Source organism: Myotis yumanensis, unplaced genomic scaffold (assembly GCF_028538775.1).
Source record: "Myotis yumanensis isolate MYYU_CA2020_CCGP unplaced genomic scaffold, mMyoYum1.0.hap1 SCAF_3, whole genome shotgun sequence".
Lineage (NCBI taxonomy): Eukaryota > Metazoa > Chordata > Mammalia > Chiroptera > Vespertilionidae > Myotis > Myotis yumanensis.
Genome location: NW_027223754.1, coordinates 102,072,743 through 102,144,831, shown reverse-complemented (window position 1 = coordinate 102,144,831; position 72,089 = coordinate 102,072,743). Strand labels below are relative to the sequence as shown.

Genomic DNA, 72,089 nt, shown 5'->3' with positions numbered 1-72,089 from the left:
GTTCCTCTTACTGTCGTTCTGGCACCCCTATTATTTGTATGTTGCTTCGTTTCCTGTTGTCCCAAAGTTTTCTTTGTCTCTCCTCCTGTCTTTTAATTTTTTTTTCTAATTGCAGGTCAGTTTGGGTGTGTTTTGCTTCCCTGTAATGTAATTTGCTAATTTAGTCCTCTGCTTCTCCTAGCCTACTGTTGAAACTTTCCATAGTGTTTTTTATTGCAGCTATATCACTATTTCTCCTTGATTCTTACATAAGTTGTTGATTTTTTCATTCATCAGGTTCATGAACTGTACGACCCTTATTATGAATTCTTTTTCTGGCATATTGCATGGCTCCATTTCACTTAGTTGCTTCTCTGGCTATTCCTCCTTTCCCTTCCTTTGGGGGTTTCTTTGTCTCCCCATTTTTGCTCTGCCTAAGGATCTAGGTGTCGAGTTGTGTGGGGGCTGTTTCTAGGGTAGCAGCAGCTCCTCAGGCATCAGCTGCTCCTTGGGCAGTTGCGGCAGCGTCTGCTCCTCAGTTGGTGGCAGCTCCTCTTGTGGGCACTGCTCGTGTTGCTTTTAGCAGCAGTGGTGCCACCTCTGGCTGGCGGAGGCAGGCTGCTCACCTGGCTGCTGCTCTCCTGGCTGCTGCTCCCCAGGCAGGGATGGGCTGCTCACGAGGATGCTATTCCTTGGATGGGGGTGGGCAGCTCATGAGGCTGCTGCTCCTCAGATGGGGGTGAATTGCTCATGTGGCTGCTGCTCCTCAGATGGGGGTGGACTGCGTGCGGTTGCTGCTCATCAAATGGGGGCGGGAAGCTAATGCAGTTGCTGCTCCTCAGACAGGGGCGGCTGCTCACATGGCTGCTGCTTCTCAAATGGGGGTGAGCTGTGCGTGGCTGCTGGTAGTCAAACGGGGGCAGATAGCTCACACAGTTGCTGCTCCTCGGACAGGGGCAGGCTGCCTGTGTGGCTGCTGCTCCTCAGACGGGGGCGGGCTTCTCACGCTGCTGCTGCTCATGTGTTTGTGGTACCCTGTGCAAAGCGTTGGGCCAGCCAGAGAGGAATGTGCTTTGGAACTCACAGGAGCCTGTGGCTGGGGTGGCTGGAGTCTCGACGACAGTGGGACTGCACCCAAGGCAGCAGGTCCCTGGCAGGGGTGGCTGTAAAGTCCCAGGTGGTGTCTGAGGGTACCCTAGGTGGAGGTGAGGCTGGGCTCTCAGTCACAGCAGCTCTCCCCTTCAAGAAGATGCAGCCTCTGTGGTAGAGCCAGCCTCCCCAGGACTGTTTGCAATTGTAGCAGAGCCTGCCCATCTAGGCGAGCTCGGTCTGCCTGTCCTGCAGGATCTAACTGTCCCTCACTCATGTACACACACACACACACACACACACACCACATCCACACACTCCCCTTTCTCTCCCTCACTCACTCACACTCTCTCCCTCACTGCTGCCTTTTTCCTGCCTCTGTAGTTGGGTCTGGAGTGTCTGGAGTGTTATTGACGTTTTCATGGATGGAGTCTCCTCTCCAGGTGTCTGGTTATGTGGCTCGCTTTCTACCACATTGATCAAACAGGAAAAAATGCAGCTCAGCAAGATATGACACAAAGGGAACAAAACACGAATGTACTCATGACACCTATAAACCCAATATAAGTGACCACCAGAGAAAAGAGAATTAGGGGAGAGAAAAGAGAGTGCAAATGATATCAAGGAGAGAAAAAATGGTGGGAAAAGAAAAAGAAGAAAAAGGGAAATACACACACACATACACACACACACTCTCTCTGAGTGGCCAGATTATTAAGACCACCTGACGTTTGTAGGCAAATTAGCCATACACTGCATTGTATGTGATATGGAAGCTGAAGGTCTGTTCAAACACCTTTTCTGTCTGCAGTTACCAAGATAAAAAAGTCTCCAATTCTCACAGGAACACAAGGATTGGACAGTCGAGCATTGGAAAAAAGTCATGTGGTCCGATGAATCACGTTTCTAGTTGCATCATGCAGATGGCAGAGTGAGAATTTGGCAGAAACAGCATGAAAGCATGCACCCCACATGCATGAGTACAACCCTTCAAGCTGGTGGGGGCAGTGTTATGGTTTGGGGCATGTTTTCCTGGCATGATTTGGGCCCTTTAATTCATGTGGAACAATGTCTGAATAGCACAACATACCTAAGTATCGCTGCTGATCAGGTTTATCCTATCATGTTGATGGCGTATCCCAATGGAGATGGCTTCTTCCAACAAGACAATGCACCATGCCATGGTGCTCGTATTGTGCAGGAGTGGTTTCAAGAACATGAGGGAGACTTTACCTTGCTTAGGTGGCCCCCACAATCACCAGATCTCAATCCAATTGAGCATTTGTGGGATGAAGTTAAAAGAGCCATCAAGCGGATGGTTCCACAACCATCAAATCTCACAGAACTGGACAGTGCTATTCATCAGGCATGGTGTCAGATTCCTTGCATCACCTTTCAACATCTCGTGGAGTCAATGCCAAGAAGAATCACCACAGCATTGAAGGCAAAAGGTGGCCCAACGAAGTATTGATGGGGTGGTCATAATAATCTGGCCACTCAGTGTATATATATGGAGAAAACACCACAGAACAAACAGATAAACCAAAAAATGCAAACACCAAACACTCAGAAAAAAGGGTGGGGGCAGAATCTGTAGAGGCTGAGCTTATATACAGGAAATAAGGTTAAGGAATTGGATAAATATGGGGTGGACCTCAGCTCAGTATAGAGGAAGTAGGAAGAGGATGAGTGGATAAGAAGAAAGAGAAAGAGAAAGTAGAAAAAAATTTAAAAATTAATTAAAAAATAGGATAAAATAAAAATAGAAAAAATAGAAATATAATGATGAAAAATAATGCTGGAAGAAATAAAAATAAAGAAACAAACAAAAAATGGAAATACAGAAAAAAGAAGAAAAAGAGAGATAACAAAATAATAATAAAATAAAAATGAAAAAGTTAAGTGTCCACCAAGTTTTAATGTCCCATGACGGCTGTTTAAGATCCCATTCTTCTGTACTGTCTGCCATTTCTTAGTTTCCTGTTAGATTGTTGAAGTTCCAAGCAGTCCACTGTCCTCTGTTTGTGACTATTTCCACAGCCTTGACTACCAGCTGGCAGGATCAATCTTCCCACTTAGCTTACCTGCTTTCAATCTTAATCTCTCAAGTGGCTGTTTCTGACAGAGCTATAGTTGGGGAGGTTGCCGAATGGCTTTCAGGGACTGAAGGGTCTCTCAGATTTTTTTTGTATCCTTTGTAGCACTCAGGGTGTAGTCTGGGTGTTGTGATATTAATTGTCTGGAGACTGCAGGGAGGGGCTATCTCTTCAGGAGATAATGGCTGCCTAGGTCTAGCACGTCAGGTATGACTCAATGCCAGACTCCTGGCCACCTCTCCCTGAGCAGTTCCTCTCCCCAGCCTCTCTCCAGACTCCACAAGTCTGCAGCTCAGCCATGGGTGTGTTTGTATTTGAAAAGTCCTATGAACTGGGTTTAGTGAATAAAAGCAAAGACCAATGAGGGGAAAGAGCTGTGACACTGCGAACCCCTCTCCCCTCTGGCACGGTGTGGCTTGGGCAGTTGTTCAGGCTACCCCCTCGGGGCTCAGCCTCTCATGACTGTGGGCTTAGATGTAGAATCCCCTGCTGTCAGCTGCCTTGTCCCACGGGAGGTGGACTTGGTGCCGTGTGGCTTCCTTCTGACCCTCTGGGCTTGGAAGTCTTGTAATTCTTTCCAGCCCAGATCCCTGATTTTACCATTCTCCAGGAGTCCTCTCCTCTTCCCGGCTGTGAATTGTCTCATCAGCTGTGTCTACTTCACCAATTCAGGGTGGATGTTATTCAATTTAGTTGCTCCTATATGCTCCAGGACAAGGCTCGGGACACGTCTGCCTATTCCACTGCCATTTTGTTTCTCCTGAAACTTAGCTTTAATTCTGTCAGAAGGGTGGCTTCTACTTAAGAATTCTAAAGGAATTTTCTCCGTCTTCTGCATGGCACCAATATTAAGGCAGGCAGTTCTCTTGCTGCTTTCTTAGTTCTGATTTATCCTTGTTCTGAGACTGTAATCTCTTGGGGTCCCAGCTTCATAGAGTCTCTATGTCACTCTTCATAGTAGGTGTATCCTGGGTTTGCTTTCTTCCCTCCTATATCCCGAGTAGCTGCCAAAATGGGAGCACCTCGTCCCAGATTCAACAGATCTGCCTGTGTACTTCTTGGGTTCCAGTTTTCAGTAATGTTTTGGCTTCTGTGTGTTTGTCAGCAGCTATGCTTCATCAATGCCCGTGAAAGGTGTAGAGGAAGGCAGGAGAAGGGAACAGATCAGAGCCTTGACCCACTTTGACCAGAACTCTTTCATTTGCTTCCATTTACAAGTAGGGTTATGGTGTCACTATACTTAAAAACCGCTGAAATGTTGAGAACCTTCAATTGGAGTCATCTTAAAGGTCCTGTTTGTGGATGAAAAGAGGTCATAAATCTGACAAACTCAGGAGAGGCTTGCATCACAACCCTGCAGACTCAGAGATCTAAAATCCTATCTAATAATAGACAAACATGGTAATTAACCATACCTCTGCTACACTTTCCATTGGCTAATCAGCAGGATATGCAAATTTACTGCCAACAAAGATGGCGGCCGGCAGCCACGCAGCTGAAGCGAACATGAGGCTTGCTTGCTCCAGTGATGGAGGAAGCCAAGGTTCCCCACCTGCTGCGGCTGGGCTCTGAGCTACGGATGCAACAATGTTGCAATTATAGAAGCTAAACAAACCCCAGATACCTGCTTTCAGCCACAGCGGGCTCAGAGCTTAGAGCGCCAGTGATGGTAACAGAGTTTCAATTATAGAAACTAAACAAACTCAGATACCTGCTTTCAGCCAGCCACGGCCTCAGAGCTGAGAGCCGGCTCCAGCTCCAGTGACAGCTATAGAAGGTAAATAAATCCCAGAATAAAAAAAAAAAAAGAAAAAAAAAAGAGGCTGGGAGCTTCAGTTGCCCGCCAGCCTGAAAATGGCACTCAGCCCCTCACCAGACTGGCCAGGCACCCCAGTGGGGACCCCCCACCCTGAAGGGGGTGTGACCAGCTGCAAACAGCCATCAGCCCCTCATCCAGGCTGGCCAGGCACCACAGTGGGGACCCCCACCCTGAAGGGGGTGTGACCAGCTGCAAACAGCCATCAGCCCCTCACCCAGGCTGGCCAGGCACCCAAGCAGGACCCCCACCCTGATCCGGGACACCCTTCAGAGCAAACCAGCTGGCCTCCTCCCGTGCACCAGGCCTCTATCCTATATAGTAAAAGGGTAATATGCAAACTAACCCTAACAGCAGAAAGACTGGGAATGACTGGTCACTATGACACACACTGACCACCAGGGGACAGATGCTCAATGCAGGAGCTGCCCTCTGGTGGTCAGTGAGCTCCCACATGGAGGAGCTCTGCTCAGCCACAAGCCAGGCTGATGGCTGCCAGTACAGCAGCGGTGGTGGGAGCCTCTCCTGCCTTCTCAGCAGCGCTAAGGATATCCGACTGCAGCTTAGGTCTGCTCCCCGCTGGCAAGTGGACATCCCCCGAGTGCTGCCAAGCTGCCAGAGGGATGTCTGATTGCCATCTTAGGCCCAATCCCCCGGGGAGCAGGCCTAAGTCAGCAAGTGGTCACCCCTGAAGGGTCCCAGACTGCAAAAGGGCACAGGCCGGGCTGAGGGACCCCCTACCCCCAAGAGCACAAATTTTTGTGCACTGGGCCTCTAGTAACTATATAGGATGTTCTGAAAGTAAAACTTTTTAATTAAGAGTAGTGCATAGTGGGTAGTCATATCCTAAGGCAGTATTCTTCCCTGGCGAAGGTCAGTCTTCACCTTAGCTAAGTCTGTCTATTGTCTTTTTGTGTCTAGGATAACATGCCTAATAAACATGCCCTTGCAAAAACAATGTAATTTCCCTTTTTCAGACCCCCTCAGAGCACAGACACCACAGCAGAGCAAAGACTACAAATCCCCTCATTGTCATTATCATGTTAATTGTTGACCGATAATTGTCCTGTACCCACCTGTGTAAAGGAGGTATGTGGGTATTGTTTTACTTTTTATCCAATCTCAGAAGTTTCTCCACTTTGCTTTCTCCCACCTCCCCAATCTATTGCCAATGGATTTCATGTAATCCACTTGCGTCTTCTCTTTTGATTATAATGTGTAAAATAAGATACAGAATTGCCATTTTCTGGAGCATTTTCTCAATCCATTGAAGTTTTGCTTCCCAGCAATTGTCATCAGTTTGGCTCAAATAAACTCATAAAATTCTCTACAGGCTTGAATGTTTCTTATGTTGACATGTTCTACAATTATTGTGCAGTTTTGAGGATCTGGCTATAAATGGATGCTGATACATTGAACTTTAACTTTCGCCTGCCAGACTGAGAAGTCTAGATCTACTGAAAAATGGTGAAAATGTCACTGTGCCTCCTGGATGAGAAGTGGCCCCAGACTATCCCCAGCAGCCATCAGAAGCCAAGAGCACCTCACTGCTGGCTGCTGTGAGCCATATGTCAGTCCTGGCATCAATGTGGTGCTCCTTGGTCAGCACAATATCCAGGGAAAATGCCACCACTGAGCTCACATACAGTGTGATTAGCACTGGTGGATAAGCAGAGTGCTGCCTTCCTGGGAATAGCCTGAACCCAGAAACCTGAAATCCTGACCCCTGCATAGATCATGCAGAAACAGTAGGTGATAGAGCTGTGCATAGAAAGAAAATGCACAAGATGTGTGTGACAGTGACTAGGGGGCCATGGCTCAACTTGATGCCCAGTCTCAGCTATATGATACATGAGAATCCTAGCTCTCCAACCTGGCATCCTGCAAAGCCAAATGAGAAATATGGGGAAGAAGCAGGCCACCACATTCTGTATAGCTTCACAGGATATGAAGGAGAGGTAGTGCAGAGGACGAGCGACTGTTAGGTGGCTGTGCAGCACAGTGGCCATGAAGGACAAGGTGGTATTGGTGTAGGTAGTGAAGACAGAGTCTGTGAGAATACCACAGATGATGTAACCCTGGGCCCAGCTGCCCAGGTTACTGGAGGAGATGAACATATGAAAGATAATGTAGGCTGGATATGGGAGCAGGATGGAAGCCAGCAGCAGCAGCTCAGAACCAGCATGGCCACAGCCAGGAGAGCCAAGGGAGGAAGAACCATCGCAGCAGGAAATGGACACCCTGCGATCCCTGGGCTCAGGAAGGTGTTGCTGGCTGCCTAGGACATGCAAGGGAGCTTGCTGATGAGATGGTCAGGCTAAACAGGCTGTTGTGTTCAGGGGTCAAGGTGCCAACTGACACCCCCATAATTCCCAGCAGGAGTGGCAGGCTTTGTCATAGGTGATTGGTTCTGCACTTGCCCCTGGTATGGATCTCATCTACAGGGGTCCTGATAGTGCCACTCCTCTGCAGAGATACTGGGCTTGGGCAGGTCTTAGGAATGACTGTTTAACAAAAATAAAAACAACAATGCAAAATCATGCTCACATGCACTCATGCACATCTCTGCTAGCTGTCCAGGCTGCATGTGTGTGTGTGAGTATACCTAAACAGATCAGTTCATTGTGATGATTTGTTGGTCACTGACCTCTTGATAAGTGTCCCCCATTTCAATTTCCCTCAAACCTGTCTGGTAAGCCAGCAGGGAGGGCACAATACTCACTACATTGGATTGGATCATGGGTGAGAGGCCAGAAAAGAAAGAACAGCGTCTGGGAGCTAGAATTGCCAGGCCTAACCTCTGAATGGGGCTGCACATGGCAGGAAATGAGGCCAGGATGGAGAAACCTTGGCAGGCTCATACTCTTCCTCACAGAGCCCTGGGCCACAGCCCCCATGAGAGGGACAGTGTGTGTGTGTGTGTGTGTGTGTGTGTGTGTGTGTCCCACACCTTTCTACATGGGACTTCACATGGAAGAGTACTCAGCCATCCATGTGTGGGATCCCTGTGTGGTAGGAAGTCCCTGCCATAGTCTGGCAGATAGAAGCCCATAGAAGCTAGGCAGAGGTCCTCAAACTATGGTCCGCGGGCCACATGCAAATACAAATATTGTATTTGTTCCTGTTTTGTTTTTTTTACTTCAAAGTAAGATATGTGCAGTGTGCATAGGAATTTGTTCATAGTTTTTTTTTTTTAAACTATATTCCGGCCCTCCAACGGTCTGAGGGACAGTGAACTGGCCCCCTGTTTAAAAAGTTTGAGGACCCCCGAGCTAGGGGAAGAGAAGGAAGTAGAAGAGAGAAGAGGATAGGAGACTCGTGTGTGTCAGCTGGGCAGCTGGGACATCTCAGGTTATCCAGAGGTGTAGACAGTTGTGTGCAATTGGCCTGGGCCCATGGTGGGAAGGCCAAAGGGATGGGACTCAGGCTTCATGCTTTGAAGATCCTGGTTGTGTGGCCTTGAGAAGATTTGCTCACATGTATACATTTGTTTTCTTATTTGTAAATGTGAATGCTTCTCATGGAAACCTCATGGAAGTGTCGCAAAAATCCAGAGGTTTTAATCAGGTGCAGCCCATACCTCCTAACACACTCTCCAGGAGCTTCAGTCCTCTCTGCTTACAGATCCCCTTGTCATCACTGCAGAAACAGCTGCACTGCTACTCCATGCCCCTGGGCCCTCCCACAGCCCACCCAAGGCCCCCCAAATTCTGCCTAGCTGGAGAGAGAACTACCATGGAGCTCGGGCCTTCCTCAGCACAGCCAGATTGTTATTAGGGTCAGAAGGAGACAGGAATTTTAGAGACTGAGTCATGAGAGGGCCAGACTTGCATTATATATGCCACCTAGACCAGAATCAGTAGGTGACACAGTTGCCTCATCCCTCAACCATGGATCCTCTGACCACACAGTGTCACTGCCTCCCTTCTCTCTCTCAATGGTGTTATAGTCCGAAGACTTCAAAGGAACCCTATCTCTGCCTCTCATCATTAACTGTGATCTTGGCTAAATTACCTTGCCCCTATGGGCCTCCGTGGACTCACCTGGGGTCCAGGATGCGAATGTGTCTGTCCTTAAAGGCCAAAAAAGGGGGAGGGGGGGAGGAAAGAAAAACAAAACAGTTCAGAGAGTAGAAAGGAATAAAGTAGTTTAAAAGAGAAGGAAGAAAGGAAAGAAAGAAGGAGTTTATTCTTATGTATGGTTTAAGTTGGTGGTCTAGTTTTTTTGTTTGTTTTTTTGCATGTATCTGTCCAATTATCCCAACACCATTTATTGACTAAACTGTCTTTACCCCATTGTATGTTCTTGTATCCTTTGTTAAAAATTAATTGCCCAGCCCTAGCTGGTTTGGCTCATTACAGCCAAGGGCACATGTCCAGGTTGTGGGCTCGAGCAGGAGGCAGCCGATCAATGATTCTCATCATTGATGTTTCTATCTCTCTCTCTCCCTCTCCCTTCCTCTCTAAAATGAATAAAAAAATATATATTTTTTAAAAAAAATAATTGGCCACATAGGCAGTTTATTTCTGGACTCTCTATTCTGTTCCATTGATCTATATTTCTGCTTTTATGCCAGGGTCATAAGTTTTGATTACCATAGTCTTGTAGCATAGTTTCATGTCAGGTAGCATAATACTTCCTACTTTATCCTTCTTTCTCAAATTTCTGTGGTTATTCGGGATCTTTTGTGGTTTCATATACATTTTTTTGATTATTTGTTCCAGTTCTGTGAAATATACCATTGGTATCTTGATAGGAATTGTATTGAATTTATAGATTACTTGAGTGGTATAGACATTTTTATTATGTTAATTCTTCCTATTTATGCTTCCATTTACTTTTATCTTCTTTGATATCTCCTTCAGTGTCTTAAAATTTTCTGAGTACAGGTCTTTTACCTCCTTGGTTAAATTTATTTCTAGGTACCTTATATTTTTTTTGATGCAACTGTAAATGGGGTTTTTTTCAATATCCCTTCCTTATAGTTCATTATTGGTGTATAAAAATGCAACTGATTTCATAATTTTTATTTTATATTCTGCTTTCTATAAAAATATATTTTTAATTGATTTCAGAGAGGGAGAGAGAGATAGAAACATCAATGATGAGAGAGAATCATTGATTGGCTGCCTCCTGCACATACCCTACTGAAGATCAAGCCCACACCTGGGCATGTGCCCTGACCAGGAATCGAACCATGACCTCCTGGTTCATAGGTCAATACTCAACAACTGAGCCACACTGGCCGGCTGTTTCCTACTTTTTCACTGAATTCATTTATTAGGTCTAGTAGTTTTTGATGGAATCTTTAGGCTTCTCTATATATAGTATCATGACAGTTTTACTTCTTCCTTTCCAATTTGGATGCCATTTCTTTCTTTATTTTATTTTTTTTCTTTTCTCATTTACTTCTTGTCTAATTGCTGTGGCTATAACTTTCAGTCCTATGTTGAGTCAGAGTGGTGAAAATGAACATCCCTGACCTGTTCCTGATCTTAAGGAAAATGCTTTTAGTTTTTCCCCATTGACTATGATGTTAGCTGTGGGTTTATCCATATGGTCTTTATTTTTATTTTTTAAAATATTTTAAATAAGTTTTTATTTTTCAATTACTCTTTATATTCACTGTTATTCTGTATTAGCTTCAGATGTGCAGCAAAGTTGTTAGAAAATTATGTACTTTGCAGCATGGTCCCCCACTGCTTCAAGAAGCCAACTGGCGCCATATATATTTATTTTAATACTAGTGGCCTGGTGCACAGATTTGAGGACATTGAAAGGAAATTAATTAGAAGAAATATTTTGATATCGCTATTTGCTCTTTCTCTATAATAGAAGTGACAGAGATGAAAGAAAATTAGTAAAATGTATATGAAAATAATATATAAACTGATTAATAAATAAACAAAAACAACATGTTATAACAACAAAGACATGATATAAAAACAACAAAAACATAATATAAAACAACAAAAACATGATATAAAAACAACATTGATAAAAACAATGACTGGTAAATGGATTAAACTTATTCTCATATCTCCTTGTATACCACATTAAGAGTAAAAACACTTTCAGAGTGCTTCACTAATTTCCCTTGTGATGAAGTATTTACAACTTTAACATCACACGCTCTTCGAACTGAAGAGAAAGCAACATATAACTGACCATGTCCAAAAATGGGTTCAGGTCAGAATATTCCTATCTGTCTAGAGTTTGTCCTTGTGATTTATTAATAGTCATCGCAAATGCTGGCATCATGGGAAACTGTCTTTGAATTAATTTAAATGAGAGGCCAGTGTCAGACAGGGACAAATATCGTGCATGTGTGAGTCAACGTTTATTTTTAAACTAGAGGCCCGGTGCATGAAATTCATGCACTCGGGGGGTGGGGGGGGGCCCTTAGCTCAGCCTGTGTCCTCTCACAGACCAGGAGCCCTTGGGGGGTGTCCCGCCACCGCCACTGCTCTTGCCAGCTGTGAGCCTGGCTTCTGACTGAGCACCACTCCCTCTGTGGGAGCGCACTGACCACCCAGGGGCATCTCCTGCATTGAGTGCCTGCCCCCTGGTGGTCAGTGCGCATCATAGCGACCTGTTGTTCAGCTGTTTGGTCGATTTGCATACTAGCCTTTTATTATATAGGATTGGCACAGTTCCAAAGTAGCTTTGAGACAGCTAATAAAAAAAAAGCAACAACAACAAAAAAGATGAAACAATACAGCAAATCCATTAGAGAGATGACAGGAGAGCAGGTACCAAACAAAACCATGAGAAGAAGATGGTTTCGATAGCTTTCAAAATCTCCTACAGAATGCAAAGAGACTGCTGACTGACTTTTTTTTAGCTTCAGTCTCTGAACATTTCCTTTTAATAGAAAAGGAAATGAACAGCACACTGGCTATTAACAACTAGGGGCCCAGTGCATGAATTTGTGCACCTTAAAAGGACTGTGGGCCGCGAGGCTGTGGTGGGCACAGGGTCTTGGCCCATCCTCCACACCCCTGCCCGGCCCCTCCTGCCATGGTCTCGGGTCCCCTGTCTGCCAGCAGCACTGCTCCCACCACCACTGCTCCCACATGCTGACAGTGTCGGCCCCGCTCACATCTGCTGATGGTGCAGGACTGGCACGATCAGCGGGTGTGAGCTGCGGGTGCTGCCCCAATCGCCACTCAGGAGCAGGGGGAGGTGGAGAAGCCCTCAGGGGTGATTGGAGCCAGAAGCCTCTGCTTGTACCCACTGACAACGCTGAGCAATCGGGACTGGCACCAGGCGCCAGCTGCGGGTGCAAGCGGGGCCGCCACTGGCAGTGGGTGCAAGAGGTGGCTACTGGCCCCAATCACCCCTCAGGAGCAGGGGGAGGTGAAGAAACCCTGAGGGGCAATCAGGGCTGGCAGCCACCGCTTGCACCCACTTATAGCGCTGAGCAATGGGCGCTGGGCACTGGCAGCAGGTGTGAGTGGGGCCAGCACCAGCAGCAGGTGTGAGCACTGGGCAAAACCGCAGTGCGTGGGAGCAAAGAATTTTCAGTAACCACCAGAGGCTTGTCCCGATGACAGCGACCAGCACCCTGCCTTTGTCTGGCACCCCTGCTCACCTGCTCCACCATCCCGCCGCAGCTGACGCCCACCATGTTCTGTGCTCTGCTGCCTGCTGCCCATGCCCACCATTTTCCACATGCTCCCCTTGGTTGTCAGCGCATGTCATAGTGACCGATTGTTCGGTTGTTCTGCCATTCGGTCTATTTGCATATTAGCCTTTTATTATAAAGGACTAAAGGCCTGGTGCACAAAATTTGTGCACGGGAGGGGGCTCCCCTCAGCCCAGCCTGCACCCTCTCCATTCCAGGACCCCTCAGGGGATGTCTGACTGCCAGTTTAGGCCCCAGGATCTGGCCTAAACTGGCAGTTGGACATCCCTCTCACAATCCAGGACTGCTGGCTCCTAACTGCTCACATGCCTGCTTGCCTGACCGCCCCTAACTGGACTGCCTGCCAGCCTGATCACCCCTAACTACCCCCCCTGCTTGCCTGGTCACCCCAAAAGCCCCCCTCTGCTGGCCTGGTCGCCTCTAACTGCCCCCCTGCAAGCCTGGTTGCCTGCAACTTCCCCCTTGCACCAGCATGATTGCCCCCAACTGTCCCCCTTGCAAGCCTGGTCGCCCCTCACTGCCCCCCTCTGCTGGCCTGGTTGCCCCTAACTGCCCCCCTGCCAGCCTGGTCGCCCCTCACTGCCCCCCTCTGCTCGCATGGTCACCCCTCACTGCCCCCCCCCGCCAGCCTGGTTGCCCTTAACTGCCCCCCTAGGCTGGCATGGACACCCCTCACTGCCCCCCATGAAAGCCTGGTTGCCCCTCATGGCCCCCCTCTGCTAGCCTGGTCACCCCCCACTGCCCCCCGCCCCTGCTGGACTGGTTGCCCCTCACTGTCCCCCTCTGCTGGCCTGGTCGCCCCTAACTGCCCTCCCCTACTGACCTGGTCATGCCCAACTGCCCCCCCCCCACCAGCTTGGTCGCCCCTTACTGCCCCCCCCCCCCCCCCCTGCCAGCCTGGTTGCCCCACGCAGCCTGGTGTTCAGTCGTTTGGTTGTCCCTCACTAACCCTCCTGCCAGCCTGGTTGCCCCATGCAGCCTGCTGCTCAGTCATTTGGTTGTCCCTCACTAACCCCCCTGCCAGCCTTGTCACCCCACTCAGCCTGTTTGGTCGTCTGTTCAGTTGTTTCGAATGTGACAGCCCCTGGCTCTTTACATATATATAGATTGCCAATGCACGTCATATGTACTGGCTAGTCAGTCCATCAGACGGTCAGATGGATGGGCGGTCAGTCACTTAGCCTGTTATATATATATATATATATATATATATATATATATATATATATATATATATAGACTAGAGGCCCAGTGCACAAAGATTTGTGCACTCGGGGGAGGGGGGGTTCCTCAGCCCGGCCTGTGCCCTCTCACAGTCTGGGACCTCTCGGGGGATGACCATCTGCTGGCTGAGGCCTGTTCCCCAGGGAATTGGGCCTAAGATGGCAATCAGACATTCCTCTGGCAGCCTGGTAGCCCTTGGGGGATGTCCACTTGCTAGTGGGGAGCAGACCTAAGCTGCAGTCGGACATCATTAGCGCTGCTGAGGAGGCAGGAGAGGCTCCCACCACCACTGCTGTACTGGCAGCCATCAGCCTGGCTTGTGGCTGAGCAGAGCTCTTCCATGTGGGAGCTCACTGACCACCAGAGGGCAGCTCCTGCATTGAGCATCTGCCCCCTTGTGGTCAGTGTGTGTCATAGTGACCAGTCATTCCCAGTCTTTCTGCTGTTAGGGTCAGTTTGCATATTACCCTTTTACTATATAGGATAGAGGCCTGGTGCATGGGTAGGAGCCAGCTGGTTTGCCCTGAATGGTGTTCCAGATCAGGGTGGGGGTCCCCACTGTGGTGCCTGGCCAGCCTGGATGAGGGGCTGAGGGCTGTTTTCAGGCTGGTCACACCCCCTTCAGGGTGGGCGTTCCCACTGGGGTGCCTGGCCAGTCTGGATGAGGGGCTGAGGGCTGTTTTCAGGCAGGCCAAGCCTGCAACTGAAGCTCCCAGTCTCTCCTTTTTTTTCTTTTTTTTTTATTCTGGGATTTATTTACCTTCTGTAATTGAAACTTTGTTGTGGCTCCAGCTCTGAGGCCGGCTGGCTGAAAGCAGGTATCTGGGATTTGTTTACCTTCTATAATTGCAACATTGTTGCATCCAGAGCTCAGAGCTAGGCCACGGCAGGCAGGGAACCTTGGCTTCCTCCATTGCTGGGGCAACCAAGCCTCATGTTCGCTTCAGCTGCGTGGCTGCTGGCCGCCATCTTTGTTGGCAGTTAATTTGCATATCCTGCTGATTAGCCAATGGGAAGCGTAGTGGAGGTATGGTTAATTACCATGTTTGTCTATTATTAGATAGGATTATTGACTATCTTCCCTGCCCTGTAATTTACATCTCTGTGGCTATATTGTAATTACCAATTTGGGTGGTCAGTGGCAATTTAGGTACAAGCTTAAACAAAAGAGGCTTCTTGCCAAATAGTGACATAAATATTTGGGTTATAGAAAGGCACACCTGTGCAGTGTATACAGTAAGATTGCTGTGTCCTTGCTCAGATTGGCCTTGAACATCTGGTATACTCTGGACAGGGCCCCCACATTCCACTCCTTACGCTGGTGATTTCTATGGGATACCCTGGCCCATCTGCCAGCACCTTGAGCACAGAGTCCACAACAGCAATACAAACTACAACATGTTATAACCAGTACTCCGGCCCCAATAGCAACACTCACAAATGCCCAGTGCTTTACTCCTGAAATCGATCCCACCAACCTCGGAGGGGGTCATGGGACATGGCTTGTATGGTCCGCACTTCCCTGTTTATCTCTTCCAGGGCACTGGTTAAATTCCCTTGGTTGTCAGGTATATATGTACAATATTCTACATGTATGATGACATAGGTGCCTCCTGTGAAGCAGTTAACAAATCTAGTGCTATTCTATTCTGCAGTATCACTTTGCACATCTACGTGGTTTCATCCATCATTAGGGTAAGGGCTTGCTGGGTCTGACTCAAGTCTTTAGCTATATTCTCAGCTAAGGCTGTTACTTCCAACTCTACCTTAATTGCTCCTCCCGCAGGAAGGAATACAGCTAAGGAGTAAAACCACCAGGAAGTCTATTTAACACAATGCCACCGGTGGTAAACTGAGTCCCAGTTATGGGGAATCTCTTCTAAAGTCTTAAGAATTTGCCCAGGGATGTAGGGCCTAACCCAGGTACATCGACCCGACCAATTCACAGGGAGGTAGGGACAGCCATACCTTCCACACACCCATAAGTATCCTGGAATCATCATATCTACAGGTTTTGTGCCTCTATAATGCTTTCCATTCTGTCGCTTCTGAACCTCAACATTAGTAGTTATGTTACAACACAAGTCTGGAGGCAGCCAGCCAACAACTCAATTCTTACTGAGTCACTGCTGCTCCACACACCTGTCTGCAGGGTCTCTTAATTCTACTTGTTCTCCTAGCAACCACCCCCAACCATTCCACACTGTATAACCAATAAAGGGGCGAGTATTGAGGTGGTCCCACCAGATCAGAGTGTCTATGGTTTGGTACACAGAATCCCAGGAGATGTCGTTGAAGTCTTGGTCAGTTAACCATGTCCAATTGGCAGTGGTGGCCAGATGGATGCGCCATGGAAATCCACTGGCTGCTCCTGGGGGAATTTCTGTGCACACCCAACAATGGGAGACATTATGCATTGAGCATAGGTGTGTGCCCACAACACTACACTGTTAGCCAAGCTCGCCCTGATCAAAGAGACAAAAGAGAAACTGAAACCATCATAGAGAGATCACAGCCTTCTGGCAAGATGCAAGCAACTGTGTCTCTTCTAGACAGCACTGTGACTGGAATCAGAGGACAACCTGGCCAGTGATACCAAGTGGGATCTCCCTCTTCATAGGGGCCCGGTTTCACAAGGGAAGCTATGGGAAATCTGAGCACTGGCCAGAGGGGAATAGTGTAAGTCCCTTTTAACAATGTACCCCTCCTATGCTTTCTGGCTTGGACTTGCACTGTTACTTGCCAGGGCTGGATCAAAGGGTGCAACTGGAACTTGTAGTCGTACCCACTTCCCCAGGGCCCTTCCCCAGTAACAGTCCATGGCCAGGTCCACACTGCCTCTTTCCCCTCTGCCAAGTGGGCAGGTGTGTAGGCAGCAGCAAAGTTCCAGATGGGTGTACCTTGGGGCGCAACAGTTCATTTGTTGTTTTTACCTGCACATGCAGCGTCTGAGGATACCTCCACATCATTAACTCAAAGGGGGAAGCACTGGCTGTTCATTCAATCATCTAGCCCAACTTTTTAGGCTAGGTGGGTCCACCCCTAGGCAGAGCTTGTCTTTCAACAGGCCGTTATACTGTTCAATCACCCCAGCAGCTTGGGGATTATATGAAACGTGAAACTGCCAAGCTATATCCTGGGCCTTGGCCCAGCTCTGTACCTCCTTCCCTGTGAAATGGGTTCCATTATCACTTGCTATGCTAAGGGGTCACTCATAGGTGGCCCCCAAGTGTTCCAAACCATGGACAACTGCCCATTGGGTGGCCTCTCTTGCAGGGTAAGCAAAAAGGAGGCTGGTGGCAGTCAGGGCATAGTTAAAACCCTAGTCCAGAGGGAGAGGCCCAGTGAAATCCACCTGCCAATGTTGCAGAGGGGTCCCTCCTCTGAGGACATGGCCCTTCTTCTCTTGGAGGCCATATTGGGGGGGGGCAGTGTCTGAGCACGGCAGGGACAACCTCGTACTGCAGCGAGGGGTTCCCCTGTGGATAAGGCCGGGCCCCACCTCTCAGCCACCTGCATCATTGTCTGTGGTCCCAAGTGCCCTAGTTTCCGATGGAGCCACCAAGCCCAATCTTCAGGGAAAGGTACTACCTCCCAAACCCTTGCCAAGGCATCTGCCTAATTGTTCCCAGGGGCTAACAATGGTCGATGGCCACTCAAATGATATATTGTTGCCTTTTTGGAAATCCCTACTTTCCATATATCCTTTCACATTTCCTGTCCCCACACGGGACGGTGTCCTACCAGCCACTGTTGCTTGTGCCATTGTGGCAACCACAAAGTCAAGCCTTTAAAGATAGCCCAGCTGTCTGTTACAATGACCAAAGGGCCAGGCTCCTTTGTCAACACCATCCAGACTGCTCTTGGTTCAGTCCATTGGCTACTTTGCCCAGTACCAGAATCAAACGACAGTTTGTCTGTATTTAAATGGACAGCCATTGCTGTACATGTAGCAGTGCTCCCCCTACTTGATCCATCTGTGTACCACATGGTCTCCGGGAGAGATGGCATAGCTTCTCGGAATGGACTAGGGAGTACCTCCTCCATAGGAGTTTCATCCCTTGACAGGGTCTCATATGTCACAGGACCCAACAGGGTTTGCAATTTCTGTGACAGAGGGCTGGTACTCACCACTGCCCTCTGTTCCAAATAGGCCTCCATTTTGCTAAAGTTGGGGTTTGTGCCACTCTCAACTTGGGTGTGGTCACCCAAGATCTAAGCCAACTGGCTATAGGACAGGCAGTCTTCATGAGCCGAGCACCTTACTTTGTGTTGTGATTGCCTCACAGGCCTGAAAGGCTACATAAATGGCAGTCAACTGCTTCTCATTGAGGGTGTACTGACACTTGGCCCCCTTGCACAGCTCAGACCAGAACCCAATGGGCACCCTTCTCTGCCCATGCTGTTGCCACAGACCCCAACCAAACCCTGATGGAGTAAGTTATGTCCAACTGGAATGGTTGTGTTAGATCTACAACCTGAAAGGTTTGGGCTTCTTGGTAACGAGAAAGGCCTCCTCAACTTCTGGAGTCCAGTGCCATGTCACCCCTGTTCCAGAATAACAGGTACAAGGGCCACAACAGTTGTGCCAGATGGGGATGAACACTCACCAATACCCTAAAAGACAACATAGGCCTGTAACTTTCACTGTTGTAGGTCGGGGAAAAGCCTGCACTTTGTCAATAACTGCCTCAGGTATCACCTTGGTCTTACTAGACCAGACAACTCCCAAGAATTTGACAGACAAGCCAGATCCCTGGACCTTGGCAGTCATTAACCACCCATACCCATGAGTTCAATGCCTGCCATAGGCTACTGGAAGCTGCATTCAATTCTGCAAAAGAATCAGAAGTTAGCATGATATCATCAATATAATGGAACATTGTCACTGTGGGAGGCTTGCCCTAGGTGGCTAAATCTTGTGCCACCAGACCATGACAGATAGTAGGGCTGTGTAAATATCCTTGAGGGAGAAAACAAAAGTCCACTGTCAACCTTCCCACGTAAAAGCAAACTGTTCCTGACTCCAGGGCTATATCTATGGAAAAGAAAGCATTAGCCAAATCCACCACATAGTGGAATCACCCTAACAACATAGTTAGGTGATTGATCAGATCCGTTATAGCCGGCATTGTGGAATGTAATGGGGTAGTCACTTTATTCAGTTCTCTGTAATCCACAGTCATTCACAAGGTGCCGTCAGGCTACTTCACTGGCCATACTGAACAATGTAGGGGCTGTGCGTGGGCTAGATGATCTTCACCTTCTCCAGCTGCAATATCTTCTGTCTGATTTCCTCTTGACCTCCTGGGAGGAGGTACTGCCACACCCACACCACCTGGCAGGGGTTAGGCAGTGTCACCACCATGTGATGTGGGTGCCCCCTTGTGGTAGGCTTTACCACACACACCCACAGGTGGAATTCACCCTGCATCATTGCAATTGTTAACCCTTTTAGCACGTCCACTCTCAAGATGTATTCTGGTGTGGGAGATATATACACAGTATAGACCTTTCAGCGGAAGGCGGCCAATACTCAGTGTCAAGGTTGCCTGCTGTACATGAACAGTTCTGCCTCCATATCTGTCTGTATATCTGTCAGGGTTACAATACAGTAAACTGTAGTCTGCACCCATATCAACCAGTGCCAACATACATTGCATGTTGCAGGGGTGGGGGTGGGGTGGGGAGAACCAATATATTGTGAGTTCAACATACGGCCGCCAGTCCTCCGGGTCCCCTCTCCTGATTGGGTTCCTTGGCCTGTTCCTCAGTCTAGGACATTAAGCTCCTCCTCCTCAGGGGAATCTAAATAGTCCTAGAGGCATACTGGTCTAGGGCCGTGGTCGGCAAACTGTGGCTCGCGAGCCACATGCGGCTCTTTGGCCCCTTGAATGTGGCTCTTCCACAAAATACCACGTGCGGGTGCGCATGTACAGTGCGATTGAAACTTCATGGCCCATGCGCAGAAGTCGGTATTTTGTGGAAGAGCCACACTCAAGGGGCCAAAGAGCCGCATGTGGCTCACGAGCCGCAGTTTGCTGACCACTGGTGGAACTGCCTTTCTTCAGTAGCTTCTGGAAATGCTTTCCTACCAGTAATTGCCTCCACAAGGCCAGCAGCACATCATTAGGCTGCTAATCTATCTTCTCTTTCCTAACCCCTGCAGCCAGCAGGTCCACCCACATTTGCGTGCAGGAGATTTTCACAGGCTCTGTCCCCACCACTTTTCTGGATCCTGAGCCCGTGGTCTTAGGCACCGCCTTATGTACCGTAGGCTTTTGCACAGTGATGGGTTTTGCTATTCCCTTTTCTCATCACTTGACTTTCACATCCCCCAAGCTGGCCATGGCTGTAATTACCTCATGTATACAGTGGTCTACCAAAAGGGTCAAAATAGCTGCCAGCCACCCAAATGCTGCTGGAGGGGCTGCAGCGAGAATCAAGTCTTTCCTACGCATCATAAAATGCTCATCATCAGGACCACAAGTATTCAAGTTAAACATGGCTTGTTTCGTGCCCATTTCCTGTATCACTTGCACTAAATCTACATTCATAGTCCATTTACTCATGGTTTCTGGCAATTCTCTGGCATCCTGCCAAATGCTTCGAGATGCCACCATTAACCAATCCATCAGGGAGTGATCTCCCTGTCTGACTCCCAAACAGTGACTGATCTGCAGTCACTGCCTCAAAGAGGGATGGGTCGTTATTGAGGCTAACTTCTCCATCTCGGCTGGAGATAGCTGCCAGCATCTCTCAGTGTTGCAATTTCAAGGCATTAGGAGCAACTAGTCTACCTGCCTGACAACCTTCTACTGGTCTTTGGGGATTGGGTCCATCAAGGGCAACGAAGCCTTCTCTAATGTCTCAACTTGCTCCCAGTCTTCCAAGGCATCAGGACCACTGCTACCAGATACCATAAACCAGTCAGAGGCCACATGTCCTCCAATGGGATAGATGGGGTACTTACCCCAGAATCCTGCCCAGTACTACACCAAGTTCCTTAGCCAGGGATTTGACCCTTCTGGGTGCAGGAAATTGGAAGAACACTCAGGTGCAAGCAGACAAGTGGGACATGCTTTATTACAACAAAACAGCCAACAACTGGCTGGTCAGTGGAAACTTAGGTAGAAGCTCAAACAAAAGAGACTTTTTGCCAAATAGTAACATCAGTATTTGGGTTATAGAAAGGCACGCCTGTGCAGTGTATACAGTAAGATTGCTGTGTCCTTGCTCAGATTGGTCTTGAACACCCGGCGTACTCTGGACAGGGCCCCCACACCAGGTTATGTAAGTTTTCAATCATTATTTATTCAAATAGGTTTTCAATCCCTTTCTCTCTCTTTTCTCCTTCTGGTTCCCCTGTGATGCAAATGTTGTTATTCTTTATCTTGTCCTAGACATCCCCTAAACTACTCTCATTTTTTAAAATTCTTTTTTCTGTTCTGATTGGGAGTTTTCTGTTACCTCTTATTCTGAATTGCCGATGCAATCCTCTGCTTCATACAACCTACTGCTTATTCCTTCTGGTGTATTCTTAATATGCTTACTATCTCTTTTTTTTAAGTTCCCAATGAGTTCATTCATTCTTTCTCCAAGTTCCTTGAGCATCCTTATAACCATTGTTTTGAATTCTGTATCTGGTATATTGCTTGCCTCCATTTTATTTAGTTGTTTTTTTGGGGGAATTTCTCTTGTTTTTTAATTTGAGGCATTTTTGTCTCCTAATTTTGGCTGCCTCTCTGTAGTTGTTTCTGTGTATTAGGTAAATTTTCTATGTCCCCAGTCTTGGTATAGTTTTTTATAGTAGGTATTTTATGGGGCTCACTAACACAGTCTTCCTTATTACCCAAGCAAGGTACTACAGGAATGCCCTTTGTGTGGATTATGTGAGCCTTCCTGTTGTAATTGAATCTTGATTGCTATGTATCTGTGCACATTCTTGTGTGGGGTCGACCCTCAGCTGGCTGACTGTGAGGATTGATTCCCAGCACAGTATACAAGCTGCTGTGTGGATGCTGACCACATGAAGTAAAATTTGCTCCAGCAGGGTCTGGTGCCTACCAAAATCTTCCTTGAGAAGCTAATTGGGTCCTGCTCTAATGTGGTTCTGAGATCTCATGGGAGGGACTCTGGTGCAGGTCAATGTCAGATGCTGCCTTTGTCAGATCTTGAACTACCTGTTTGGAGCTATAAAGGGATACGCAATTTATGGGTGCCTTGGTGTGCATAGGAGTGGCTAAGGTGCCCACCAAGACCAGCTTCCACCTGTATTAAGCCTAGGGAGTCAGGTCAGCAAAAGGCCCACAGCAACCTGAGATCTGCCTCCACTTGCCTTTGCCTGCCAGCTGCCTGTTAGTCTCAATCACTGAAAGAACCTCTGGCAGTATGTGAGTTTTATGAGGTAGTTTCTCAGTGAGTCACCAGGTTAGCAGAAGTTGTGTTCACCAGATTGATACAAATTCAAATTTGTTGCCAGTGCTGGGACACAGCAAAAGTTACAGGGTACACCAAGGCCAGCAGCCACATGCCAGGTGCCCAAAGACCTTTGTGATGGGGTGGTGGGGTCTCAGGGAGTTGTTGGCAGAGTTCATCAGGCCCAAATAGACCAAGATTTGGCCTTGTGTAAAGATGGCCCTGCACAGGAACAGTGGCTTTAGTTGGGCAGGCGAGGGAAAAATGGCCCCTAACCTAGAGCCACACAATTCAGTCTGTTCCCAATTCTGGCTGGACCTTCTCAAGAGCACTAAGCTCCGCAGGGCAGGACTGCCAGGAGTCAAGGAGGTAGGGTTAGTGGATTTCTCATGGGAAGGCAGGACTGATCAGGCTCTCAGGAATAGTGGGGGAGAGAAACCCCAGAGCCACATAACTCAGTCTCTCAGTCTCTGATACCCCCTGAGTCCACCTGGACCTCAACACCACTGCCCAGGTAGCTCACTAGTCCACAGAGTATGAGCTTTGCAGGGTAGGGCCACAGGGAGTTGGGAGAATGGGGCTATTACATTCACCAGGCTGATGCCTTATGGAGGGAAGTACTCAACCCAAGAAAGATGGTATCTGTGGGCAGTGTGGGAAAGGGACTCAGCACAGGTACTCTGGCAATTGTCCCTTCAAGCTCTCTTCCCAGAGCCACATAATCCAATCTCTCTTCACACAATTCTAGTCCACTTCAAGCTGTCCCCCTTTTTCAGAACCCAAGGTGAGTGGCTACCAATGAGGTTTTGTGCACTGGCCCTTTAAGAAGGCAGGAGGGTTTCTAGCAGAATTTGTCTCTCTCTGGCAGACAGAATCCATGCTGATTTTCACAGCCAAATGTTATGTGAGCGCCTCCTCCAGGCTCTGATGTTCTGGGCTGGGGAACCTGCTGTGGGGTTAAAACCCCAAGCTTCTCAGGAGTAAACCTTTGCAGCTAAGATATCCCTCCAGATTCTCAGCTGCTGCATGTGGGTGCAGGGCCAGCCCTTTTTGCATCTCCACCCTTCCTACCAATCAAAATGTGGCTTCTTCTATAAATCCTTGGTGATAAAAGTACAACTCAGCTCATCTTCATTTGACTATTCAGGTTGATTAGTCTATATTTTAGTTATAATTCCAGGTTGGTTCTGGGAGGAGATGAGTGTAACTTGAACATACTCTGCTGCCATCTTGGATTCTCCCAGGTGGCAGAGAATTTCATCCCCAGGCCTTAAGATCTAATCAAGTTTGCCTAGAAAGATATTAAAACGGCCCTGGCCAGTTTTTCTCAGTGGTTAGAGTGTCTACGGACTCAAGGGTAATGGTTCAATTCCAGTCAAGGGCACGTACCTTGATTACAGGCTTAATCCCTGACCCCAGGACTGGGTGCATGCAGGAGGCAACCAATCAATATGTCTCTCTCACATTGATGTTTCTGTCTCTCTCTCTCCCCCTCCCTTCCACTCTCTCTAAAAATCAATGGAAAAAAATATCCTTGGGTGAGGATTAACAAAAAATAAAAAGAAAGACATTAAAACTTATTGTCGACTGTGGGGCAAAAGTCTAATGGTCACCATAACAAGAAGGTATCTTCAGACCAAAAGATGAAGCAAGCAACTTCATAGAAAATAACAGAATTACAAGGTAATTTACTTACAGGAAGATTGGGCCAGAGTGGACTGACAACCCAGCAATTTTTCTTAAGTTATTATTCACTACCAGACTCCAATTACAGTACTTCTTTTATAGTATAACTCAGGTATAATGATTGACAAGACAAAGAGACAAAGAATGCAATAGTTTCAGGGGGCATCCCTCCTGGTGGTCTTATGATAAATGATTGCTTATAATTGATACTCTTACCTAATTGATACTCTTACCAGTTTGATATTTATCTCAGTTGTCAGGCCATTCTGGCTGTTTCTAAAAAAAATATTTAAGGCTACATTTTAAGGAACACAGATCAACATCAACTAGAAGGTTTGCTAAGGACAGTGAAGTTGGTCACAAAGATCACAGCATGAAACTTAAAATGAAATCTGGACACACAGAGAGAATTAGTTTTGTTCATATATACATGTATACACTTAAGAACCAGTAACTCCTTTTACTTTCCATCCACCACCACTCCTTTTTAAACAGAAATGTCTGTGACCCATGCCTGTCCCTCCACTGTGTGCTGGGAATGTTGGGTGGGTAGTTTCTTCAGTATCATGGGTCTATAGATGAGGACGAATTGTGCTTAAAAGCTGTATTTAAATAGTTATCGCCTAGTAAGTTGTTTTGGCTCGGTGAATAGAGCGTCGGCCTGTGGACTGAAGGGTCCCAGGTTTGATTCTGGTCAAGGGCACATGCCTGGGTTGCAGGCTCGATACCCAGTTGGGGGCGTGCAGGAGGCAGCCGATCAATGATCCTCTCTCATCATTGATGTTTCTATCTCTTTCTCCCTCTCCCTTCCTCTATGAAATCAAGAAAAAATATGTTTTAAAAAAATAAATAGTTATCACTAGGAAACTCATTCTCACCTGACTTTGAGGAGTTAGATGATGAGATCTTGGACTTTGAGGTGATGAGATAATGATATTTAGATTTAGATGATGATGTTGGTTCACAAACTGGCCCCTCTACATGGAGGGCAAGAAAAGATGGAAGAAATAAGTAGACTACTCCAGATAGATAGGTGGCAGGTTTAATAAACAAGGCAATGTATTTGACAACCAGAAGACTCACTTCCACCTGCCAGAATTTATATAGAGAATATACCTAGGCTCAGTCAAATATACCATCCAGGTTGTCTCAACAATACCTATCTCTCTCACGGTTGCATCCTTGGAACAGCTCCCACTGTGGGAACAGTGGGCTGAGTGCACAGTCCAAGGACAGGGGAGGGGTAAGGAACCTTCAATTGCTGAAGTCCAGCTCAGTGATCAACTGGAGGTCATGTCCTATTGATGACCTCCACCAACAGATGAGAATTTGTATTTTGTGTTGATACTGTAATAGGTAGAGACTTGGGAACCTTGAGATATAGTGAATAATCTTGCATTTAGGAAGGATACTAGTTATTAGAGGACAGAGGTTGGACCCCGCTTCCCCTTGACCCATAAGTTCCTGCTGCTGAGTTGAGGAGACACTTGTATGAAGAGATATCCTCTCCTTGATTACGTCATGCTGTATTGCACTAGTGAGTTTCAGAAAGAGATATTATTACCCTTCATGGGCCTGACCTAGTCATAGAAGATGGTATAGATGACTACATCAGATCTTGAAAACAAGTTGGCACTTGTTGTCCTTGGACTGTGCACTCAGCCAACTGTTCCCACAGTGGGAGCTGTTCCAAGGATGCAACCGTGAGAGAGATAGGTATTGTTGAGACAACCTGGATGGTATATTTGACTGAGCCTAGGTATATTCTCTATATAGATTCTGGCAGGTGGAAGTGAGTCTTCTGGTTGTCAAATACGTTGCCTTGTTTATTAAACCTGCCACCTATCTATCTGGAGTAGTCTACTTATTTCTTCCATCTCTTCTTGCCCTCCATGTAGAGGGGCCATTTGGTGACATTATGTAAGCAACTGACCTCTGATGAACTAGTGCATATTCCTAGGTTTACCTCATAACTTCCTGATGACTCTGTCATCAAACTGGGGTCCTGTGGGTAGAGGAAACCTATGTACCTTCTGCTTCCCCTATTAGCCTGGGGACTCCCAGTGCGGACTGCCTTCTTGGACCTGACACCAGCTTCTGCAGCTTCCGATGTGGCGCAAGGCCATCTGAGTCCAGATCAGTGCACTCCACCGACCCCCAGGAGGCGGTTTCCCAGCTGCCCTTGCGTGGTGGCCAAGGTGCTGTCCGCTCCATCTGATGGCGAACGCTGGGGTGGGGGGTGCAGTTCCAGGCTGGTGGGCAGCCTACGCCCTAGCTGTGGCCCTTCTCTGGCTGTGCCCACTACTACTGCACGCCCAATCTGCGGGGACCACCGCCCAATCTGCGGGTACTACCGCCCAATCTGCGGGGACCACCGCCCAGCCCACGAGGACCACTCAGGCCGGGGCTGGTGAGTGGGCAACTAGGGCAAGGGATCCCAGGTCGTCCACTTTGACATGTCCCACCCTCAACAGCAGCCAAGGGGGTTGGGCTCTAAGGTCCCTGGGTTTCTGCGGAACATACGCGGTGGGGCCATGGAGGGAGAGGCAGGGGAGACCAAGGTGCCCCTTCTGTCCTGCAGCTCTTTCCCACTAGATTTCAGTATCCTAGGCCAGGAGTAGAGGTCCTGCACTAGCCTGTCTCTGTCAGCCCCCCACAGCCTCTTCATTTTAAGAATGGGAAGTGCTACTTCAAGAGGGGGATTATCAAGCAAAGTATGTATCATTTGGCCTCAGGCTCCCTAGAATATTGTACTGAGGTGGGAGGTGTGCAAACAGGTCATTATCAGTAGCCCTGAGCAAACAGCATCCCTCTGTAAGTCCTCAGTTTCTGGGACTTCAAACAGTTGTGTATTAGTTAAGTGAAATTGGTCTGGGGAAGGACCTGGGGAAATGCTACTGCCCAGCCTGGACCTCCTCACTGCTATTCTGATCTGTACCTACCTGGCTGCCCCCCCTCCTCCTTTGCCCCCTCCTCCAGACCCACAAGCTGCTTCCTTAATGCTGTCATCTCCAGTGAAGCCAGGTGGCCTTTGTCACATAGGCCATGTCTCTTCACCCTGGGTTTATGGAGGCAGCAAGGCTGTGCCTCAAGACTGGGACTATCTCCACAGTGTGTGGGAGGCCCGTGGTGACTGGGAAGATCTTTGGTGGCAAGAATGCATCTGACCAGCGGTGGCCATGGCAGGCCAGCCTGCTCTACCATGGCAAGCACATCTGTGGAGCAGCCCTCATCAGTGCCTTCTGGGTGATCTCAGCTGCCCACTGTTTCCAAAAGTGAGTCTTCCCACAGGGGTGCAGCTGCTGGGGGGTGGGGAGGGAAGGAGCACAAAATGGCCAGAAAAGAAGAGGGTAAAGGAGGTTGCAGCTTTTTTTTTCTTCTAGGCTTTGTTCTGGGATAGTTTGCTGCCACCAGGTGTCTCTGGGTGCTGTTGCAGTCCTCTCTACCTGGAATACCATCACTGTTCACCACCTGACTCTAGTCTTCTGACTGTCTTGAGTCATTTCTCCTAGGACAGAGGATAATTGCCTCATCTCTCCTCACGGGGATGTTCTTTTCACCCCCATCTTCATATTGTGATAACATATACCAAGATGGTGTGGTTGTCTCAGATACATTATTTTTAAGTAGCTAAATGGAAATTGGCTCTAATTATGATTATCAGTAAATACTGGAAAACAGACTTTAGTTCCAAAATAATTGCCTCCAGTTCATTCTTTATTTTTCCTAAACTTTAGCAATCTAAATCCTGTTTCAACTCAAGGTGGACTCTGGTTTCTATATGTTGCCCAGCTCTAGATAGCCCCATAAGATTCCAATGTGCCTCAGTTTCCTCTTGTGCAAATGGTAGTTGGTGTGTAGTGTCCCTTGCCACATCCTGGCACAGGCTTCATGCTGTAAGTCAGAGTGACAGTACCAAGGCTGGGGGTGGGGAGCATCAGTCAGGGCCCATTGTGAACAAGTATTTTGCCCTCTTGTCTGAAGGCTGGCTCCAGCACAACTGCCTGAAACTTCCCTGGGTCCTGACTACTTGCACACTTGGCAATTCCTCTCTAGAGGTGTGCTAAGACTCTGCACACCTAACTAGAACTCAGCTCTTTCTTTCACCTCTGTAGAACTATGTGCCTAAGAATAGCTGTTGTCACCATTGTCCTCACAGACCAGAGTGAGGAATAAAGAAGATGGTCTCTGTCCCGGGAGATGGGTGCAGTTAGGAGAGTGGACTACTCCTCAGGTGTATCCTGGGTTTATTTTGTGCCCAGAGGGAGTGATAAAGTCATCATGCTCCATGTCAGGAAGACAAGGCTGTTGGTGTCAGCTGGCTTTGAGACCCCACTTCTATTCATTTATTCAGCACACATGGGTGCCAGGCCCCATGTGAAGCCCACTGTGGGTGATGTAGAGATGCAAGGCTCCACTTGAAACTTCTCATCCTATAAGAAAAGTAAGACACAGTCCAACTACTGTGATACAGGGTAGAGAGTCCATAATGTGTGAGAGGGTAGATGCTGAGCAAGTGTCAAGAGAGGTGCTGTAGATCTCATCAGATGTTGGGCCTTATGGAAGAAGGATTCAGGCATGGGGAGTCTGGGTAGGGGACAACACAAGCAGGACACCACACACTCCTCTATTGGCTCCACAAAAACTTGTTGAGTGCCTGTCACCAGATGGGGATCAGCCTTTAGAGAAATTGGTGTGTGTGTGGACTGGGAAGAAAGAGGATGAATCATTCTAGGATGGGAAATGGGGTCTTTGAGACTCACTCCTGGGTATTGGACCTTACAAGGGTTCTGGTCAAAGTTGGGAATGAGCCAAGTCTCCTCTCCTCAAAAATGAAGGGGTATAACTTCATGTTTCCAGCACTAAGATTCTCTGCTCCTTTGATTCTGGGACATGCTGGGAAAGCCATCAGTAACTTTCAAAGGATAAATGTCCTGAGGCTGTGGACAGCAATCAAACCACCTCAAGAGAATGTTAGGAAGGGAGGAGAAAGAGACCACTGGAATAATGGTGGGATCTAATTACTAACCAGGGGGTGAGGAAAGCAGTCAGAGTAAGGGTGCTGGTCCAGCACCCAGAGGAGATGGGTGATAATGGAGCCTCTCCACAATAGGTCCCATGAGCCATCAGACTACAAGATCCTGCTAGGGTACCATAAGCTACAGCATCCCACCGAGCACAGCCTGCAGATGACGGTATATCGAGTCATCGTCCACGATGATTTTAATAAGCGCTACATCATGGGGAGTGACATCGCATTATTGCAACTACATTGGTCTGTGAATTTTACTTCCCATGTCCTCCCTGCCTGCCTCCCAGAGCCTAATGCAACGTTGCCACCTCATACCTCTTGCTGGATAACTGGCTGGGGAATGATCACTGAGGAAGGTGAGTAGGATAGGGGAGATGAGGAGAGTGAGGCTGAGGAGGAGGGGGGTGTAGTGGCCACCATGGGGCCCTACAGCATGTCCTAAAACTTCAAGTTTTCTTTAGTTCGCTGTTCAAAAAAAATCTGAGTATCTCTAACTTTTGGAAGCAGGAACTTGGGGTGTTTTTCGACTTGAGCCATTCAGGATTCCACCCTGACTCCCAGGTCCTCCTTGGGTCAGGCTCCTTCAGAGCTTGCTTTGTCAAACACCTCTTGTCATCCTACTGCCACAGAAGGTACTTGGGCAGCAGTCAGGAAATGAAGCAGGCCTGCTCTCTGGTATGGGTGGTGGAATTGGACATTTATAGCTTTTACCTCTGTGAACTTCACTTCTCTTTATTCTAACTGAAGTAAAAGTTGCCCATTCTGCCTGCTTGCTGGGCTTGTATATTTTTAGATGGAGAAAAGAGAAGTGTTGGGCAAAGATTTTTGCACAGGGATGAATGCTTTTGTTTTAAACATAACATTGAGTGAAAAAATAGGATGTAAATTTGGCAGAACATCTCATGAAGGCATTGGGGACAGGACTTTCTTTGCTGTGCAGGCCAGTGTCAGTATCCCTGCTCCTGTCCACTTCCAACATTTCCAAAGACACCCTCCTGGGATGGACTCATTAAGAACCACTGGCATACCAAACAAGATTCTCCAAGCTGGTCAGAGGATGGGAGTTGGGGAATGAAGTGAAGTGAGCTGCCACCAGGACAGGGAGCAGCTGCCATCAAAGAGGGACTCAATTGTCTTTCTCCCTCCACTCCATCCACCCCCAGACTACAGTTGCTGGTCTGGGCTGCCCCTGAGAACATGTGAGGGCCGTACACAACTCATACTCCATAGGAGTGCTCGGTCACTGTAACACTGTGCTGCCTCATGAGAACACCAGGTCAGATCTGTGAGCAGTATCTGGAAATAGAATCTACAGGAAAGGTGTCCACAAACCAGATGCTCCTTGAGGCAAGGCCATGTTTTATTTGTCATACCACCTAACCCCATCTAGCATCTGCTAGGTATATCACTGCTACTTCTTGACCAAGCCAGGACTCATAGCTTCCACCCTCTGTGCCTCTACTTCTGGGCCCACATAGCAGCCAGATTAATTGTTCTTAAAATCTAAGTAGACCCTTCAGTGGTTTCCCAGTATGATTAGAATGAAATCTAAACTTCACAACCTGGTGAGGAGGCCTTGCTTGCCCTGGATCCTGCTATGACTGTGCCTAATTTTTTTCACCCCCATAACAACCACACTGACCTCCATCCTGGTCCTTCCAACTGTATGCTGCTCACTTTTGCTCTCTTGTCTGCCTTGAACATTTCCGCGCCCTCCCCCCCCCCCCCCGCCCCCGCTCTTTACACATCCTCTGAGAGGCTTCCTCAATCCTCTTCGCCAGAATGGTGACCTCTTCTTCAGCAGACAGGTTAGAGAGGCAGCTGGCTTCTCCCCCAGGCTCCACCTCATATCTGACCAAACTATCACTCCCCTGCAGAGTTCCTGCCTCCACCTTCACAACTGCAGGAGGGAGAGGTTGGCATCATAGACAACGAGGTCTGTAAAATTTATTTCCAATCGCCAAACACCAGTAAATACTCTCTACATGAGGATATGCTGTGTGCCGGGGACCTCATTACTGGAAAGTCCATCTGCCGAGTAAGTAAGACCAGCTCCATATCTTCAGTCGGGGCTATCTCTCCTCTTCTGTGGCATCTGTTCTCTCTCTCTCTCTCTCTCTCTCTCTCTCTCTCTCTCTCTCTCTCCCTCCCTCTCTCTCTTTCTCTCCTCAGCCTCTGGTTTTTTATTTCTTACCCACCCCAGTTAGAAGTGTCAGAGCCAAAGGACAGAAGCCACTATAGAGTCCACTCCATCTGTTTTCTTCATTTTTTAAAAGAGCTTTGTTGAAGTACAGCATTCATAGGAAAGGGCACCATTTATAAGTGTGCCATCTGATGCATTTTAGAAACTGATACACTCCTGGAACCAGCACCCAAAGGGTCCTCCTTATACCCCTATCTTGTCATTAACTCCCCCCAGCTAACCCTGGCCTGGCTTCTTAAGCACCATAAAATAGGGTCAGGACTTCTATACATGGAATCATACAGGACACATTCTCATTGGGTCTCTTTCAGTCAGTGTTATGTTTGTAAGATTTATTCATCTTGTGTGTAGTTTATATTATCTTATTGCTGAATAGTGTTCCACTGTGTGAATATAGTATCACTTTATTTATCCATTCTAGTGTTGGTGGCATTTAGGTAGTTTCCACATGAGACCATTACAAATAGCACTCTGTGAACATCCTAGTGCATGTATATTGGTGCACATGGGTTCACACTTTGGTTGGGTATAACCTGGGAGCAGAATTACTGAGCCATATAATAGGTACATGTTCCTCTCATAAATGCTGTAGGGCAGATTTCCAACCTGTGTGTACCAATTAGACTCCTACAACAGGTAAAAGTTCAGGTTGCTCTACATTGCCACCAGTACTTTATGTGGTCCACAATTTTCATTTTAAACATTGCACGTGATTTTTAATTTGCAGTTCTCTGTTGAATGATGAAGATAAGCATTTTTTATATGTGTATTGCCTTTTTGTACAGTATATATTCAAGTTTTTTGCCATTAGTTCTATGGGATCTTCTGTCTTTCCTATTGAATTGGCTATTATGGATTTATGTATTATGAATGTCTTCTCTCATTCTGTGCAATCTTTCTATTTTATGGTGGAGAAACTGAGGCTCAGAGAGGGAAGTAGATAGTCCAATGCAAGGTAGTGAGACCACAGTCAAACTTGGAGAAGCCATGCCCTCCTTTGGAACTGTGGCCACTACAGGCTTCCTCCTACAGTCTTCTCTCCCTCTCTTGCACCTTCTTTCCAGCTCTTTCTCTCTCTCCCTGGCCATCTTCAAACAGTTCAGATATATACTGCCATGATTCCCACCTTAAAACACCTTATGTGCATCTTCTCTCCTCCCCCAACCCCCTGCCCACTGTCCTGATTCTCAGACCACTGTCCCAGCAGGGCTCACCACAGGGCTGTTGGCACTTGCCCTCTCTTGCTTCCACATTTCTCCTTCTCACCTCAGCCCATCCCATGAAGCTTTTGTGCCCCTCTCTCTCTCTCTCTCATAGTGCTGCTATCCAACATCAGACCTCCTTCCCCTGTGGTGCTCAGCAGCATACCTTAGTGCTTCCCTCCGACTTCAAGGGTGGCTCTTCCTGTGTCTCATGCTCTCCTCCTCTTTCTGACCTCCACACACCAAGGAGCCACCACTCAGCACTCATTCTGGCTTCTTGTATTGCTCCATTTTTGTTTTTTTAGATGGAGATAAAGGGTTAGATATTGCCAGTCCTGGGCCTAACCATTTCTTGTCTGTCTCCATAAACCTTTCTGCTACAGTAGTGTCCTGACTGGTCTCCCTCTGCTGATTCATGCCCTGCTACTGGCTGTGCTCACCCAGTCTCAGAACCATCCTACCATTCTTTTAGAATCTGTATCAGGTCACATCACTTCCCTGCTGAGTGTCATTTAGTGTTCTCTACACACACACACACACACACACACACACACACACACACACACACACCACTCATGAGGGCTGGCCCTTCCACTGCTCAACCTCCCCCACACCAAGTACAGTGGCTACCTCTGCCTGCACCTCGCAGAGCCAGGCCTTGCTCAGTCCTCCAGTCTTAGTTCAGAGAAGCTCTCTGATGGCCCAGTTAGAGCAGCCCTTTTCTATCCACTGGATGCTTTTGTTCCACATCTTGCATCTGAATATATGTGATATATTGTCTGTGTCTGTGTTGTATGCCACCTCTCTATGTCCTGTGTATACAGGGTGCTCAGTCATGTTTATTCAACAGAAGGCTGGAGGGGTACTGTGTTTCTTTGGTTCCCACTTTTTGGCCTATAAGATAAAAGCATTATGCCACCTGCCTTGAAGTCTTGCACTTGAGCCCCCAGAATTCTTCTAGAAGGCCAGTGGTTCTCAACCTTCTGACCCTTTAAATATAATTCCTCATGTTGTGACCCAACCATTAAATTATTTTCGTTGCTACTTCATAACTGTAATGTTGCTACTGTTATGAATCGTAATGTAAATATCTGATATGCAGGATGGTCTTAGGCAACCCCTGTGAAAGGGTCGTTCGACCGCCAAAGGGGTCACGACCCACAGGTTGAGAACCGCTGTCTTAGGCTGTCCTGCAATTCCAACCACCCTCCCGCCTGGGCATGGGCATCCCCTCTTTTCCTCTGAGCATATCTAACAGATTAGCATTTTCTAAAGAAGCTCAACTAAGAAATTGAGGAAAAACTAGAGACCTTAATAAGGCAAAATCAAAGGCACAGGTGGGTTCAGTACCTGGCTGAGGATTTAGCCAGAGGTCTGCAGGCCAGGCCCCCAGGCCTGCCATAAACTTCCCCTTGGAACCTCAGATGATACCTTCTCCCACATAGAGCTGGGAAGGGCAAGAGGGCTGCCAGAGGTCTCCATGAGCATTCATATATATATATACATATATATATAGTATTTTTTATTGATATCAGAGAGGAAGGGAGGAGAGAGAGATAGAAACATCAATGATGAGAGAGAATCATTGATTGGCTGCCTCCTGCACACCTCACACTGGGAATCGAGCCCGCAATGCAGGCATGTGCCCTGACCAGGAATTGAATCTTGACCTCCTGGTTCAGGTTGTTGCTCAACCACTGAGCCACACCAGCTGGGCTCCATGTGCATTCTTATAGGTCTACTAGAGGCCTGGTACACAAAATTTGTGCACGGGATGGGGGTCCCCTCAGCCCAGCCTACACCCTCCCCAATCCGGGACCCTTCGGGGATGTCCAACTGCTGGTTTAGACCCTATCCCTAGATCATCCCTCGGACATCTCTTTCACAATCCTGGACTGCTGGCTCCTAATTGCTCACCTGCCTGCCTGCCTGGTCACCCCTAACTGCCCCCTGTTGCTGGCCAGGTTGCCCCCAACTTCCCCCTCCCTGCTGGCCTGGTCTCTCCTAACTGCCCCCCCCCCCCCGCCAGCCTGGTCACCCCTAACTGCCCCCCTGTCGGCCTGGTTGCCCTCAACTGCCCCCCCCAGCCAGCCTAATTGCCCCCAACTGCACCCCCCTGCCATCCTGGTCACCTCTTACTGCCCCGCCTGCCAGCCTAGTTGCCCCCAACTTCCCCCCTCTGCTGGCCTGGTTGCCCCTCACAGCCCCCCCGCCAGCCTGGTCACCCCACACAGTCTGCTTGTTCAGTTGTTTGGTCATCCCTCACTAACCCCCCTGTGGGCCTGGTTGCCCCGCGCAGCCTGCTTGTTCAGTCATTTGGTCGTCCTTCACTAAGCCCCCTGCTGGCCTGGTCATAGGCAGCCATCTTGTGAGGGAGTAAGGGTCAATTTGCATATTGCCTCTTTATTATATAGGATGACTGCCAGTATGGAGGGATGCTCAGGGTCTCTTCTGAAACTTTGTGAAATAGGCTCCAGGCCCCACCCTAGATTTTTTTTTTTTATCCAGGAGGTCTGTAGTGGGACCCTGTGTTTGGACTTTTCAAATTGCCCAAGTGATTCTGATTAGAACAACTTAAGTATAACCCCATCTTGATACAGGCCTCCTAAACTCCACTCTAGTGGAGGACAAGGGTTAGTCTCTTCACACTGCCTAAACAACGTATGCCCTCTTTTTCCTCAGGGAGATTCTGGAGGCCCCCTTGTCTGCAAGCTGAACAATACCTGGTTTCTGATGGGACTGTCCAGCTGGAGCTTGGCTTGCCACCAGCCCATAAGCCCCAGCGTCTTCACCAGACTCACCTACTTCTCCAGCTGGATCAGTGAGAAGCAGGAAGCCTCACCAAATCCTGATCCTTCTTCTGCTCCTCCTCAGAGCAAACCTCCTGCTTTGGATGACTTTAATTCTCTGGGCACTGTTCACAAGCCCAGGAGCTGCACAACCCTTGTGTTTTCACAGACCTTCCCTCTGCTGCTGATTTCCCTCAGGGCTCTGTGACAGACCACATGGTGCCCCTCTCAAGTCCTCACCCACAAGCATGCCTGCTTTAGTGCCAATGGGCTCTGCATTCTCCTAAATCTGTCCATCTCTGAGCTCTCCTGTCCACCCTAGGCCTGCTCTAGGACTGACAAAATAAAAATAATTTAACAACTTCCTGCTCCTGTTTCTGATCTATCAGAGCCACACACCAACCCCACCCCATTGGGCTCCAAGCTCCTCAATACAGGAAGGTCTCCCTTCTCCCTGGACTGAGGTGGAGAAATACGTACTAAGACAATGAGTGGCTGGCTGGCTGGCCATCTGGAGATGAGTCATTCTCCTCAGGGAGACTTCCAGAAGAGCTGACAGACTCAGAGGCCAGGGCCTCACCTGTGAAGGAAATGGCATGCCCTAGGACCTATAGGGCACTGATGGCCAATATAATGGGAACAGAGTCCTCCTAGAGATGGACTCTGAGTTGGGGATGAAGAAGAATCTTCCAGGCCCAAAAGTCACAGAGGCTCTATTTGAAGTAGACTGTTCAGGGTCCCAGCCAGCAGTTTTCAGAGCTTTGCTCTAGGAACCAGCTCTTAGCCAATCCCTCCATACCAATAGCCTTGTCCTCCACAAGTCTCCAGGGACCAGGCCCACCATCTCCTGTGGATTTGCCATAGCCTGCAGTGATTGAGGGTTAGCTAACCCAGTACTTGCTGATCCAGCACTGAATCCATAAGCTATGTCCTAAGCTGCCCCCTGCAAACATGTCTGGGTTATAGACTCTTTTTTTTTTTTCTTTTTTGAGTTTTCAACAGTTACAAATCTGAAGCCTCTGTTTGTTTACTAGTATTTCCTTTGTCTCTATAAAACAAAACCAACAATGTTTTTTTATTATTCTTGTGTTTATCAAAATGACACATGTTCACAAACAAGCTTATTTTTTATCTTTAAAATTTTTTATAAACATAAAGAAATAGAGAAAAATTGAGAATAACATAATAAATACCTGTGGTCTCACCTTCCAGAACTACAAATCCTAACATATAGTCATTTTTGCTTCAGTTTTAAAGTAAAATTAAAGTTTCTTTTTGCTGATTCCATGCTTCTCCTTCCCTTCCCGGAAGCAACCAATGCAGATTTCCCATGTCTCCTTCGGACCTAGCCATTCTCAACCCTGGCTGCACATCAGGATCACCTGGCAATATCTGAGAAACCCCTGGTGCCTGGGTCTCATACCAGACAAATTGGGTCATAGACTCTTAACTAGTTAGCAGAACTCTCACAAGGGCCTCACAAACACAGCTCCCCACCCTTGACAATGTGGGAGCATCCCCCAGTTGTTGCAGTGTCCAAAGTGCCATCAGGTATTCTGTGCAAATTCTTTCCAATCCTGTTGTCATCCAAATAGTCCAGACCCTCACCAGTAGGTGAGAACAGGTGAAGTCACATGCACACAGTCACCAGAATCTTGCTGGCTCTATGCCCTATACCAGGGGTGGGCAACTCCTGGCACGTGTGCCAAACATGGCACGCCAGTAACTTTTGCAGGCATGCGAAACCCTCTCTTATAATCTTCCATTTACAATTTTTTTCTTAATATCGACTTTTTTATTTTTCAGATAAATTCAGTGTAGGTGCATCTTAGATAAAGAAATAATTTTACATAACAAGTTATCTTAAAGACCACAGACATGAATTGACGAGAGAGGGGAAGAGCAATTTCTATGCATCTGCCTTAATTCTCCCTGCCTTCCTAGATCCAATCAGTGTTTTGGTTTCAGCCTTAGACACAACGGGTTTTCGTTGACAAGACAACCGCCTCACCTACTTATTCAAAATTTCACTCTATAAAAATGAAACCTTCTCTCTCACTTTGCCCACCGGTACTAACGAAAGGGGAATAAATTTCTATGTTTCTCTTGGCAGCAAAAGTCCCACTGTTAATATCAAACAGAGTCATAAAGTTTTCTGTCCGACTATCAGTGTACATGTATACATTAAAAAATAAATGTATTTTTCATCATCATATAGTGTGTTTTTGTCGCTCGAATGAATTTTATTTCTTCAAGGTTCTTCACATACATACAGCTTAAGAGATATCAAATAGGCGTAACATGTTCTCAAAAAATTAGGGTTGGCATGCAGAAGAATTTTGAGTCAGAGATTTTGCTGGTTTTGGCACACACTCACAAAAAGGTTGCCCTATACCCCACATGCAGAGATTTTATTTCCAGCTCAGCAGTGTCGGGAAGTAGGAAGAAAAGCATTCCTTCTCTGATGGTAACCTCAGTTATGGGGCTGGTCAACATTTGGTCAGTTCATATTTGGAGCATTGGCCACCCACTCTCCCTAGAATGGCCACTTTCCTTTCAATCCATGGTAGCCCTTATGCTGGATCCTTCTCATAGTGACCTCTGCCTGTTCATCAACAGCCATGCTTCTTTGTGGAGCATGGAGTGATGTGAGTGCTTGCCCCTTGATGGAGTTACTTGGGCACCCCTAACTCAGTGAAAGAAAATACATCTCCCGTCCACTCTGCAGATCTGCCAAATCACAGCTCTACTTCCCTGATGCCTGGAACAAGCCTCAATGCTCAGTACTTTTATCTAGGTTTGGTCTCTTTACAGATCTGGACCCAAGGCCTAGCATGGTTAAGTAACTTGTCTGGTCACATGCGTAATAAACAGAAGAATAGGAATTTTACCCAAATCTCTTGAGAGAGCTCAGAAGTCTTTGTTCTTCCTTGTAATTCAAGCCATTCCCAGGTGCTTCAGGCCCTGACTATCCCTCTCTCAGGCTACCTTTGAGAGGCTTGAGCTAATGTGTCCAAAGTGTGGACAAGAATTCCTTCTGGTCAGTGGCAAGGAAAGACCCCAAATAATAAGACTGAGGTCGGAGTGCAGAGTGGATCTGCAAGGTAGTGAATCTGAGCTAGAGGGTGGACTAGAAGTGGCCCCTGTAGTAGGTTTCATCAGGAGCTCCCAATGGGCTGTGGCTCCCACCCCAACATTAACCCTGAATGAGTTGGGAGGTGAGAAGAAAATTTAGATTTCAGAAACCAAAATTAATGAGAAAAACCTGGTGTTGGAAAAATTGGTCAGATACATGCAAAAATATGAAACTAGACCATCAAATTTCACCATACACAAAAATAAACTCAAAATGGATAAAGGACTTAAACATAAGATGGGAAACCTTAAAAATCTTAGAAGAATCCATGGGCAGCAAAATATCAGACATATGTGGTAGCAATATCTTTACTGACACAATAGAAACTAAGGAGAAAATAAACAAATGGGACTACATCAAAATAAAAGCTTATGCACAGCAAAAGAAACCATCAACAAAACAACAAGAAATCCCACTGCATGGGAAAACATATTTGCCAATGTTATATCCGAACAAGAACTAATCTCCAAAATATATAGGGAACTCATACATCTTAACAAAAAGAAAATAAACAGTCCAGTCAAAAATGGGCAAAGGACTTAAATAGTGAATTTTCAAAAGGGGACATACAGAAGTCCAAGAGACTTATGAAAACATACTCTAAGTCACTAATCATCTGAGAGATGCAAATCAAAACAACGAGATACCATCTCATACATGTCAGAATGGCTATCATCAACAAATCAACAAATGATAAGTGCTGGTGAGGGTGTGGAGAAAAAGGAACCCTCATGCACTGCTGGTGGGAATGCAGGCTGATGCAGCCATTGTGGAAAACAGTATGGAGTTTTCTCAAAAAATTAAAAATGGATGAATGGAAATCTTGGGTTCCCTCTCTCTCTGACCTCCCTCTCCTTCCTCCCCCCTTCCCCCCCCCAAAAAATGGAACTCCCATTTGATTCAGCAATCCCACTTCTAGGAATATATCCCAAGAAACTAGAAACACCAATCAGAAAGGATATATGCACCCCTATGTTCATAGCAGCACAATTTACAATAGCTAAGATTTGGAAACAGCCTAAGTGCCCATTAGCAGATTAGTGGATTAAAAAACTGTGGTATATCTACACAATGGAATAGTAAGCTGTTTTAAAAAAGAAAGAATTCTTACCATTTGTAACAGCATGGATGGACCAGGAGAGCATTATGCTAAGCAAAATAAGCCAGTCGGAGAAAGATAAATATGACATGATCTCACTCATTTGTGGAATATAATGAACAACATAAACTGATGAACAAATGATACCGAGACAGAGAAGCATCAAATAGACCGTCAAACTTCAGTGGGAAGGAGGGGGTAGGGGGTAAGAGATCAACCAAAAGACCTGTATGCATGCATATCAGCATAACTATTAGACACAGACACTAGTGGGGTGAGGGCATGTGCTAGGCAGTGGGGGCAGATGCGGGGACGTTAATGGGGCCGACTGGAAACATATGTAATACTATATGAAATATTTTAAACAAGAGAAAAAAGTTCAGGAAGCACATAGAGTCCCAATCAAGATGAACTGAAAAAGACCCACACCTAGACACATCATAATTAAACTTGTAAATGGTAAAGACAAAGAAAGAATCTTAAAGTAGCAACAGAAAGACAGAAAGTTGCCTACAAGGGATCTCCCATTAGACTGCCAGTTGATTTCTCAATAGAAATACCTCAGGCCAGAAGGTTGTGGCATAAACCACACAAAATAATGAAAAGCAAAAGACTGAACCCAACACTGCCTTGTTGTATACCCAACAAGGCTATCATTTAAAATTGAAGGTGAAATAAAGAGCTTCTCAGACAAAAAAGGCTAAAGGAATTTATTACTGCCAAATCAGCATTGCAAGAAATGCTAAACTGGTATAAGAGGAAGAGATAGAAAGAAAGAGTGGAACAAATGCATAAAGAATAAATATGGCTATGACTGGTTTGGCTCAGTGGATAGAGAGTCGGGCCTCTGACTGAAGGGTCCAGGTTTGATTCTGGTCAAGGGCATGTACCTTGGTTGTGGGCTTGACTCCCGGTAGGGGGCATGCAGGGGGAAGCTCATCAATGTTTCTCTCTCATTGATGTTTCTGACTCTCTATCCCTCTCCCTTCCTCTCTGTAAAATATTAATAAAAATATCTTTTAAAAAATTAAAATGTAAAGGGCTTACATTTAAGGTTACTATTGAGAGATACAATAAATAAGTACCTCTCGTGTGGCTGGAGTGTCTCAGTGGTTGATTGTCGACCTATGAACCAAGAGGTCATGGTTGGATGCCCAGTCAGGTCATGTGCCCGAATTGTGGGCTAGATCCCCAGTAGGGGGCATTGAGGGAGCAGCCAATCAATGGTTCTCTGTCATCATTGATGTTTCTTTCTCTCCCTCTTTCTTCCTCTCTGAAACCAATAAAAATATTTTTAAAAATAATAATAAGTACCTTTCAATAGTAACCTTAAATAAAGGGCTTAAATGCTCCAATCAAAAGACATAGGGTAGCTGAATGTATAAGAAAACATGGCCCATATATATGGTGTCTATAAGACATTCACTATGAACAAAAGGCTTACACAGGATGAAAGTGAAAGGATGGAAAAATTTATTAATGCAAGCGAAAATGAAAAAAAAAAGCTGAGTAGCAATACTCATATCTGACAAAATAGACTTCAAAATGAAGGCCATAAGAGACAATGAAGATCTTTACATAATACTAAAGAGATCAAACCACAATAGGGTACAACCCTGGTAAACATATATGCACCTAATAAAGGAGCATGCAAATATATTAAAAAAAAACTTCTAGAGGACTTTAAGGAAAAGATCAACAACAATACAATAAAAGTAGGGGAACTTAACACCCACTGACATCACTGGATAGAGCTTCTAGATAAAAACCAACAAGGAAACAGTGATCCTAAATGACACAATAGATCAGATGGAATTAATTGACAGTTAGAGAACATTCCACTCCATGTCTATAGAATACACATTCTTCTCAAGTGCACATGGGTCATTCTCAAAGACAAACCACATGTTAGGACACAAACGAAGTCTCTAAAAATTCAGGAAGACTGAAATCATATCAAGCATCTTCTCAAATTACAATGACATGAAACTGGAAATCAACTACAATAAAAACACTTAAAAAATTCAGATCCCTGTCCCTGTCTCTCTATCAAAGGACAGTGGTCCCACCCGGCCCCAGCTTTTTCCTTCCATCTCTGTGTCTGTCTCGTTCTTTCATTTTCTCAATCCCCAGCAGCCCCTACTCAGGAACTGGACCATGCTCCAGCCCCACTGGATGCGGAGAAGAAAGAAATATTCACAGAGAATAACAATTAGTCTGCAAGCAGAAGTGATTGCCCCACCCTGTTGAAAAACCTCTCCCCCACCTGTGGGTGATTGTCTTAGGCTACTCAAGACTGAATCCAGAGGTGAAACCAAGATGACGGCATAGGTAAACACCAGAGTTTGCTGTCTCTCACAACCACTTCAAAAATACAACTAAAAGACGGAACGGACATCATCCAGAACCACAGGAAGGCTGGCTGAGTGGAAATTCTACAACTAGAAGGAAAGAGAAAAGTATACCGAGACTCAGAGGAGCTGTGGTGAGGAAGTAAAATACAAAGGTGCGGAGGTGCGTGTGGAGCAGGTTGGTGGCTGAGGGCGCCATTGTCAGTTTCAATCGGGAGGGAGTCTCAGGCTCTGAACTCCAGTTCCGGGCGAGTCTCTGGGGACCCAGACTCAAACGGGAGAAGCGGGACTGTCTGGCATCGGTCGGAACTCGAGGGCAGCTTTCTCTCCGAGGTACTTGCAGCGGTTGCTGGGACACTGAGAGGCAGAGCCTCTGGAAATGGGACTGAGAGCAGCCATAACTGCTCACTCCGCCCATCCTGTTGATCCCCTGGGACCTGCCCTGCCCAAGCCCTGCACAGAGGCATTTGCTGGATAGCCTCAGGCAAAGGCTAGATTAGCAACTCCCTAAAGGACAGAAGTTCTCCCACTGCAGACACAGCTGATTCTCACAGCCAGTTGGCCTGGAGGTCAAATCCCCCCCAGTGTTACCTACAACAACCAAGGCTTAGCTACAACAAGACTGCGCACAAAGACCACTAGGGGTGCACCAAGAAAGCATAAAAAATGCGGAGACAAAGAAACAGGACACAAATGACAGAAATGGAGGAAAGCAAAATGCTGGATATAGAGTTCAAAACCACACTTTTAAGGTCTCTCAAGAACTGTCTAGAAGCTGCCGATAAATTTAGTAAGGCCCTCGAAAAGACTGGTGAGACCGCTGATAAATACAGTGAGATCCTCAAGAAATCCAATGAGACCCTCGATGTTGTGATAAAGGACCAACTAGAAATTAAGCATACACTGACTGAAATAAAGAATATTATACAGACTCCCAACAGCAGACCAGAGGAGCGCAAGAATCAAGTCAAAGATTTGAAATGCGAAGAAGCAAAAAACACCCAACCAGAAAAGCAAAATGAAAAAAGAATCCGAAAATACGAAGATAGTGTAAGGAGCCTCTGGGACAGCCTCAAGCGTACCAACATCCGAATTATAGGGGTGCCAGAAGAAGAGAGAGAGCAAGATATTGAAAACCTATTTGAAGAAATAATGACAGAAAACTTCCCCTACCTGGTGAAAGAAATAGACTTACAAGTCCAGGAAGCACAGAGAACCCCAAACAAAAGGAATCCAAAGAGGACCACACCAAGACACATCATAATTAAAATGCCAAGAGCAAAAGACAAAGAGAGAATCTTAAAAGCAGCAAGAGAAAGAAACTCAGTTACCTACAAGGGAATACCCATACGACTGTCAGCTGATTTCTCAACAGAAACTATGCAGGCCAGAAGGGAGTGGCAAGAAATATTCAAAGTGATGAATGCCAAGAACCTACAACCAAGATTACTTTATCCAGCAAAGCTATCATTCAGAATTGAAGGTCAGATAAAGAGCTTCACAGATAAGGAAAAGCTAAAGGAGTTCATCACCACCAAACCAGTATTATATGAAATGCTGAAAGGTATCCTTTAAGAAGAGGAAGAAGAAGAAAAAGGTAAAGATAAAAATTATTAACAACAAATATGCATCTATCAACAAGTGAATCTAAGAATCAAGTGAATAAATAATCTGATGAACAGAATGAACTGGTGATTATAATAGAATCAGGGACATAGAAAGGGAATGGACTGACTATTCTTGGGGGGGAAAGGGGAGTGGGAGATGCAGGAAGAGACTGGACAAAAATTGTGCACCTATGGATGAGGACAGTGGGTGGGGAGTGAGGGCGGAGGGTGGGGTGGGAACTGGGAGGAGGGGAGTTATGGAGGGAAAAAAGAGGAACAAATGTAATAAACTAAACAATAAAGATTTAATTAAAAAAATTCAAACACACAAAGGCTAAATAGCAAGCTATTAAACAATGCATGGGTTACCAATGAGATCAAGGAAGACATCAAAAGCTTCCTGAAACAAATGAAAATAAACACACAACAATCCCAAATCTATGGGACGCAACAAAAGCAGTCCTGAGAGGGAAGTTCATAGCACTACTGGCCTACCTCAAAAAAAACCAAGAAAAATTTCTAATAAATTATCTAACTGTAAAATATAAAGAATTAGAAAGTGAACAACAAGGATCGCCCAAAGTAGACGGAAGCAAATAGTAAAGATCAGAGTGGAAATAAATAACATAGACACAAAAAGAACAACACAAAAAAATCAATGAAACCAAGAACTGGTTCTTTGAAGAGATAAATAAGATTGATGAACCTTTAGCCAGCCTCATCAAGAAACAAAGAGAGAGGACCCAGATAAATAAAATTAAAAGTGAAAGAGGTGAAGTAACAATTGACACCACAGAAATTCAAAGGATTGTAAGAAAATACTATGAACAGCTATATGCCAAAAAGCTTGGCAACCTGGACAAAATGGACAAATTCCTAGAAAAATACAGTCTTCCAGAACTAAATCAGGAATAACCAGAAAACCTAAATAGGCCAATAATAACTGATGAAATTGAAGCATTAATCAAAAAACTCTCAGTAAACAAAAGCCCTGGACCAGGCAGCTTCCCAGTGGAGTTTTAGCAAACATTCAAAAAACAAACAAAAACTAACATCTATCCTCTTCAAATTATTCCAAAAAATCCAAGAGGAAGGAACACTTCCAAGCTCTCTGTATAAGGCCAGCATTACTCTAATACCAAAACCAGACAGAGACACTACAAAGAAATAGAATATCCTAGATAAACATGAATGCTAAAATCTTCAACAAAGTATTAGCAAATGAGATCCAGCAATATATTAAAAGATCAGACATTATGACCAAGTGGGATTTATTCCACAGATTCAAAACTAGTGCAATATTTGCCAATCAATACATTTGATACATCATATAAACAAATTGAAAGACAAAAAAATCTGATCATATCAATTGACAGAGAAAAAGCATTCAACAAAACCCAACACCCTTTTTTGATAAAAACTGTCAGCAAAGTAGAAATAGAGAGATCGTTCCTCAACATAATAAAGGCCATATATGACAAACCTACAGCCAACATCATACTGAATGGGTAAAAACAAAAACCATTTCCCTTAAGAACAGAAACAAGACAGGGATGTCTGCTTTCACCACTCTAATTCAACACTAGAGGCCCGATGCATGAAAATTCATGCAAGAGTAGGCCTTCCTAAGGGGTTCCATGGTGTAATGGTTAGCACTCTGGACTCTGAGTAGGCCTTCCTTCCCCTGGCTGCCAGCACCAGCTTCCCTCTGGCACTCGGGACCCATGTGGCTTCCCTCCAGCCACCAGCAAGGCACCCAGGACCCGGGTGGCTTCTCTCCGCCTAAGCCAGCAGTCGGACATCCTTAGCACTGATGCAGAGGCAGGAGAGGCTCCCACCACCACCGCTGCACTCACCAGCAGTGAGCCCAGCTTCTGGATGATCAGTGCTCCCTCCTGCATTGAGCGTCTGCATGTCATATTGATTGGTTTTTCTACCATCAGCCTGAATCTGGCTCTCTGACATCCCCTGAGGGGTCCCAGATTGTGAGAGTGTGCAAGCCAGACCAAGGTACTGCACCAGTGCACAATCGGGGCCGGGGAGGGATGCAGGAGGTTGGTCAGCCAGGCAGGGACCACGGGAGGGCTCCAGGGTGTGTCCAGCCCATCTCGCTAAGTTCCAATCAGCCAGACCCCAGCAGCAAGCTAACCTACCAGTTGGATCATCTGCCCCCTGGTGGTCAGTGCACATCATAGCGAGCGGTTGAGCAGCCTTAGCATATCATTAGCATATTATGCTTTGATTGGTTAAATGGCCAACCGGACGACTGGACACAGCATATTAGGCTTTTATTATCCTACTAGAGGCCCAGTGCACAAAAATTTGTGCACTCAGGGGGGTTCCTTAGCCCGGCCTGTGCCCTCTTGCAGTCTGGGACCCCTCAGGGGATGTCCAACTGCTGGTCTGGGGGAGCGGGCCTAAGCTGGCAGACAGACATCCCTCTGGCAGCCTGGGAGCCCTTGGGGCAGCGGTTCTCAACCTGTGGGTCGCGACCCCTTTGGGGGTCAAACAACCCTTTCACAGGGGTCACATAAGACCATCGGAAAACACATATTTTCGATGGTCTTAGGAACCGAAACACCGCTCCTCTATCCGTCTCCAGGCAGGTCCGCCCACATGCAGATACGCCCACATACGAGTACCCAACGTGATGACATCATCACGCCAACCTCATCACATACACCCCATACAAATACAGATGTATGTGACAGGGTTGGCGCCATTATGTACTTATGCGGATCAGTCACACATATGTAGAGAGCAGCTACTGTGTAGAAAGCAGCTGCTGTGTTGAAAGCAGCAGTATTGGAGGTTAAACGACACTTCATAAATTATAATTACTGGGTAAATGTAAAATCATGTACTGTAAAATCATCAACTACTGCAAAAAAAAAAAATATCTGTACCATGGGAACTTAATCTGGATGCTGATCGGTCTTTTAATATTCAGCTGTGGTTGATGTGAATACTGCCCCCTTGTGATAGTAACAGGTATGTTAAAAAACAACACAGAATGGTAAATCATAGGAAACTTTAATGAACTGTATTGACTGAACTATGCCATGTATCATCTTTTGTATTATTAAAGCTATTGTTATATATTATTTTCATAAGCAAACCATCCCATGACAATGGATCGTGTAGAGAAGAACGTTAAGAAAATAAAATATAGTGAGGATTTTTTACAGTATGGTTTTACCTCAATAATTACAGCAGGAATTGAGAAACCACAATGTGTTATTTGTTGTGAAGTTCTATCAGCCGAATCTATGAAGCCAAACAAACTAAAACGCCATTTTGATAGCAAGCATAGGAGCTTTGCCAACAAGGATACAAACTATTTTAGATGCAAAGCTGATGGACTCAAGAAAGCCAGACTTGACACTGGTGGCAAGTACCACAAACAAAATGTAGCAGCCATTGAAGCTTCATATTTGGTGGCACTCAGAATCGCCAGAGCTATGAAACCTCACACCATTGCTGAGGATTTACTGTTGCCAGCAGCCAAAGACATTGTTCGAGTTATGATCGGAGACAAATTTGTTACAGAATTGAGTGCAATTTCCTTATCTAACGACACTGTCCACAGAAGAATAGATGACATGTCTGCTGATATTCTTGATCAGGTAATCCAGGAAATTAAATCTGCTCCATTTCCAATAATTAGTATCCAGCTTGATGAATCTACAGACGTTGCAAATTGTTCACAGTTACTGATTTACGTGAGGTATATTAATGATGGTGACTTTAAAGATGAGTTTCTTTTTTGCAAACCTCTTGAAACGACAACTACAGCATGCGATGTATTTGACACAGTTGGTTCATTTCTGAAAGACCATAAGATCTCTTGGGAAAAGGTTTGTGGTGTTTGCACAGATGGTGCTCCAACTATGCTAGGATGTCGACCTGGATTTCAACATTTGGTACTGAATGAGTCACCAAAAGTCATCGGAACTCACTGTATGATTCATTAGCAAGTATTAGCAATGAATATGCTGCCACAAGAGTTACAAGAAGTAATGAAAAGCGTCATAAGTTGTGTCAATTTTGTAAAGGTGAGCACTTTAAACAGTTGACTGTTTTCACAACTGTGCAACAAGTTGGATGCCCCAAACAATGCTCTGCTATTTCACACTGAAGTGAGATGGTTGTCGAGAGGAAAAATTTTAAAACGTGTTTTTGAGCTTTGTGATGAACTCAAAACGTTTTTAATCAGAAAGCAAGACTGCAGTTCAAAGCACTTTTCGGTGATGAAAGGTAACTGCAGAAAATAGCTTACTTGGTTGACATCTTTGCCATCTTGAATGAGTTAAATTTATCACTGCAAGGACCAAATGCAACATGCCTTGATTTGTCTGAAAAGATCTGATCATTCCAAATGAAACTTCAGCTTTGGCCAAAAAAATTGGGTGAACATAAAATTTACACGTTGCCTACCTTATCTGCTTTCTTTGAGGAACATGACATTGAACCAGAAAAAAGGATTATGATGATAATTTCTGTGAAAGAACACTTGCACATGCTTGCAGACGAAATTTTATCATACTTTCCAAATCTACCTGACACCCCATTTGCACTTGCCAGAAGCCCATTCACAGTCAAAGTTGAATATGTTCCTGAGACAGCACAGGAGGAGTTCATTGAACTTATTAACAATGATGCAGCGAGAACTGATTTCTCTACAATGCCAGTTACAAAATTCTGGATCAAGTGTTTGCAGTCATATCCTGTTCTGTCTGAGACTGTGTTGCACCTTCTTCTTCCATTTCCAACAACATATCTTTGTGAAACAGGGTTTTCCAATTTGTTGGTTATCAAGTCTAAATACAGAAGTAGACTTGTTGTGGAAGATGATCTTCTTTGTGCTCTTGCAAAGATTTCTGATCTGGTGAGAAAGAAGCAATCTCAACCTTCGCACTGACGTTGGCTTTTTACGCATACTGTCGCAAAATGTAGCAATGTAGTTTACTGTTGTTATATTAAGACTGTTACCCATGCTACACCATGCTTCAAGACAAAATTTCATTTATTTGTAATTAGAAATAAATATTGCACAATATATAATTACATATTGTTTTTGTGATTAATCACTATGCTTTAATTATGTTCAGGTTGTAACAATGAAAATACATCCTGCATATCAGATATTTACATTACAATTCATATCAGTAGCAAAATTACAGTTATGAAGTAGCAATGAAAATAATTTTATGGTTGGGGGTCATCACAACATGAAGAACTGTATTAAAGGGTCATGGCATTAAGAAGGTTGAGAACCACTGCCTTAGGGGATGTCCACTTGCCAGCAGGGAGCAGGCCTAAGCTGCAGTCGGACATCCTTAGCGCTGCTGAGGAGGCGGGAGAGGCTCCCGCCATCACCACTGTGCTGGCAGCCATCAGCCTGGCTTGTGGCTGAGCAAAGCTCCCCCTGTGGGAGTGCACTGACCACCAGGGGGCATCTCCTGCATTGAGCGTCTGCCCCCTGGTGGTCAGTGTGTGTCATAGTGACCAGTCATTCCCAGTCATTCTGCTGTTAGGGTCAATTTGCATATTACCCTTTTTTTATATAGGACTAGAGGCCCATTGCTGGAATATTCCTGCAAGAATAGGGCTTCATGTGGCTGGAGTAAAGCAGAGAAGGGAGCAAAACTCGCTGAAGTGGGCTTTGCTCCCACTTCAAGCCCCTGCAGCTGGTCTTGCCCTCCCACTCCCAGCCGCTGCCCCTTCCACTCCAAGCTGCTGCCCCTTATGCTACCAGCCACAGTGGTTGGGCTTGCCCTCCCGATCCCAGTCGCTGGGGCTGGGCTTGCCCTCCCGCACCCATCCCCTGGGGCTGGGCTTGACCTCCTGATCCCAGTCTCTGGGGCTGGGCTGGGGCTGGGCTTGCCCTCCCTTTCCCAGCTGCTGCCCCTCCCCCAAAGCTGCTGCCCCTTAGGCTCCCAGCCACAGTGGTTGGGCTTGCCCTCCCACTCCCATCCCCTGGGCCTGGGCTTGCCCTCCTGATCCCAGTCTCTGGGGCTAGGCCACTGTGGCTAGGCTTTCTCTCCCACTCCCAGTCCCTGCCCCTTCCCCTCCAAGCTGCTGCCCCTCCCGCTCACAGCCACTGTGGCTGGGCTTTCCCTCCTGCTCCCAGCCGCTGGCCCTTCCCCTCCAAGCTGCTGCCCCTCCCGCTTGCAGCCGCTGTGGCTGGGATTGCCCTCCCACCTCCCGCCTCCCACCTCTGCAGCCTTGGCTCTGTTTCTGTCCTCCTGGCCTCTACTTAGCTCCCTTCTGTACTGCTTGGCCTCCATGTTGTCCTCAGTCTTCGCTCACAGCTGGTATATGCAAATTAACCACCATCTTTTAGCTCCTATAATTGAAACATTGTATCTTTTGGAGCTGTTGCTTCAGGAGCTCAGAGCCGGCTACAGCAGGATGGGAACCTTGGCTTTCTCCATCACCAGGGCAAGCAAACCTCCTGTTTGCTTCAGCTGCGCGGCTGCCGCCGCCATCTTGGTTGGCAGTTAATTTGCATATCGCCCTGATTAGCCAATGGGAAGCGTGTTGGAGGTACGGTTAATTACCATGTTTGTCTATTATTAGATAGGACTAGAGGCCCGGTGCACAAAAATTTGTGCACTGGCGGGGAGGGGGGTATCCTTCAGCCCCACTTGTGCCCTCTCACAGTCTGGGACCCCTCGAGAGATAACGACCTGCTGGCTTAGGCCCACTCCCGGGTGGCAGAGGGCCGGCCCAATCCCTAGGTGCCTGCCCTGCAGCCCCTTGTCGGGCTCAGAGCAGGGCCAATTGGGGAGTTGGGGCACCGGCCCCTGTCATGCACAGAGCAGGGCGGATCAGGAGGTTGCAATGCCACCCTCAGTCACACTCAGGGTAGGGCCGATTGGGGGGTTGGGGCACCGCCCCCTGTCACACTCAAGGCAGGGTCGATGGGGAGGTTGCGGCACCACCCCCTGTCATGCACAGAGCAGGGAGGATCAGGGGGTTGTGACGCCACCCTTGTCACATACAGAGCCGGCTGATCAAGGGGTTGGGGAGCTCCCCCCTGTCATGCACAGAGCAGGGCGGATCAGGAGGTTGCAATGCCACCCTCAGTCATGATCAGGGTAGGGCCGATTGGGGGGTTGGGGTGCCGCCCCTTGTCACACTCAAGGCAGGGTCGATGGGGAGGATGGGCTCTGAGCTGCTCTCTAAGAAACATTGCTGCAAATATAGAAGCTAAACAAAATCCCAGAAACCTGCTTTCAGTCAGCCGGGATCTCAGAGCTGGAGTCGCAACAAAGTTTCACCCCCTGTCACCCACAGAGCAGGGCCGGTCAGGGGGTTGGGGCACTCCCCCCATCACACTCAGGGCAGGGCCGATGGGGAGGTTGGGGCTCCACCCTGTCACACACAGAGCCGCAGGGTGATCAGGGGGTTGGGGAGCTCCCCCCTATCAGGCACAGAGCAGGGCCGATCAGGGGGTTGGGGCACCTTCCCCTTTCACGAACAGAGGAGGGAGGATAGGGAGGTTGTGGCCCCGCACCCTGTCACACACAGAGCCACAGGGTGATCAGGGGGTTTGGGCGCTGCCCCTGTCATGCTGCTCCAGGGGCCAGGAGGCCTTGTGGCTCCGCTGATCCCAGTGCTAGGAGGCCTCGCTGCTCCGCTGATCCCGGTGCTGGGAGGCCTGGCTGATCCGCTGATCCCGGTGCTGGGAGGCCTGGCTGCTCCGCTGATCCCGGTGCTGGAAGGCCTCGCAGCTCCGCTGATCCTGGTGCCAGGAGGCCTCTCGGCTCCGCTGATCTTGGATTCAGGAGGCCTTGTGTCTCTGCTGATCCCAGGCTGGGAGGCCTGGCTGCTCCACTGATCCCGGTGCTGGGAGGCATATTACCCTTTTACTATATAGGATAGAGGCCTGGTGCATGAGTGGGGGCCGGCTGGTTTGCCCTGAAGGGTGTCCTGGATCAGAGTGGGGGTCCGGCTTGGGTGCCTGGCCAGCCTGGGTGAGGGGATGATGGCTGTTTGCAGCTGGTCACACCCCCTTCAGAGTGGGGGTCCCCACTGGGTTGCCTGGCCAGTCTGGGTGAGGGGCTGAGGGCCATTTTCAGGCTGGCGGGTCCTCTCCTTTTTTTCTTTTCTTTTTTTATTCTGGGATTTATTTACCTTCTATGGCTGTCACTGGAGCTGAGAGCCGGCTTTAGCTCAGATCTCGGCTGCTGAAAGCAAGTTTCTGGGCTTTGTTTACCTTCTGTATTTGAAACTTTGTTGCGACTCCAGCTCTGAGATCCCGGCTGACTGAAAGCAGGTTTCTGGGATTTTGTTTAGCTTCTATATTTGCAGCAATGTTTCTTAGAGAGCAGCTCAGAGCCCAGCAGCGGCAGGTGGGGAACCTTGGCTTCCTCCGTCACTGGAGCAAGCAAGCCTCCTTTTCGCATCAGCTGCCTGGCTGCCGGCCGCCATCTTGGTTGGCAGTTAATTTGCATATCGCCCTGATTAGCCAATGGGAAGGGTAGTGAAGTTACAGCTAATTACCATGTTTCTCTTTTATTAGATAGGATAAGATAGAGGCCTGGTTCACGGGTGGGGGCCGGCTGGTTTGCCCTGAATGGTGTCCCAGATCAGGGTGGGGGTCCTGCTGGGGTACCTGGCCAGCCTGGGTGAGGGGCTGATGGCCATTTTCAGGCTGGCCACAGCCGCGGGCTGGAAGCAGGTATCTGGGATTTACTTATCTTCTATAATTGAAACTTTGTAGCCTTGAGCGGAGCTCAGGGCTGGCCAGGGCAGGCGGGAAGCTTGGCTTCCTCCATCAACAGGGCAACCCACGCCTCCTGCTCGCTCCAGCTCCGTGGCCACAGCCATCTTTCTGACGGAGTGACAGAGTGAGGGAGTGATGGTTAATTTGCATATTACTCTTTTATTGGATAGGATGTGATAAAGAGGTAATATGCAAATTGACCATCACTCCAACACATAAGATGGCCGCCCCCGTGTGGTCAAATATGGCTGCCACAAGATGGCCAGCAGGGGATGGTAGTTGTGGGCAGTCAGGCCAGCAGGGGAGGGCAGTTGGGAGGGACAAGGCCTGCAGGGGAGGACAGTTGGTGGCAATCAGGCCTGCAAGGGAGGGCAGTTCAGGGGGGGACCCAGGCCTCCAGGGGAGGGCAGTTAGGGGTGACTGGACCAGCAGAGGAGGGCAGTTGGGGGCAACCAGGCCTGCAGGGGAGGGCAGCTGGGGGCAACTAGGCCTGCAGGGGAGGGCAGTTGGGAAAGACCAGGCCTGCAGGGGAGGACCGTTAAGGGTGGTCAGGCTGGCAGGGGAGGTCAGTTAGGGGAAATCAGGCTGGCAGGGGTGTAGTTAGGTGTTAATCAGGCTTTCAGCGGAGTGGTTAGGAGGTGATCAGGCTGGCAGACAGAAGCAGTTAGGGGCAATCAAGCAGGCAGGCAGGCAGGCAAGCGGTTGGGAGCCAGCAGTCCTGGATTGTGAGAGGGATGTCCCAGATTGGAGAGGGTGCAGGCTGGGCTGAGGGACACCCCCCCTCATGCATGAATTTCAGGCCCCGGGCCTCTAGTATAGGATATGCATAACCCATGGACACAGATAATAGTGCAGTGAAGGTCTGGGAAGGAGCGGGATTGGAGAGAAGGGGATTAAGGGAGGAAAAAAAGTGATATCTGTAATACTTTCAACAATAAATAATTTTTTAAAAAATAATAAGGCAACATCACAGCCAAGGGCCACCATTTTAACTGAGCAACCCTAGTGACAGGAACTGAAGGAGCAGCACAGATTGTCCCTATTTTCCCTCCCCCTTTCCTTCTCTGTTTGACTTCCTAAACCCCTTACACTCCACAATCCCAGTCCTACCATGTCTCAGAAACAAGAAGAGGAGAACCCCGTGGAAAGACTGGCAAGGAGAGGCAGCAAAAGTACTTTGACTCAGAAGACTACAACAAGGCCAAGATGAAGAATAAGCAGCTGCCAAGTGCAAGACCAGACAAGAACCAGGTGACTGGGGACCACATCCCCACCCCACAGGATCTTCCCCAGAGAAAGTCCTCACTCATCCCCAGCAAGTTTGTGGAGCAACCTCAGCCCCTCTTCCCCCCTTCCTCACCCATTGGACTTTTATATAGTGGGGAGCAGGCCTAAGTTGCAATTGGGCCTCCCTCTGCAATAGGCGACTGGGCAGGCCAATCAGGGGACAGCTCTGGCCGGCAAGTGGCCAGCCCCACCCCCATCAACATGCCGCTACACCGACCTCCCTCTGTGGGAGGCAACTGAGCAGGCCCATCATGGGATGGTGTTGGCCTGATACTGGCCGGCGAGCAGCTGGCTCCATCCACCCCAATCGCCCCTCCACTGCTGCTGGTTGCCACAGCCCCTCCCCAATGCCGTCCCCTCCCTCTGCTTGCTGGCACGCGCCTTGGCTAGCCTGGCACCGCCTGCTCACCAGCCCTGCCCCCCACTGACCAGTCATTCCACTGTTCAGTCAATTTGCATATTACACTTTTATTATATAGGATAGGCAGGAATGGAATTGGTACCTAGATAGAGAACTTCTCAGCTTGCTAGACAGCAATGACTGTGATTCAGCTAAGGGCTGCTGAGAGGCAATGTGTGTTGAAGAGGGGCTCTGAGTTCATTTCTTCTGTTAAATTGATATTTCCACACCCTCACTGTAGCCCAGAAATAGGAAACTAGGATTGAGTAATACTGAAAACTCTTTTTTTGTTCTGTACAAGACACTGGGAGACATGATTTTTTTTTTTTTAAAGAGAATATCTCAAAATTGGATAGTCTAAGCCTTGGGAATAATGTGGCAGGTTTAACATCCAAGGCTGACATTGTTGGGAAAGGTAGATTGAATGAGCTCTATTTTCCATGCTTCTAAGTGTTTTGTCTTAGGCTGCTATTGCTTCATGTTTCCATTATGGCAGGTTTATAAAATCCTCAAAAAGAAAAACTGATTTGCTTACCTAAACTACAATACCCACTTAACCTCCTTAGTCAGTCTCTAACAGTTTTCCCTGGCTCTTAATGTAAAGATTGAAAAACATTATATAAAATGGTCTATCTATCCATCATCTATCTATCTATCTATCTATCATCTATCTATCTATCATCTTCTCTCCCAGCATATTGCTTTTGAAAGCATTGTGGGGTAGTGGAAGGAGCACTGGTTTAAGAGTCAAGATATCTGTGTTTGGGTCTAGTTACAGGTAGAAGTGATATGTAACCTTGGTCAAGTCATTTAGCCTCTCAGGTTTTATTTCATCATCTGTAAAATAGAGTTGAATATGGGTAAGATTGATTGTGATTTTAAAATTCTGCAACTGCCAGCTGAAAAACTCTGCCATTCATTGTAAAACTAATGAGACAGGCCCATCAGTGAGCTGCTACTCAGGGGAACCATTTGAAGATTACATGGAAAGAGAGGAAGTAGAGATTTCAGGGCTGATAATTTCAGGCAAGAGGGACTCATAATTATCATGGTCTTAGGGTCAAGAAAAAAATTCTAAGAAATTAGTCATGCAAGTTCCTGCCTCTGCCCAACACACTTTTCTGGCCTTCAATCTGCCCCTCTGCTGCTAAAAAGGCTGTTCTGGCAACTGAGCTGTGGACCTGAGGAAACATGTTAAGTCTTGCTCATATGGAGGCCCATGTTTCTGATGTAATCAGATGCCAGGTGTATTGTTAGTGAGACAAAAAGAAAAAGGATGAACTGAGCTAGCATCTGGGGCTTAGTACTACAGCGGGGCTGGAGTAGCATGTTCTTAGGAGATAATTCAAGTTGGAGAAAGCTGGGAAAGGTGGTTAAGGAGAAAGAAAAGGAGCATAGAAATCTCTCCCTTCTAGAGCTCAGTAACCCAGCTCCTGTGTGATGAGAAGAAGCAATGCTGATTTGTGAATAGGTGGAGGAAAAGGGTTGCAGTTGTCCAGCATCTTCAATCTAGTTATCACTAGCTTGGCCTGAATCTTACTGGATGCAACCTGCTAGTTATGACAGAGAAGGTCAGGGTGAGAACTAACTACCTGTTCAAGAGAGAAAGATTCCATAATCTTCTCTTGCCCTCTCACAAATTCTGATAGACCAAACATTTGGCCCAATGAGAATGACTGATGAACTTGATGATGGTGCATGGGATGGGATGTGTATATACTTCTCTCCTGACTAGCCATTAACTTTTCAGGCTGTCATTCAGATTGGATAGGAAAAAGTTGGTGAGCAAGGAATGGAGAGAGCAGGATTCCTAGATATCTTGGCCCCCAGACTCGTTGACTGTCACTTGTAATTGTATATAATTTTTGTGTTTCTTGTTCCATTTCCTCATGCTGTCTTCCTTAGTCTAAAGTCCATGTGGGAAGGGGAAAATGCCAAACATCCTTGTATAGTTTCCTCAACTGTCCCAGCCACGTTGTATATAGATATGTCATGGTCTTTCTCCTTAACCACCTTTTCCAGCTTTCTCCAACTTGAATTATATATATACAATTTTGTAAATAATAATAATAATAACAACATGTTACTAAATAATGAATGGACTATGAGATCAAAGAAGTAATCAAAAGTTACCTTAAGAAAAATAAAAACAATCACACAACAACCTCAAACCTATGGGACACATCGAAAGCAGTCCTAAGAGTGAAATTCATAGCAATATAATGTACCCCAAGAAGCAAGAAAAATCTCAAATAAACAATATAATTTTTTGCCTGAAGAAACTAGAAAAAGAACAACAAAGTCCAAATTGAGTATAAGAAAGAAAATAATAAAGATTAGAGCAAAAAATAAATGGCATAGAGACTAAAAAAAAAATACAAAAGATCAATGAAACCAAGAGCTGGTTCTTTAATAAGATAAACCAGATTGACCAACCTTTAACTAGACTTATCAAGAACAAAAAAGGGAGTGGAGCCACATAAATAAAATCAGTAGGAGAGAGAAGTTAAACTGACTCCACAGAAATACAAAGGATTGTAAGAAAATATTACAAACTATATGCTCACATATTGAGCAATCTGGAAGAAATGAATAAATTCTTAGAAACATACAATCTTCCAAAACTGAATCAAAGAATCAGAAAATCTGAATAGGTAGACAACAACTAATGAAATTGAAGCAATAATTTAAAAACTCTCAGCAAGCAAAAGTCCTGGACCATGTAGCTTCACAGGTGAACTTTACCAAACATTCAAAGAAGAACATCTGTCCTTCTCAAAATATTCAAAAAATTTCCAAAAAAGGAAAACCTCCCTAGCTCATCTTATGAGGCCATCATTATCCTGATTCAGGTAAAGACACTACTAAGAAAGAAAACTATAGGCAAACATCCCTGATGAACATGTTACTAAAGATGCAAAAATCTTCAGCAAAATAGTAGCAAACATAGTCAGCAATATATTAAAAAGATCACACACCACAAACAAGTGGGATTTATTCCTGTGATGCAAGGTTGTTACAATATCTGCAACTCAATTAACATGATACACCATACAAAAAAATAAAGGATAAAAATCACATGATCATATCAATAGATGCAGAAATAGCTTTTGACAAAGTCCAGCACTTATTTATGATTAAAATTCTTAGCAAATTGGGTATGGGAACATGCCTCAACATAACAAAAGCCATATATGATAAACTCACAGCTAACATTATACTCAATGTGTTGAAAACAAAAATTATTTCCCTTAAAATCAGGAACAAAAAATGTCCACTTCCCTACTCCTATTAAATATAGTACTAGATGTCCTAACCATAAGCAATTAACAAAAAAAGAGTAGTAAAAGGTATCCAAATTGGAAAGGAACACGAAAGACTATCATTATTTACAGATGACATGATACTGTATATAGAGAACCCTAAATATTCCACTGAAAAATTATTAGAACTGATAAATGAATTCATTAAAGTAGAAGGATACAAAATTAATATTCAGAAATTGGTGGCATTTTATACACTAATAAAGAACAATCAGAAATGGAAACTACAAAACAAACAATTACATTTACAATTGCATCAAAAAATGAATAAAATACCTAGGAATAAATTTAACTAAAGAGACCTGTACTTAGAAAATTATAAGGCACTAAAAAAAAAGAAAGAAATAAAGGGAGATACACATAAATGGAAGCATATACCATGGTCATGGATAGGAAGAATTATCATAATTAATATGTTCATACTACCCAGGCCCTGGCTGGGTAGCTCAATTGGTTAGAGTATTGTCCCCATATGCCAAGGTTGCATATTTGATCCCGGTCTGGGCACATAAAAATTCAACCAATGAATGCATAAATAGTGGAACAATAAATATCTCTCTCTCTCTCTCTCTCTCTCTTTCTCTCTCAAGTCAATAAATAAAAATTTTAAAGAACAAAATGATCATACTACCCAAAACAATCTATAGATTCAACACAATTCCTATCAATCTACCAATGGCATATTTTGCAGAAGTAGAATACATAAATCCAAAAATTTATATGGGACCAGACCAAAAAAATCTCTAATAGCTCAGCAATATTGAGAAAAAATAACAAAGTTGGAAGAATCACGCTACTTGATATCAAACTATACTACAAGTCCATAGTAGTCAAAACATCATGGTACTAGCATAAAAACAGACATACAGATCAATGGCACAGAATAGAGAACCCAGAAATAAAACCATACTTTCATCGTCAATATTTGACAAAAGTGGAAAGAACATACAATGGGGTAAAACAGTCTAGTCAATAAATTAGTACTGAGAAAATTGGACAGATACATGAAAAAAATAAAACTAGACCACCTTCTTGCACCATATACAAGAATAAACTCAAAATGGATTAAAGATTTAAATGTAAAACTCAAAACCATAAAACTCCTAAAGGAAAACATAAGCAGTAAAATCTCAGACATTTCTCATAGCAATATTTTTTTCTCATATATCTCCTCAGGCAAGGGAAACAAAATAAAAAATAAAAAAATGGGACTACATCAAACTGAAAAGATTTTGCACAGCAAAGAAACCATCAATAAAACAAAAAGATAACTTACTAAGTGAAAGAAAATATTTGCCAATGATACATCTAATAAAGGGTTAATATCCAAAATTTATAAGGAACTCATACTACTTGACACACACACAAAAAACAAAAAACAAACAAACAAACAAAAAACCCACAAAAAACAATAGCCCTGCCAGTGTGGCACAGTGGTCGAGTGTCGGCTCATGAACCAGGAGGTCAGGGTTCGACCACATGCACAGTGAGAGCAAATGCCTGGGTTTGAGGCTCGATCCTTAGTAGGGAGGTACAGGAGGCAACCAATAGATGATTCTCTCTCATCATCAAAGTTTCTATCTCTCCCTCCCTCTCTCTTCCTCTCTGAAATAAATAAAAAATAAAAGAATATAATTTTTAAATGGGCAGAGAACCTGAATAGACACTTCCCCAAAGAGGACATACAGATGACCAATCTATATATATATAAATCCAGCGACAATAACACTGTAACAACCAGAACAACTGGTCGCTATGACGCCCACTGCAGCCAGCAAACCTGCCCGATCTGGGGTGAGGAGGGCTAGAGAGAGATTTTAAAGACATTGAAGATCAAGTGACCTCCACTGTCTGGATGAGACCAGGCCTTTCTGTGTGAGAATCATAAAACAGAGAATGGTGGAGAGCTACAAAGAGGAACTCATGAAGGGGAAAGAAAGAATTAAAAAGAGACAGAAAAAGAAATAAATCACATGCATGTTGCTATTCTCTGTTTCTGAATATTCAGATTATATAAATTGCAAGGGTAGTGACCCTATGCTGAGCTCAGAACAGCTAACCAGAAGAACATCTGTGATGGTGCAAAAGCTTTCTCTGCAATGTCCAATGTGGCAGCATTGGCACATAGAGTTGATGCCACTTGAAATGGGGCTAGTGTAACTGAGGGGCTGAATTTTAAATTCATTGAAATGTAAGTAGGCTCATCTGGCCAGTGGATACTGTGCTGGACAATGCAGCTCTAAAGATGTAATGACGAGGAAGGCATATTCCTTTCTCCCTGGTTTTCCATGCAAAGTCATTCACTGGGCTGGGCACATATACAAGATCCAGGATCTCTGTGATACCCTAGTGACATTAAAACAGTAAGGCCAACATCCAGGTCCTAGTGGATCAGAGGCCCACTTGAAAACAGAGTGAAGATCATGGCCCAGAAAAATGTGTGATAGACACAATTATAGCTGGAATAGCAGAGAGGAATAGAACACACACTTATGACCCCTGAATCTGGATGAGAGCCTGGGAAGAAACTTAATTCATCTAAGGCCCAATGGACCTGGACATATGAGAAGGGGTTTTTTCCACACATGAACAAGATCCCAGTCCAAGGGTGTATTTATCAGATGTTGCCCAAGGCTGAACACTAGGGTGAAGAAACCTTATAGATGACACAATCATTGCCCTTGCAGGGCTTGCCCATGACCAGGATTGCTGTTCCCACAAGTGGGAGGACACACAGAGAGAGAGTCTGGGCCTGAGAATTCTAAGATACTTTCAGAGAAATTCAACTGATGTCCTGCAGGTTATAAAGGTAGGAGCAAGGACCACCTGAACTCTAGGTTCTCTTCTCATCTCTCTACTAAGCTTGCCTGCAGTGGGTCCTGTGCCCTCCCCACTTCCACTGTAACTAGAATGTGCTGAAGCAGCTGCCCAAACCCTTTCAACTGTTTAAATATGTTTCTGGGCCAACCTTTCGCCAACAGTGTCTAGACAAGGACTGGTTGTAAGGTGACTTCCAGAAGCAGGTGAAACGTGGTCTCTATCCCATGAGACAGTGCATTGAAATTGAGAAAGAAATGAACTCAGAGCCTGTGAGTCTCCACCCCAACCCTGAAGATTTATTCAAAGAAACCCAAAACATTAATTTGAAAGAATATATGCACCCCTATATTCATTGCAGCCCAACCCTATAGTCCATCCATGCTGACCTGTTTCCTGGCCAGTCTGCATTGGAGAAATGGAGACCTGATTTCTCTTTTCTGCTTCTCACCAATCTCTGTTGGTTGAAATTGCTAGAGTCATGAAAGAAAGTGCATAGCATGTCACATGGGTAAATGGAGAAAACAAGAAATAAGGAAAGAAGCTCTACTCCAGACTTGTAGGGAGTCATCCTTGCGGTGGTCATGCCAGCCATAGCAGTATATCCTGCCTCCATCCCACTCAGAAGGAGCACAAATACTGCTGTATGGACAAACAACCATGGTTGGGCTCAGGTGATAATGCTCTACTGATTCTCCTGATCTCAAAACTTTGGGACTTCTCCCCCTCACATGGGCTGGTAAACCTAGTGTCTTCCTTTTGCCCTCCTAAATTGTTTCCATCATAAAAGCCCACCCTAGGCTCTGAGTACTCATCCATGGAGTCCACTGGGTAGCTGTCTCTTAATTCTTAGAGCCTCCCTATTGATGTCATGAAACTATGATTTGGAGATGAAGGATTTCTAGGACAATCTGGTCATGAGAAGGAAGTTTCAGGGGTGAACAAGTGGCATTTTTCAGTCCAGCAGTCTAACTTTGTTTTGTGTGGGCAAATAAATTCCATTCAAATACAACTGTGAAAATTTTACAGAAGTGGAATAATGTTAAAATATGGGTAAGAGTTATGTCAGCATCATGGCAGCATGAGAGGACCTCCAAGTCTTTCCCCTTGATGTTACAAGTTGGACAGTTATAATTCAACAAAGAACTCCCTACTCAACATAAAACATGTATGAGAGATCCAAGCATTGAGAAATCTGAAGGTGGGCTATCAGAGCAACAGAGGACATGGAATGGGGAAGAACAAAGATGGGAGCAACAGACACAGTCCGGCACTCACCTGGCCCCAGCAATGCCATAGTGGTGAAAAGTCAGAGTACAACCCCACTGGAATGTCCTGAGAGGTAGAGGCATCTAAAGTTCCTAGTGGCTGGTACACATTGAAGCTAAACCCAGAATCAGAAAGAGGGGAGTAGACAGACGGTGGTGGAAATCGACAGGCCACCATCACCGAACAGACAAAGCCACAAAGGCAGGAATCTATCCCCCTCCCTTTCCCATTGTGCTCTCATTATTGCAACGCTCATTTAGCTGATCACAAAGGTGCAGAGGCAAATTTTCAGCCTGGGGGTCTGCATTTATGCAGTTAAACCCACTGGAAGAAGCAGAGCCATAGACAGGAGAGCCCATCTAACCATGACCACCACCACATCACAGCAAAGCCTGGTAGAGTAAGTTGTAATGGTTCAGAAAGCACAGGTTCCAGTTATAGAGAAGTGGCATCAGGAACACACAGGCCAGAGCCCCATTATCTGCCTCATGAGCATAGTGCCCTGAAATTGAGGCAACCAGGTAATAAAGAGGACTCCCAACACCTTAGGGAATACAGGACATTTCCCACAACCCAGGCAACACTATCCCAGAAGTCCTGAAAGTACACCTAAGACAAAACAAAATCTTCTTCTATAGCACCACATTCAGGAAAACAAAAGAAAGACCTCTATTTATCAACCTGCTAAACAATAGAAACAAGTACAAAAAAAAAGGAAAAAAGAAAATTTTATTTCTTCAAAATGTCCAGACAGAAAAATAACCTATCAAATAAGATGAATAACCAAAGTATCAAGGAAGTACAGAAAGAAAAGAAAATATCTCTTGAATATAAACTTAAAGACATGGAAGACTGATTTAAATGAAAGAGAATTGAAGATTGTAGTTCTGAAAAAACTCAATGATACAACAAAATGAGTACTTAACCAAAGAAACTGAAACCATAAAAGAAAAAATTCTGGAGCTGAAGAACTGAATAAATGAGATGAAGAATGAACTGTTGAGCTTAAGAAATAGACCAAACCAGATGGATAAAAGAATAAGTGATATTAAAGACAGAAATCTAGGAATGACTCAGGTGGAAGAAGAGAGAGAATCTAGAGTGGGGAAAAAATGAAACAACCCTACAAGAACTGACTGCATTAGAAAGAAAAATATAAGCCCTAACTGGTTTGGCTCAATGGATAGAGCATTGGTCTGGGGACTCAAGGGTCCCAGGTTCGATTCCGGTCAAGGGCATGTACCTTGGTTGCGGGCACATACCCAGTAGGGAGTGTGCAGGAGGCAGCTGATTGATGTTTCTCTCTCATCAATGTTTCTAACTCTCTACCCCTTTCCCTTCCTCTCTGTAAGAAATCAATAAAATATATTTTTTAAAAAAAGAAAGAAAGAAAAATATAAGAATAATGGGTATGCCAGAAGGAGAAGAGAGGGAGAAAGAAACAACAGCTTATTCATACAAATAATCAACGAGAACTTCCCAAACCTACAGAAAGAACTGGACCCTCAAATCCAAGAAACCTAAAAACATCTTAGGCAGAAGGACATCTGTAATATTTTCAACAATAAAGATAAATTTAAATAATAATAATAAAATAAATAAAAATGCCTTCTCCAAAACATTATATTAAAGCTGTCAGAAATTAATGACAAAGAAGGAATTCTCAAGGCAACCAGGAGGGGCATCAGATTTTTCAGCAGAAAACCTACAATCTAGGGGAAAGTGGAATGGAATATTCAAAATATTGAAAGAGAGAAATCACCAACCAAGAATAATATATTCAGCAAACAAACCCTCTAAGATATGAAGAAGAAAAAATATATGGAAGAGAAATAATGGCTTTTCCAGACAAACAGAAATTGAGGGAGCTAACAACCACAAGACCTGCATTTCAAGAAATGCTGAAAGTTTTTCTTTACCTGAAACATGAAAGGCAAAAGGATACAAAACTGTAAGTAAGGTGATTAACAGACATAAGCAGGAAATTGTAATCCTTGTTCAGAATAAGGCATTAAACACTGAAATATTTTTTTTTAAAAAAAGGTTAAATGAGGTAAAAGCATTTTAAAAAGACAATAGCTATTGCAATTTGGAAATAAACTCACAGCATAGAAAATGATAATTTGTGATGACATGACAAAAACATAAAAGCAGGAGGGATGAATTTGCATAGGTGAATGGAGAAAAGATATAATCAGAAGTAAAATGACTATTATATATATGAAAATTTTGTTTTACATAAACCTAACATTAACCACAAAACAAAAGTCTAGAGAGAAACCAAGATGGCGGCATAGGTAAACACCTGAAATTGCTGCCTCACACAACCACTTCAAAAATACAACTAAAAGACAAAACAGACATCATCCAGAACCACAGGAAGGCTGCCTGAGTGGAAATTCTACAACTAGAAGGAAAGAGAAAAACACACTGAGACTCAGAGGAGGTACGGAAGTAAAGTGCAGAGGTACGGAGGCGCACGCAGAAAGGGCTGGCAACTGAGGACACGGTTGTCTTTTTCAAACAGGAGGGAGTCATAAGCTCCCAACTGCTCTGAACTCCAGTTCCAGGCGAGTCTCTAGGGATCCAGACTCATGCGGGGAGAAACTGGACTGTCTGGCATTGGTCGAGGTGCTTGCAAAGATTACCGTGGGACACTGAGACCCGGGGCCTCATAGGGCAGGTCTGAGGATCAGCCATAGCTATTTGCTCCAACCTGTTGATTCCCTGAGACCCCGCCCTACCTAAGCTGTTCACAGAGGCTTTTGCATATGAAAGGCCTGGCCCTTTGCAATCTGAAAATTACCTAATAAACTGCAGCTGGGTCAGAGAAACCCAGAACTTCCAAAAGAAGACCCAAGGCCCCATAGCAGCTTGCATTGCTTCACAGCTGGGCCTCATCTGGGCACCTCCAAATCTCAAACAAAGAAGAGGAATCTGCTGATCTCTCCATAGCTCCTGCTGGGTAGCCTCAGGCAGAGGCTAAATTAACACCTCCTTAGAGATCCAAGTGTCAATGTACCCAGTGGTCAGAGTGGGACCATTCAGATTACAACTCCTCAGATCCATAAGGGACACACTCAGGGGGCAGACTCAGTGAGCACCAAAGCCCCACTGAAGCAAGTCTTGCCCCAGAAGGGTGTCTCCAGCACAGAAGTTCTCCCACTGAGACACAGCTGATTCTCACAGCCAATTGGCCTGGAGGTCAATTCCTCCCAGTGATACCAACTACAATCAAGGCTTAACTACAAGAAGACTGTGAACACAGCCCACAAAGGGGTACACCAAGAGTGTCCACCTCAGGTAATTGGGGAGGCTGAGCTACTGGGCCCTATAGGACACCTAGCACAGAAAGCCACCCTATCAACACAGGGAAGCAGCCAAAATGCGGAGACAAAGAAAAAGGTCACAAATGACAGAAATGGAGGAAAGCAAACTACTGGATATAGAGTTCAAAACCATGGTTATAAGGTTTTTCAAGAATTTTCTAGAAACCGCCGATAAATTTAGTGAGACCTTCCATAAATCTAGTGAGACCCTCGAGGATATGAAAAAGGACCAACTAGAAATTAAGCATACACTGACTGAAATAAAGAATATTATACAGAGATCCAACAGCAGACTAGAGGATCACAAGAATCAAGTCAAAGATTTGAAATACGAAGAAGTAAAAAACATCCAACTGGAAAAGCAAAATGAAAAAATAATCCAAATATATGAAGATAGTATAAGGAGCCTCTGGGACAACTTCAAGCAAACCAACATCCGAATTATAGGGGTGCCAGAAGAAGAGAGAGAACAAGATATTGAAAACCTATTTGAAGAAATAATGACAGAAAACTTCCCCCACCTGGTGAAAGAAATAGACTTACAAGTCCAGGAAGCGCAGAGAACCCCAAACAAAAGGAATCCAAAGAGGACCACACCAAGACACATCATAATTAAAATGCCAAGAGCAAAAGACAAAGAGAGAATCTTAAAAGCAGCAAGAGAAAAACAGTTAGTTACCTACAAGGGAGTACCCATATGACTGTCAGCTGATTTCTCAACAGAAACTATGCAGGCCAGAAGAGAGTGGCAAGAAATATTCAAAGTGATGAATACCAAGAACCTACAACCAAGATTACTTTACCCAGCAAAGCTATCATTCAGAATTGAAGGTCAGATAAAGAGCTTCATGGATAAGAAAAAGCTAAAGGTGTTCATCGCCACCAAACCAGTATTATATGAAATGCTGAAAGGTATTCTTTAAGAAGAGGAGGAAGAAGAAAAAGGTAAAGATAAAGATTATGAACAACAAATACATATCTATCAACAAGTGAATCTAAAAATTAAGTGAATAAAAAATCTGATGAACAGAATAAACTGGTGAATATAATAGAATCAGGGGTATAGAAAGGGAGTGAACTGACAATTCTCAGGGGGAAAGGGGTTTGTGGGGTGCAGGAAGAGACTGGACAAAAATCGTACACCTATGTATGAGGACAGTGTGGGCAGAGGGTGGGGTGGGAACTGGGTGGAGGGGAGCTATGGGGGAAAAAATGAGCAACAACTGTAATAATCTGAACAATAAAGATTTAATTTTTTTTATTTTTTTTATTTTTCGCTAAAAGTATTACAAAGGGTATTACATAAGTGTCCTTTTTTTCCCCCCGCCCTTGACAAACCCCTGCCCTCCCTTACCCCCCAGTGTCTTATGTCCATTAGTTATGCTTATATGGATGCATACAAGTCCTTCGGTTGATCTCTTACTCCCCTCCCTCCTGTCCCCCAACCCTCCCTGGCCTTCCCACTGCAGTTTGACAATCAGTTTGAGGCAGCTCTGCCTCTGTATCTATTATTGTTCAAAAGTTTGTAATGGTCTTTATTATCCATGAATGAGTGAGATCATGTGGTATTTTTCCTTCATTGACTGGCTTGTTTCACTTAGCATAATGCTCTCCAGTTCCATCCATGCTGTTGCAAATGGTAAGAGTTAAAGATTTAATTTTTTTAAAAAGTCTAAAACTGAGGCAAATGCAAGAGCATACAATAGAGTCAAGACTGTCTCTTCAATATATGATGTTGGGAAAATTGGACAGACACATGCAAAAAAAAAATGAAAGTAGACCAGCAACTTACACTGTACGCAAGAATAAACTCAAAATGGATAAAAGACTTATAAGTCATGAAACCAAAAAAATCCCAGAAGAAACCATTGGCAACAAAATCTCAGATATCTCTCATAGCAATATGTTTATGGATACATCTCTAAAGTCAAAGAAAACTAAGGAGAAAATAAACAAATGGGACTACATCAAAATAAAAAGCTTCTGCACAGCAAAAGAAACTATCAACAAAACAAAAAGGGAGCCCACTGTATGGGAGAACATATTTGGCAATGATACATATGATAAAGGGTTAATATCCAAACAAAAGGAAGATAAACAATCTAATTAAAAAATGGGCAAAGGACCTAAATAGACACTTTTCCAAAGAGGACATACAGATGGCCAAGAGACATATGAAAAATATGTTCAAAGTCACTGATCATAAGAGAGATGCAAATTAAAATGACAATGAGGTATCACCTCACATTTGTCAGAATGTCTACCATCAACAAATCAACAAATGACAAGTGCTGGCGAGGATGTGGATAAAAGGAAACTCTAGTACACTTCTGGTGGGAATGCAGACTGGTGCAGCCATTATGAAAAATAGTATGGATTTTCCTCAGAAATTTAAATATGAAACTGCCATGTGACCCACTGATCCCACTTCTAGGAATATATACTAAGAAACACAAAATACAAATCAGAAAGAATGTATGCACCCTTATGTTTATAGCAGCACCATTTACAATAGCTAACATGGGGAAACAGCCCAAGTGCCCATCAGTAGATGAGTGGATAAAAAAGCTGTGGTACATTTATACTGTGGAATATTATGCAGCAGTAAAAAAGAAGAATCTCTTACCCTTTGAGATAGCATGGAGATATCTGGAGACTATCATGCTAAGTGAAATAAGTCAGTCAGAGAAAGACAAGTATCACATGATCTCACTTATGTGGAATCTAAGTAACAAAATAAACTGATGAACTGAGTGGATCCAGAGACTTGAAGCATGGAACAGAGTATGGAGTCTCGGAGGGAAGGTGGTGGAGGGTTGGTGGGTGGGAGGTAATCAATCAAGGACCTTGTATGCATATATGCATAGCCCATGAACACAGACAATGGGGAGGAAAGGTCCTGGGGCAGGAGGTGGGGGCGAGCTGAAGGAGGTAAAAGGGGAGGAGGGAAGGAGACATATGTAATATTTTCAACAATAAAGAATTTTTAAAATAAATAAATAAAACTGAGGTACATAACATTTAAAAAAATGAATGGAGTGCCCTGACCAGTTTGGCTCAGTGGATAGAGCGTCGGCCTGCAGACTGAAGGGTCCCGGGTTCTATTCCAGTCAAGGGCATGTACCTTGGTTGCGGGAACATCCCCAGTAAAGGGTGTGCAGGAGGCAGCTAATCAATGTTTCTCCCTCATCGATGTTTCTAACTCTCTAGCCCTCTCCCATCCTCTCTGTAAAAAATCAATAAAATACATTTAAAAAAATAAATAATGAATGGAGTGGGGGGAAGGGTCATTAATACCACCAAACTGAAATAACAGTCAGAAACACAAGGGACAATAAAAATGTACACATAAAGCTACTAGAAAACAAAAGATAAAATGGCTATAGGAAATATTTTTATATCAATAATCACCCTGAATATAAATGGACTGAACTCACCAATAACAGACACAGAATAGCAGGATGGATTGATTAAAAAAAAAAAAAAAAAAAGACACAATTTGCCCTAGCTGGTTTGGCTCAGTGGATAGAGCGTTGGCCTGTGGACTGAAGGTCTGGAGTTTGATTCAGGTCAAGGGCACATGCCTGGGTTGCAGGCTCAATCCCCAGTAGGGGGTGTGCAGGAGGCAGCTGATCAATAATTCTCCCTCATTGTTGATGTTTCTATCTCTCTCTCCCTCTCCCTTCCTCTGAAATCAATAATATATTAAAAATAAATAAATAACAAGACACAACTATTTTCTGCCTTCAGGAAACTCATCAAAACTGCAAAGACAAAGACTCAAAGTGAAGGGGTGGAAGATGATACTCCAAGCAAATGCCTGCCATCCAAAGAAGAGCAGGGGTAGCTGTATTTATATCTGACAAAATAGATTTTAATATATTAAAGGTAATAAGAGACAAAGATAGACCTTTTATAATGATAAAGAGAGCAATACATCAAGAACACACACACATATTATATACATAAAATCTCCAACTAAGGAACACCAAAATTTATAAAGCAACTTCTAGCAGAACTAAAAAGAGAAAGTGACAAAATTACAATTATAGTAGAGGACTTAGATACTTATTGACAGCAATGGATATATCATCCAAACAGAAAATCAAAAAGGAAATGTCAGTCTTAAATGACACATTAGTACAAAGGAATATAATTGATATATACAGAGCTTTTCACCTCAGAACATCAGAATATACATTCTTCTCTAATAATATAAAACATTCTGAAGAACAGATTATATGTTGCAGCACAAAACTAGTCTCAACAAATGTAAGAAGACTAAAATCATACCAAGCATATTCTCCGAATGCTTTGAAACTAAAAGTCCACTGCAAAAAAAGAACTGGGAAAACTATAAAAATGTGGGGATTAAACAACATGCTACTGAACAACTGGCTCAAAGAAGAAATCAAGAAATCAAAAGATATGTAAAGACAAATGAGGATGACAATACAACATATTGAAATTTGGGGGATGCAGCAAAAATAGTAGTAAAGGAAAGGTTAAAGTATTACAAGACTAGCTCAAGAAACAAGAAGAAAAATCTCAAACAACCTAACATTTCACCTTAAAGAACTAGAAAAATAAATAAATAAATAAATAAAGCTCAAAGTCAGTAAAAGTAAAAAAATTAGAGCAGAATTAAATGAAATAGAAAACAGAAAAACAATAGAAAGTAATAGTGCCACGAAGAACTGATTCTTTGAAAAGAAAAATAAATTTGTCTAACCTCTAGCTTGACTCACTAAGGAAAAAAGAGAAAAGACTCAAATATACAAAATCAAAAATGAAAGAGAAGAAATTACAATGGACAGAAATACAAAGGACTATACAAGAGTACTATGAAAGGCTATATGCCACCAAATTCAATAACTTAGAAGAAATGGACAAGTTCTTAGAAATATATATATTAGTAGTCTTCCTAAACGGAATCATGAAGAACTGGAAAATCTAAAGTGGTCAATCAACAGTAAAGAAGGAAAAAGACATCAGTGTTGCCAAGTGGTTAGAGCATATGCTGTAGACCAAGGGGTCATGGATTTGATTCCTGGTCAAGGGCATGTACCTCATGCATGCAGGAGGCAATCAGTTGATGTGTCTCTCTTACATTGATGTTTTTCTTTATCTCTCTCTCTCTCCTCCCTCCTTTCTACTCTCTCTAAAAATCAATGGGAAAAAAACCTTGGGCCCAGCCAATGTGGCTCAGTGGTTGAGCATTGACCCAGAAACCAAGAGATCACAGGTTCAACTCCCAGTCTGGGCACAGGCTCGGGTTGTGAGCTCGATCCCCAGTAGGGGCAGTGCAGGAGGCAGTTGACCATTGACATTCCTCTCTCATCAATGTTTCCATCTATCTATCTCTCTTCCTTCCTTTCTCTAAAAATCAATTTTAAAAAAAACATTTAGAAAAAAAGTCCTGCCTGGCTGGCATGGCTCACTGGTTGAACATCAACCTAAGAACCAGGAGGTCAGGGTTTGATTCTCAGGGCACATGCCTGGGTTGTGGGCTCAATCCCCAGTGTGGGGTGTGGAGGAGGCAGCCAATCAATGATTCTCTCTCATCATTGATGTTTCTATCTCTCTCTCCCTCTCCCTTCCTCTCTGAAATCAATAAAAATATATTTTTTAAAGTCCTATTTGTGATGTTTAAAAAAAGAACAATAAATTTAAAAAGAAAAAGAACCTTAGGCAAGGATTAAAAATAAAATAATAATAATACATCAAAAACCTTCCAAAAAGACAAAAGTCCAGGACAAGATGGCTTCACTATTGAATTCCACCAAACATTCAAAGATTTATAGTTATCCTTCTCAAACTCTTCCAAACAAAATTAAAGATAGGCAATACTTCTGAATTCAGTTTACAAGGCAAACATTATCCTGATACCAAAAACTGACACAAACAACACAAAAAATAAAAATTACAGACCAATATATCTAAAATTTAGATGCAAAATCCTCAACATAATAATAACAATTCAAATACAAAAATACATCAAAATGATAATACAGCATGGTCAAGTGGAGTTTATTCCAAGTCAAGGATGTTTCAACGTATGCAAATTAATTGATGTGATATATCACTGTAACCAAATTAAGGATTAAAATTATATGATTATATCAATATATGCAGAAAAAGCATTTGACAAGATACAATATCCATTTATGATTAAAACACACAATTTAATGGGTATGGAAAGAGGGTACCTCAACATAATAAAGGTCATATTGGCAAACCCTCAGCTCAGATCATACTCAATGGTGGAAAACTGAAAGCTTTTTCTCTGAGATTAGGAACAAGACAAGGATGCCCACTCTCACTACTGTTATTCAACATAGTACTGGAATTCTTAGCCAGAGCAATCTACACTAATAAAAGAGAAACATGGTAATTAGTGTACAACCACTACCCTTCCCATTGGCTAATCAGTATATCCTTATGCAAATTAACTGTCAGCCAAGATGGCGGCCGGCAGCCATGCACTGAAGCGAACAGGGAGGCTTGCTTGCTCCATTGACAGCGGACTCCAACATTCCCCGCCTCACTTGCCGGCCTCTCAGCTGCAACTCTAAGCAACTATGTTGCAAATATAGAAGCTAAACAAAACCCCAGAAACCTGCGTTAGTCAGCCAGGCTTCAGCCAGCCGGACCGCAACATTGTATCAAATACAGAAGGAAAAATAAAGGCCAGAAACCGGCTTTCAGAATCCGAGGCCTCAGAGCTAAAGCTGGCCCAGAATTAAAAAAATAAAAAAAAAAAAGGAGCTGTTGGGAGCTTCAGTCAACCCACCAGCCTGAAAACAGCCCTCAGCCCCTCAGCCAGACTGGCCAGGCACCCCAGTGGGGACCCCCACCCTGATCCAGGACACCCTTCAGGGCAAACCAGCCAGCCCCCTCCCATGCACCAGGCCTCTATCCTATATAGTAAAAGGGTAATATGCCTCCTGGCACCGGGATCAGCAGAGCAGCGAGGCCTCCCAGCACCGGGATCAGGGTGACAGGGGGCAGCGCCCAAACCCCCTGATCAACCTGCAGCTCTGTGTGTGACAGGGTGCGGGGCCACAACCTCCCTATCTGCCCTGCTCTGTTCGTGACAGGAGAAGGCGCCCCAACCCCCTGATCAGCCCTGCTCTGTGCCTGATAGGGGGGAGCTCCCCAACCTAATTGTCCTTCTTTGGATGATTGGATAAAGAATATCTGTACTTATATCCAATGGAATACTACTCAGCCATTAAAAAAGGGTGAAATACCAAAATTGCAAAAACGTGGATGTATCTTGAAAGTAACATCTAGGCAAAGTACAGAAAAGAACAAGAATCATATGATTTCACTCATATGTGGTATGTAAAACAGAAAGCTACAACAAAATAAGCAAAACAAATTCATAAGCACAGACAACAAAATGGTGGTTATCAGAGGGGAAAATGTGGTGGAGGACAAAAAGTATAAAGAGGGTCAAATATATGGTAATGGAAGGAGACTAGACTTTCAGTAGTGAGCGCACAATGGAATATACAGATGATGTATTACAGAATTATACACCTGGAACTTA

The 72,089-nt window shown here is 45.2% G+C and overlaps 2 protein-coding genes and 1 pseudogene across 2 annotated transcripts; 2 read left to right on the top strand and 1 right to left on the bottom strand.

The window, feature by feature from the left end:
* Positions 1-6,434: 6,434 nt before the first annotated feature.
* On the bottom strand, positions 6,435-12,656 carry GPR148 (G protein-coupled receptor 148). The gene is given in 7 exon segments (XM_070408735.1): positions 6,435-6,514; positions 6,517-6,642; positions 6,645-6,683; positions 6,686-6,739; positions 6,742-6,860; positions 6,862-7,258; positions 12,575-12,656. Coding segments are annotated over 7 exon segments (897 nt in total).
* Positions 12,657-26,173: 13,517 nt separating this feature from the next.
* LOC139005135 (serine protease 40-like) lies at positions 26,174-35,390 on the top strand. The gene is made up of 5 exons (XM_070407503.1): positions 26,174-26,362; positions 27,050-27,231; positions 29,070-29,344; positions 30,866-31,026; positions 35,076-35,390. The coding sequence occupies exons 1-5, from the start codon at positions 26,174-26,176 to the stop codon at positions 35,388-35,390; spliced, it is 1,122 nt and encodes a 373-aa protein (XP_070263604.1).
* A 10,717-nt stretch (positions 35,391-46,107) lies between these two features.
* LOC139006262 (zinc finger BED domain-containing protein 5-like) lies at positions 46,108-48,296 on the top strand (annotated as a pseudogene).
* Positions 48,297-72,089: the final 23,793 nt, after the last annotated feature.

What these genes read in the sequence shown, in the direction of transcription:
- LOC139005135 (XM_070407503.1), top strand. Translation starts at nt 26,174, where the DNA reads ATGGCGAACGCTGGGGTGGGGGGTGCAGTTCCAGGCTGGTGGGCAGCC. An exon ending in GGGAATGATCACTGAGGAAG is followed by an intron (nt 29,345 to 30,865) that starts GTGAGTAGGATA and finishes ACTCCCCTGCAG; the next exon opens with AGTTCCTGCCTCCACCTTCA. An exon ending in CTGGAAAGTCCATCTGCCGA is followed by an intron (nt 31,027 to 35,075) that starts GTAAGTAAGACC and finishes CTTTTTCCTCAG; the next exon opens with GGAGATTCTGGAGGCCCCCT.